The following is a 72,089-nucleotide window of genomic DNA, read 5'->3' on the forward strand; positions in this document are numbered from 1 at the left end:
GAACATGGATATGATGAATAGGCAGTTAGCTCAACTGGCCAGTTCGGTGGGTGATTTGAAGGGAAATGCAGGGAAACTCCCATCTACAGTCCAAATGCCCGAAAAGGCAAATGTGAGTAAGGTTACGTTGAGGTCGGGAACCACTTATGACGCGCCTCAACCGAAACAACCTGGTGGAGGATCTAATGGAATGAAGATAGGAGGTGATACCATTTCAGTGGATGAATTAGAGAGAACTATGCCTCGGATGAAGGATCCATTCTTCTTGGATGATACACCAAGTTTACGAGGTGAACCCGACACCCTACTGACCAGGAAGAAACCCCCTCAAGAGGTAGAACCCAGAATGGAGGCCCAGACCCAGGAACTACCCAAGAAAAACTCCAAGAAGGTTGCTGAAGAACCAGTAGAGGAGAAAAAAGGGGAGAAACCGTTCCCATTCCGATTTGTTACAAAGAGGAAGAAAGAGAACCCGGTTGACTACTTGTCGATTTTTGGGAAGTTGGATGTCACCATACCATTCCTCCAAGCCGTGAAGCTACCCCCTCTCGGGAAATTCATTAAGGACTTCATAGCCGGGAGAGCCCAGGAGGATGGCAAGATTATGGTGGAAGGAATAGCGTCAGCAATAGTGCAAGAGAAGTTACCACCCAAGAGAGCCGATCCAGGTATGTTCACTTTGCCTATAACTATAGGAGATGTGAAGGTCAAACATGCAATGTGTGATTTGGGGGCGTCCATAAATGTTATGCCATTGTCTATCTATAACCGATTGAAGGGAGTTAGATTGTCTAATACTAGGGTGTTGATCCAACTGGCTGATAGGTCGTGCATAAGTCCTGAGGGAGTTTTAGAAAACGTGTTAGTAAGAGTGCATGATTTTACCTATCCTGCTGATTTTTATGTGATCAAAATGAGTGAGCATGAAGCTAGGGAATCTAGTGGAGTGTTGTTAGGAAGGCCATTTTTGAGAACGGCTAAGACAATAGTAGACATGGCCGAGGGGACAATTTGCATTGATTTCCATGGAGAGAAATTTACTTTTGATATCAATGAAGCCATGAAGAAACCGATTTATTCTGAAAATTTGTGTTATGTTGACGTGATTGACCCCCTTGTCCAAGACTTTCTTGAGACCGAACTATTGCAGGAGAAACTCCAAGCATTAGATGCTTATGAGCAGGCTGACGTTGAAGCCGCTGCATGGTGTGAAATGATCAGTAGCCAAGGGTTGACTGATGAAGAAATAGAAGTAGCAATCAAGGGATTCTGTCAGAAATCGGAGTTCACTGGAGCCGCAGGGGTTCAGCTACCAGCCAGTATAGAAGAACCATCGAAGGGAGGTTCAGAAAAAAAAGGAGAGATTGAGAAAAACCCTCTACCCGAAGACACACTTCCACCTCAAGTTGAGCTGAAGAAGTTGCCACCAAATTTGAAGTATGCCTTCCTTGGAGAGGAGAACTCTTATCCAGTGATCATCAGTAGCAGCCTCACGAAAGAACAAGAGGCTAGGCTACTGACCGTGCTGAGCAAGAACAAGAAGGCAATTGGATGGAGTCTTACAGATTTAGTGGGGATTAGCCCCGACGTCTGCATGCACCACATTAGGTTGGAGGAAGGAGTGAAGGCACATCGAGATGCTCAAAGGAAGGTAAACCCTAACATGCGAGAAGAGATATTGAAGGAGATCTTGAAGTTGTTGTCGCTAGGGATTATCTATTCAGTACCGGATAGTGAGTGTGTCAGCCCGATCCACATGGTCCCAAAGAAGTCGGGCATCCAAGTAGTTCAGAATGAGAGGAATGAACTGATCCCAACGAGGCTAGTCACGGGTTGGCGAATGTGCATCGATTACCGTAAGCTGAACAATGCGACCAGGAAGGACCATTTTCCCCTGCCGTTCATCGACCAAATGTTGGAGAGATTAGCTGGGAAGAAGTTTTTCTGCTTTCTAGATGGGTACAGCGGGTATTTCCAAATTTACGTAGATCCTGAGGACCAGGACAAGACCACTTTCACTTGCCCGTTTGGAACCTATGCATACCGTCGCATGCCCTTCGGCCTGTGGAACGCTCCAGGTACGTTTCAACGATGTATGATGAGCATATTTTCTGATTTGATTGAGGATTGCATAGAGATATTCATGGACGATTTTACGGTTTACGGAGACTCGTTCGACTCTTGCCTTCACCATTTAGATATAGTTTTGGAGAGATGTCAAGCAAAGAGTTTGGTTTTGAACTTCGAAAAGTGCCATTTTATGGTCGCCGAAGGGATAGTTTTAGGACACGTGGTCTCAGAGAGAGGTATCCAAGTGGATCGAGCCAAGGTAGATGTTATATCCAAATTACCATTCCCTACTGATCAGAAGGGGATAAGGGGTTTTCTGGGGCACGCCGGATTTTATCGAAGATTTATCAAGGATTTCTCCAAGATCGCCCAGCCCCTTACTAGATTACTTCAGAATGACGTGGAATTCATCTTTGATGAGCAATGCAAGGCTGCTTTCAACCTTCTCAAGGAAAAGTTGATATCCGCACCTATCATAAGGGCTCCTGACTGGAACCATCCGTTCGAAGTAATGTGCGACGCCAGCGATTTTGCGGTAGGAGCCGTGCTGGGTCAGAAGATCGACGGGAAGAGGTACGTAATTTTTTATGCGTCCAGGACTTTAAATCAAGCCCAGCGGAATTATGATACCACTGAAAAGGAGATGCTGGCAGTGGTGTATTCTTTCGAGAAGTTTAAGCCGTATTTGTTGGGATCTAAGGTCATAGTGTATACTGACCATGCGGCGATTAAGTATCTGATTGCCAAGAAGGAATCCAAACCACGCTTGATCCGATGGGTACTCTTACTACAAGAATTTGACTGGGAGGTAGAAGATAAGCGAGGAGTCGAGAACAAAGTGGCGGACCATTTGAGCAGAATAGTGCAAGATGGAAACGGTGACGAAGTGCATGATAAATTTCCAGAGGAACATTTGTGTGAGGTGATTTTTGTGCCCAGAAAAATTGATTGGGAAGAAGTGTTCAAGCTTACTGGTCAGAATGATACAGCAAAAGGAAAAGAGAAGGTAGGGCAAGAGCCTTGGTACGCGGACCTGGCCAACTACATGGTAACTGGAGAGCTTCCAGAAGTGCCAAGTGTTACCAAAGCCCAGAGAATGAAGATCAAGAGTGAAGCGAAATACTACTTTTGGGACGACCCCTATTTGTGGAGGATAGGGTCCGATCAAGTGATATTGAGGTGCATTCCTGACTGGGATCAGCGGGATGTTTTGACCCACTGCCATTCGTTAGCATGCGGAGGACATTTCGGGTCCAAGAAGACGGCTAGGAAGATTTTGGATAGCGGCTTTTATTGGCCAACCCTCAACAAAGATGCATACGAGTTTTGCAGAAGTTGTGAGCGTTGCCAACTGACCGGTGGAATATCTGCCCGGGATGAAATGCCACAGGTACCCGTAATAGTTTGCGAGTTATTCGACATATGGGGAATGGATTTCATGGGGCCTTTCCCTTCATCCTATGGGAATCAGTATATCCTAGTTGCTGTAGACTACGTCTCCAAATGGGAGGAAGCCAAGGCCACAGGCACGTGTGAAGCCAAGGAAGTGGCCAAATTCTTAAAGAGTCATATCTTCAGCCGATTCGGTGTGCCCAGGGCGATCATATCCGATCAAGGTACACACTTCTGTAATCGCACAATTGAAGCTTTAATGAAGAAATACGATGTGCACCATAGACTATCCAGCCCTTACCATCCGCAAGCAAATGGTCAAGCAGAAATCTCTAACCGCGAAATAAAGAAAATTTTGGAGAAGACGGTGAACACTTCTAGGAAGGATTGGAGTGTAAGGTTAGAGGATGCTCTCTGGGCATATCGAACAGCCTACAAGACTCCCATAGGCATGTCCCCTTACCGGATTGTCTTTGGAAAGATGTGCCATTTACCAGTTGGAATCGAGCATCGAGCATACTGGGCAGTACAGAAAGTGAATATGGATGCTACAGCCTGTGAAGAGGAAAGGAAGCTGCAACTGCAGGAGCTTGAGGAACTTAGATTGGAGTCATTCGATTCCGCCATGTGGTACAAAGAACGAACTAAATTATGGCATGATCGAAATCTGAGGACTAAGGAGCTCCATGTTGGCCAGAAAGTACTACTCTTCCAGTCAAGATTGAAGCTTATGCCAGGGAAACTCAAGTCCAAATGGACAGGACCTTACATCATAACTGCACTCCGGTCCAACGGGGCAGTAGAAATTTCAGGGAGTTTTTCTAACTCTGAACCTTTCATAGTAAATGGGCATAGGTTGAAAATATTCAGGGATAATAGCGAGGTGGGTGTAGTGGATGAAATTCCACTACAGCCACTTACATCGGTTTCATACTGATCAGTAAGATAGGAATTTGGAATTCCGCGCGGCCAGTTTCCCTTTGAATAGTATGCATATAATGGCCAAGTTGAATTCCAAATTACCTAAGAAAGTTGTAAATATTGTAAATACGTAATTAATATTTGCACGCTAGATAATTCCTAAAAATCCAAAAAAATATTTTCGGGCCTTAATTTTAATTTGAAGTGCGCATTGACCAAAGGATTGCTTATCTGGTGCTATTTCAAAATATTATTTAAGTGCCCATTTAAATTAGTCTTTTTTTTTAGGCAAGTAGAGGAGGAATTATGGAAAGGACAAAAATTTGAATTAAAGCTTGTGCAGCTTTTGCAGGGTGACAGCAAGAGAAATGGGGCGTGAGCAGAGGGAAAAGACGCGCGGACCAATCAGAGGCCAGCAACCTCAACCGCCCTTCCCGTCTGAAACGTCGCGACCGGCTACCCCTGATAACCGGTTACAACCACCTGCAACTGCTCTCTCTCACCCGAATTAAACTTACCGTCCCAACACTTTTCCCTCACAAACCCTCATTTTCAATTCGCTTTCAAGAAATCCTTGTCCATCTCTCTCGCGGAAACATCATTCTCAACCATCAACCCTAACTTTTCACCACTAAATCGCAGATTTCCACTCATGGGGAAGAAAGCTTTCGCCCGGAAAATCAAACCGCGCCGCCAAGAAACCCAGGAGGCGCAACCACAGCAAAATCCACCGCCACCAGCACCGACCGCTCAGCCACCACCTATGATTTCTATGGATGCCATGATGGCATTTCTTCGTCAACAGGACCCTACTCGGGACTGGACGACGGCATTGACTGGTTTTGATCGAATGGAGGGCGTAGGAACCACACCCAGTGAACTCCCGCCTGTGCCGGACAGTCATGCAGCAGATTCAGTGCCGAATTCGGCAGAGCTCGACGCTATCACCGCACATTACGACTCCGACTCTGAGGAGCGTACGAAAAAGTCGAGTCGAGGCAAGACAACTCCGGAGGGGAGCGAAGGACCAGAGAAAACGCCCGAAGCGGAGCCGGTAGTTCAAGAAGTGAGAAGGCCGGAAATAGATTTGAATGAATCGGCCAGAAAACAAGGCCTAATGACAGACGAAGAATTTGACTCGATTCTGAACAGGGTCAACCAGAGAGAAGAGGACACTGCACCAATGGCTGAGGGTCTAGACCTCGCATTGGGGGCAGTAGGAAACAGGGAGAAAGCCACATCAAGAAACATACCGGAAGGCCGACCTTTCCAGTTGGTAGGAGGGGAAGGAGAAGCACCGAGTAAAGAAAAAGAGCCAGTAGATCCCCGAGTAGAAGTAGGGGATGGTAGAATGCAGGTAGGAGAGGAGGAAACAGCTGCAGAAACCAATGAACCAGAACCGGTGGCACCTCCGGTAGTGAAGCCCAAGCCCATAAAGCGGGAACTGGTGGTGAGAGCAGACCCCAAGGCAGACTCGCCCAAACCGCGGAGAATTTTGCAGAGATGCTTGGGAAAGTGGGCAGCTAGTAGGGATCAGCCGAACACAGAGGCAGATCCCGTGGAAATCTTGAGTGAAGCTGAGGAGGAAGCCAGGTACCAGATAGAAAGAAAAAGGAAAGGAAAAGCCGTTGTGAAGAGCAAGCCGAGTACCAAAAAACCGCGTACCGTGAACACAGGCATCGTGATCACTGAGGCTGACCAGAGGACCCCATCAAACCGGCAAACACCGAGTGACAGTTAATATGAGATCAGTGAAGAATCTGAATCCGATAGCGATACGACCATGGAAGATGAGGAGTACAAGGAGAAGCAACTCCCTAACGATCATCGGGAACTATTGCATCCACCTGCAGTACCACTCCGATATAAGCGTTGGACGGTGGAGCTCACAGATGACGTGGTGGAGGGGATGCAATTTTTTGACTCCAAGGAGCTCCAATCCATCTATCGCACCAAGAACGCAAAAGGCAAGAAGGTTAACTGTGGAAAGGTAATTCATCTCCCCTCGTTAGATGAATTGAAGGTTCGGGAATCGTTTCTCGCCCTTTTCCATGAATTGGGTTTTGAATGGCTGTTAAGGAATGAGAATTTGAATGTTCCGGTCGATTTGGCCAAAGAATTTTTTGCGACCTTTCAATTCAAGGTCACAACGGATTTGGATGTAGAGTGCATCAGTTTCAGAGTATTTGGAGGAGAGATTAGGATGAATTTGATTGAATGGACTGTTCGGCTAGGGATATGCAGTTTGGAGGAGGCCATAGGGCCCGAGTGGAGAGATAGGGAGCGGGGGATTTCCCGCAGGCATGTGGACTTTGAGCCCCAGGTAGCTTGGGAAGAGCTTACTCACCCCGGGGCAGGACAGTTTCAGTCCACTATCTATCGATCTATCCATCTCAACGATCCTAATCTACGCCTGGTTCAACTCTTTTTGGGTTACAACCTTTTAGGACAGTTGAATTCGGTAGTCCGGACATCGATGACGGAATTGTATCTTATGTGGTGTGCCAAGAGAGGCAAGAAGTTGCACTTAGGGTTCTGGACTGCATACACATGTCACCTCATCGCTACCCACCCAGCACGGAATATTTCCCTCTGCCATATATTGGGAATCTTTTTGAGAAACAACGTCACCGTTTCAGAGGACAAAGACTTAACCCCCTTGACGATGGTGGACGCCCCAGGATTGTTTGATACCCCCCTATTCGTCCGGACGAATGCGGTATACATGAGGCAAGGCGTGCCACACTTCTACGCGATGGGAGAGGAAGCTACACCCACTGCTCGGTTGGCAGCAGCTCATGAAGCACCGGCACACGACCAGAGACAAGAGGGGATGGAAAAAGCTGTGGAGAAGATAGCGGAGGGAAGCAGACAGATAAGGGCAGAAATGATCGGATTGGCATCGGACCAGGAACAGCGTCAAGCCAGAATGGAGAAGGAAATGGATGCAATTAGAGAGGAGAATAAGCAATTGAAAGCAGAGATGGTCAAGCTAGCGGCAGTGATGGAAAGGATGTTGGAGAGATCTGCAGAGCAGAAGACATTGGCTCAAAAGCAAGACGCTATGGAGACGTTAGTGACTACTTTGGGAGAGGAAAACCATCGATTGATCACGGAGATGGGCCGGATGGCATCCGTGATAGATGTGTTGTTGGAAGAAGTGACCAGCCGGAAGAAAGAACAAGCTACAGGAACAAGCGGCCATGGAGGCCAGGACGATGAGACCCACCCACCAGAGACAATGATAGACGAGCCCGAGGAAGAGAACGCCGAGGTGCCGGCAGTAGCCGAGGAACCGTCGAAGGAGAGTGAGGATCACACTGGAACGGAAGAGGAACCCCTGGAAAAGCAGCCTACACCACCTGCCCCACGGAGGAGCAGGAGACTTCGCTAAGACCACCCCCATCTGACCAGTTAGTTTTTCTTTTTATTTTCTCATTTTTTTAGCTTTTCGTTTTTAATTGTGTTTTGTGTGTCTAGGTAGTATAATTTCTGTTTGTGCGCAAACCCCGTTCATAACACTTAGCCTATTCTATAGTCTAAGTGTGAGAAGTTAAGGGTTTGTCTTTTGACGCATGTGTTGTGTTTTCTGTTTTTCGTATGCATGATTGACGCACACTTAGTCCGTTGCACGGCCTAAGTGTGAGGAGTTTTGTATATATATGTGTTTTGTTGGTTGCTGTTTAGGTTTTCAAAATCTCACACTTAGCCTATTCCATAGTCTAAGTGTGAGAAGTTTTAGTTTTAATTTGTTGTTTTTGTCTGTTTGTCTATGTGTTCATCATACTGGCCATTACCTTTTCCACTTCACAGCCCTATCTGAGGGCAGACACTTGTGAAGTGGGAGGGGGGACGCAATGACCAGTATGATGAGTATGTGTATATGTGTAGTTTTTGTGTTCGTGCTTGTGTTAGTGTCCTGTTAGGTTTAGTTTTTTTTATTTTGCGTGTTGATTGGGCTTAAAACTCAACCGTCTTGAGCTGACGGTGAAGGGAACTGAGGGAGATAAGACGTGCTGGAAAACCGAAACCACCCTCCCTAGTACCTCCTAGTCAGGATAGATGATGTGAGTATGAGAGAAAAGCTCATACTTAGAGCCAAGCGCGAAAGCCCTCTTAAAATGTGAGTTATAAGCTTTAAGTGGAACCACTTTCCACATATATGGAAAAGAAAGAGAGGCTGCCACAAATTGCCTAGGAGGAAGTGACCACGGGTAGCAAAGACTGAAGGCAGTAGGAAACCCCCATCTAAAAAAAAAAAACCACCCTTAGAACCTTTTTTCCTAACTCTTTTACCCAGATAAATACCCATAGCCACTGGGACTGTGTGTGTGCAAAGCGTGAGGCGAATGAAGCCTACTGGCCAGAAAGATGTACAAGAAAGCAGACTCCAGCTGGGCAAGAAGGTTCGGAAGAAAATCGACCAGGGAGTTATCCCGGGTCCACAAAAAGAAAAAAAAAGGGAGAAGAAGAAGGAATAAGGGTGGCGAAGCCACACAAAAAAAAAAAAAAAAAAAAAAGAGAGAGAAGATTATGGAGAAAAATGGTAAGAAACTTGACCACAAAAAAAAGAGAAGGAATAAGGTTGGCAAAGCCACAAGATGATACTGAACAGTTGGAGACCCAAGCCGGAAGCGCCAGCTAAAAAGCAACTGATCAAAAGCCTACAGCACACAGTTCTCCCGCATTAATAAAATAGAAATTTTGAAAACTTAGAGCCTTAGGAACATCTACCCCAAAACGCTGCAACCCAATAGCCCCATTACAAGCCTTTAAGTCCTTCAGTAGCTGCACGTGAGATCTAAGTCCGAAGCAAGCGTGGTTGAGCATATTGAGAGAATGCGGTCCTAACATTCCTGGTGAGGTATGAGAGACCGAGTGAATCTAGTGTTTGGCCGAGAGTTTGGGCGATCTTGACAAACGGATGTACTGACCAGGAAGGAATGGGGGGTGGCAAGAGTTCAAGGCTGTCTAAGGCCGGATTGCACCAGATCCCGAGGTAAGGGATGGTTGAAAATATAGCCCAAATCTTTGTGTTTTTGTTTTATTTGTGTTTGTGTGTTTGTGTGTCTTTTTCTGTGTTTGCCCAAGTGTTTTTCTTTGCGTCGAGTCTAGTTTAGGTAGAGTCGGTCAGGGGAGTAACCAGGCTAGAATTCGACTTATTCGTTTTTGTTTGTTCTTCACGCTTGAGGACAAGCATGTGGTAAGTGTGAGCAGTTTGATAAGTCGTATTCTAGGCCTAGGTTACTGGTCAGTATGATGTGCGTAATTGAATTATATCTGCAAAAACTAGTTGCTTAAGCGTGCAGGGTAAGCATTCTAGCCAGTAGGCAGAGTTTCAGACACTTCAAGTGAAAAGGGCGTCAGGACGATTACGTATTGACCAGTATACATGCAAATATGGCTCGAGATGGAGAAGGAGGATAGCTGGGACTGCTCAATCACAATTAAGGGCAAAGAAGTCATCTCACCGCAAGGTCTTACCCTAAAAATCAAGGGTAAGCCTCCCTATAAAAGGAAGCCACTTGGAGAAGAATCGTATCATCATCATCACTCTTAGGTAGAATTCTCTCGGAGTTCAGTCCTTCAGCCCAGTCCAGAATCTCGTTTCTCACCAACTGCCATGGTCACTTGAAGATTTAGATGTTCCCGGAATTCCAGATCGTCCGTTCCAGCCAGCAGAACCGTAGTTAGAGATATCATCGCCCGGAGTGGCAAAACACTTTTATTCGCTTTCGTAGTTTAATTTACTTGCTTTCTTCACGTTGGATCTTTGTTGCTTTCGGATATTTTCTGCTTTTGAAGTATTAGTGGAAGATCTGAACGTGTTTATGCTATGAAGTTGATTTCCGTTTCGGTTATTGTGTTGATTTATTTTCCTTCCTATTTCGCCTAGTTAGCTTAGATCTAAGGTTCCTTGGTGTTTTAAGTGCTGAAACTTTCCTTTCTTTGTTTCCATCAAAATTCCTTTAGTTAAGTGTGAAACTATTGATCGTGAGTGAATCGCTGCATGTGAAGTCTTGTTTGAGTTCGTTTTCGTTTTCCTGCTGAACAGTACGCGGAGTTGCATTTTCTGTGTTTTGATTTCAGATTTGGTGTTCTTATTTGTGGATTTGTGTTCGCGATTTGATAAACTGTGTTTCCATGTTGAATCTGGAATTATTTTCTGATTTTGGTTTGTGTTGTTGAAGAAGATGATGTCCAAGTCTAATGTTGGGGACCACTTTGCTTTTTAGATGCTTTTTGCTTTTTGTCCTTTACTTTTTAGTTATAACCTGTAGATCTGTCAGCCTAGTCACCATGACTACCACTACCCTCTGAATATTCTGTCTAGCCCAAAATAGAATCCCGTACTTTCCAAATATTTTCTGTTACAAAAATGTCTCCCCATTTCCACGTACACAGCTGCACCCCTACACTCCTTTCCCCATTCTAGTCAGTAGGAAATTACCTTTAAGTTCTTGCCTAGGTAGAGACTCAACCCAAGCGTGGTAGCTAACCAAACCATCCAGAATATCACCACAATAGTTTTAACGCACCATCTCTGTGGGATTCGACCCTTACCACCACTATACTGATCAGTAGAAGTGGGTTGAGGATTTTTTGAAACCAGGGTCTAGGCTTAGTTAGGATCGCTATCCTGACCAGTAGGATATATCCTTGCTTGAATGACACCTAAGCACCCTGAGGAGAAATACCATCGTTTCATTCACCTTGCCATCTCTATTGGTGATGTGAGAATCGAGCACGCTATGTGTGATTTGGGTGCGTCGATAAATGTGTTACCACTTTCCATATACAAGAAATTAGTGGGGGTAGGCATGGTAGACACGAGGGTTGTGATTCAACTGGCGGACAGGTCATGCATCTGTCCTGAAGGGGTGCTTGAGAATGTGATAGTCAAGGTACATGACTTCTTGTACCCTGCTGATATCCATGTGATTAAGATGAGTGATAATGAGTCTGCAGAGTCGGGCGGAGTACTTTTAGGGAGACCCTTCCTATGTACCGCTAAGACTATCATTGATGTTTTTGATGGAACAATTTTCCTTGATTATAATGGGGAGAAATACACATTCAGCATTGATGAGGCAATGAAGAAACCTCTTGACGTTGAAAATTTGCATGCTATAGATGTTATTAACCCTTTGGTCCAAGAATACCTTGAGACGGAATTAATGCAAGAACAGATTGAGAACTCCAGGATGAGTCATGCCATTGATAGAGAAGTAGCCAGTTGGTGTCAAACAATGAACACAAGCGAGTTATCAGATGAGGAGCTAGCTGAAGCAATTCTAAAATTCTGTGCAAATCCGGAGCTAGCTAGGTCAAGGAATACACCTTATGTGGCGAGTGTGGAAGGTTCTGCTGGGTCGAGGAAGGGAATGACAACGGAAGTAACAGAGAAAAATCCCTTGCCCCAGGAAAAAGATGTTCCCAAGAAAGAGTTGAAAACACTTCCACCAGGCCTAAAGTATGCGTATCTAGAGGAGAACGAAACTTTCCCTGTGATTATCAACAGCAGCTTGACCGAGGGACAAGAAGAGGGACTGCTGAAGGTAATCCGAAGAAACAAGAAGGCTATTGGGTGGACACTCTCTGACCTGGTAGGAATTAGTCCAGATTTGTGCATGCATCACATCCTCTTGGAGGAAGGAGCAAAAGCCTGCAGAGATCCTCAACGCAAATTGAATCCTAACATGAGGGAGGAAGTGCTGAAAGAAGTATTGAAACTACTCTCCCTAGGAATCATTTATTCCATACCAGACAGTGAATGGGTGAGTCCAGTCCATATGGTACCCAAGAAGTCAGGAATACAGGTGGTCAAGAACGACAAGAATGAATTGGTGCCCACCAGACTAGTTACTGGGTGGAGGATGTGCATCGATTATAGGAAGTTAAATGAAGCGACCAAGAAAGACCATTTCCCTCTACCTTTCATTGACCAGATGCTGGAGAGGCTAGCAGGCAAGCAATACTTCTGTTTCCTAGACGGGTATAGTGGGTATTTTCAAATCTATGTGGATCCCGAGGACCAGGAGAAGACAACTTTCACGTGTCCTTTCGGCACGTACGCTTATAGGAGAATGCCGTTTGGCCTGTGCAATGCGCCAGGCACTTTTCAGCGGTGTATGATGAGTATCTTCTTGGATCTTTTGGAGGACTGCATCGAGATTTTTATGGACGACTTCACTGTGTACGGGAATTCATTTGATTCATGTTTGGCTAGTTTGGATATAGTATTGAGAAGGTGCCAGGAAAAACGTTTGGTTTTGAACTTCGAGAAATGCCACTTTATGGTCCCTGAGGGAATTGTCCTAGGGCACGTAGTCTCGGAAAGAGGTATACAGGTAGACCAGGCAAAGACTGAGGTGATCTCAAAACTGCCTTACCCGACGAATCAGAAGGAGGTGAGAGGATTCCTAGGGCATGCAGGATTCTATAGGTGGTTCATAAAAGATTTTGCAAAAATTGCTCAGCCACTCACCCACTTGTTGCATAACGATGTTGATTTTGTCTTTGATGAGGAATGCAAAAAGGCTTTTCAGTTGTTAAAAGACAGGCTAGTATCTGCGCCTATTATTAGAGCGCCCGACTGGAATCTACCCTTTGAGATTATGTGTGACGCAAGCGATTATGCCGTGGGAGCGGTGCTAGGTCAAAGAGTTTATGGGAAAAGCTATGTGATCTTTTATGCTTCAAAAACGCTGAATCAAGCTCAGAGAAATTATGACACTACTGAAAAAGAAATGCTGGCGGTAGTATACTCATTTGAGAAATTTTGCCCGTACTTGCTTGGGTCGAGGGTGATAGTCTTCACCGACCACGCGGCTATAAAGTACCTGTTGGCAAAGAAAGAATCCAAGCCGAGATTAATCCGATGGGTGTTGCTTTTGCAGGAATTCGATTGGGAAGTCAGAGACAAAAAGGGAACAGAAAATAAAGTAGCCGATTATCTGAGCAGGATATTTCAAGGGGAGACCGAGTAAGCAATACCGGATGCATTCCCAGAGGAACATTTGTACTACGTAAAAAAAATTCCTCGACCTATCAGCTGGGAAGAGATTATGGTGTTAACAGGTCCAGGGGATGCCGAAAAAGGGAAATGTCATCAAAACGCTGAGCCATGGTTCGCAGACCTGGCAAATTACTTAGTCACTGGAGAGGTGCCCAGTTCGCAAGCAATTTCCCGGGCCCAGAAGATGAAATTGAAAAGCGAGGCCAAGAACTATTTCTGGGATGACCCGTATTTGTGGCGAATGGGAGCCGACCAAGTAATCCGGAGGTGTATTCCGGAGTGGGAACAGAGGGATGTGCTGAATCATTGCCATGCCCTAGCTTGTGGAGGTCACTTTGGACCTAGGAAGACCGCAAGGAAGGTGTTAGATAGTGGTTTTTACTGGCCTACATTGCATAAGGATGCGTTCGAGTTTTGTCAGGATTGTGAGAGGTGTCAACAGACTGGGGGAATCTCCAGAAGAGATGAAATGCCGCAAGTCCCGGTGATCGTTTGTGAAATTTTCGATGTTTGGGGAATGGACTTCATGGGTCCATTTCCATCTTCATACGGGAATACATACATACTAGTGGCAGTGGATTATGTTTCGAAATGGATAGAAGCCAAGGAGACCACATCTTGCGAAGCTAAGGAGGTATCGAAGTTTCTTAGAGCTAATATCTTCAATCGGTACGGAGTGCCCAGAGCTATAATATCTGACAATGGGACGCATTTCCGCAACCGGACTATTGAAGCTTTGATGAGAAAGTATGGCGTCCACCACAGACTTTCTACACCTTATCATCCTCAATCTAACGGCCAGGCGGAAATATCCAACAGAGAGATAAAGGCGATACTGGAAAAGACGATTAATCCGTCTAGAAAAGACTGGAGTAAGAGGCTTGGAGACGCATTATGGGCTTACCGGACGACATACAAGACGCCTACTGGGATGTCACCATATAGGCTTGTGTTCGGCAAAATGTGTCACTTGCCCGTGGGAGTAGAACACCGAGCATATTGGGCGGTCAAGGAGATAAACATGAGACCCGAATCTTGCGAGGAAGAGAGGAAATTGCAGCTGCAGGAGTTGGAGGAGCTAAGGCTGGAGTCATATGAATCGGCAATGTGGTACAAAGAGAAAACAAGACTTTGGCATGACAAGAACCTCCGAGTCAAGGAATTGCTAGTTGGGCATAAAGTTCTCCTATTCCAATCCCGGCTCAAGTTGATGCCTGGTAAGCTGAAGTCCAAATGGGTCGAACCATACACTGTTGTGAGTCTTCGTGCAAATGGAGCAGTAGAGATCCAGGGAAGTGCTCCAAACTCTACTCCATTTCTTGTCAATGGCCATAGGGTGAAGGTATTTAGGGATAATTCGGAGATGTGTGTAGTGGACGAAATGCCACTACGCGCACTCCCTGATATCGCCTAATCGGTCTGGGAAGTGAGTGTTCTTAGAGAATTTCTTAGGTCCAGCATCCAAGAAGTTTCAACATGTCCTGACCTAGGGAATCTTGAGAACACTTGAACATAAAATGTAAATATTTAATCGCTTTCTTTAAAATCAAGAAAAACCCAAACAAATCAGAAAAAAATAATCTTCCAAAAATATTTTCGAAATACTAGACTCCTTAAGGAATGTTTTTGATACTGTCATACCCTAGACCCGGGGAGTCTGGCGTTTCATTTTTACTTTTTATTTTTTTTCTCTAAGTGTGATTTTGCAGAAGGAAGTTACTTGGGCAGGGAATTGAGAAGTAAAATTTTGGAGGGAGTTGGCACCGGTTCGGATTTCAAAAGACACCTTTATGGGAGGCGTACAGTCGCTGGCGTCATGCCTGCAACCCGCCTGCAAAAACAGTCCTCGCCCATACTTATCGGATAATAACCGTGTTCTTTTATTTTTACTTACTTACTCTCTCTCTCTACATCCCAAATTCTCTCTAGGTTTTCTTTTCTAACCCTAATCAAAGAAGTTTCCGTCCAAGTCTTTGTCAAAAAAATTTCTGCAGAATTCTCCATGGATAACAAGCAAAGTACCGGGAACACCTCAGGATCCGCCAATTCAAGTGCGGCGGCGTTTATGGCAGACATGCTAAAAAAATTTGGGGGACCAGAAAAGGCGTGGAGGCGTTTGCCATGTTCGCGGCTGTAATGGGGAAATCCGTACCAACCGCCTCAACATCCTCCGCACCACCACCAGAGACCGTTCAAGAAACCACCGCTGAGCCGGAGGCCGTCGCAGAACCCACTGCCGTCTTTTCAGAACCAACCGCTGCAGAAACTCGCAAAGACGAAGCAGATCTGGCCGCGGGGTTGGAGTTGTTGGCCGTAAGTGCACCCAGGTTAGGATCTGCCACTGAGGGGGAAACCCCTGTTTTAGAGGATAGAGTGGTTGGTGTTTCTGAGGGGGAAACCCCTGTTGCTGATAGCCGTGTTGAGGGGGAAACCCCTGTTTTGGAGGAGTTTGTTGAGGGGGAAACCCCTGTTGATGGAGTTGAAATTCCAGAGGGCAACGCAGCCCTAGATGCTGAAAGAGATGTGGAGGGGGAAACCCCAGAAGTGGTTAGGGGCGACGTAGCCCTAATTACTGAGGAAGATGTCAGAGAGGGGGAAACCCCTGAGAAGTCTGCGGGTACAGAAACCCACGTTGGAGAAGGTTTGGAGGGGATAGAGACCCCTGTTTATTTTTCAGGGGCAACCCCATTGTTGAACAAGGAAGGAGAAGCCCTCGGTGCTGAGAATGTCCAAGAACCCATCGATGTCGGGTTGGATTTGATAGTGGATCTGACTGATGTCCCCGAAGGGACCGATTCACCGGTTAACGCAAGGGAAGCGCGGAGACAGGCTCGTCGGAGCCTGCTTGATGAGATAGATGAAACCGTCCAGCAGACGGAGGAAGAAATGCTGGGTCCAGAAGCCACAGCAAATGAGCAGGCAGAATCTCCCAGACCGAGCAGAGGGGAGAGTGATGCAGAGGAACGCCGCCACGCGGCCGAGAAGAAAAGGAAGGGGAAACAAATGGCTCCTTCCAAGACCAAGAAGGCGAAAAGGAAATCCACTGAATCCCCACTTCCTCGACCTGCCAAGGTACCATACGCTGCAGAGCCCGAGGATTCTGCTGGGTCTAGTGACTCTGAAGAAGAACAAGAAGAGGAGCTCAACTTTGAGCCAACTGAGATCTGGATTACAAGAGAGCTCCTGGACGAGATGAGAAAGTTTGACGACCCGAAACGCGCAACCATCCACAAGGAGAAGAGTGCCCAGGGCAAGTACGCTAAGTCTGGAAAAATGTACAGATCATCGGAGCTCAAGCAGATCGCTTGCAATGATGAATTCCGAACTTATATCGACGCAATCGGCTTTGATTGGTTGCTCAAGCACAGCACCGCCAAAGTTCCAATCGACCTGGCAAGGGAATTCTTCTCCACCTTCCGATTTAAGTCCACCACCGATCTGAATGCTGACTCCATCAAATTCCGGCTCTTCAATGAAGAGCATGTGATGAGTATCCGTGAATGGACTCTACGGATGGGACTGCTTACGCCCACAGAGGATGATGAGGGTTTGTGGAGCGAGAGAATGATTGGTCCGCCGAAGCTGACGCCGGGATTCAAGACGCAGAACGCATGGGAGTTTGTGGCTCACCCTAGGGTAGGTCAGTTCAAAACCAGCTAGTCGAAGGCCCACCATATTGAGAACAGGGTCCTGCGATTCGCCCAGACCTTCATTAGCTACAACCTGATGGGCACAGCCAACAACGCTCTGACGACCCCCGACTTGTACTTTACTTGGTGCATGGCCAAGGGAGTACGTGTTCACTTGGGCTATTGGTTAGCCCAAGCCTGCCATCAAGTGACAGCCAACCCTTCCCGACATCTTTACACATGCCACCTTCTAGGGGCTTACCTGCAACGCAATGTTATTATGAAAATCCACAAGTCCTGCAGAGAAGTGAAGATGTGTCTATCCCCGGAGGTGTTCAACGTGGACTACTTTTTCAATAAGGGGCTGCTCATTACACAGGGAAGGGACGTGTGCTTTTATGAAGTTGGTCAATCGGAGGCGCAGACGAAGCAGGAGCCTGAGATGGTGGAGGCGAAGGATACTGCTGACATGGAAGCCGGAGTCAAGATAGAAGTAGAAGAAGTAAGGAAAGAGGTTGGATGGATGAGGTCAGAGATGAAAATGGTTTTGGAGGGGATTGTGGCCCTACGGGGTAAAGGAAGGGACAGTGCTGAGGATGCAGAAGTCAGAAAGTTAGTTGAGGAAGTGAGAAACGAAGTAGAGAATGTGAGGAAGGAGATAATCGGTGTACGAAAAGAAGTGACGGAGATACGGAGGGAAATGGGGAGAAGTAGAGAGGAGACCGTAGCCCTGAAGGGGCGTATCACCGACCTAGTGGCAGAATCGTCAAGGCGTTCCGACAAGATGGCGGAGGCCGTCGCACTGATGATGAAGATGACGAAGTGGCTTCAAGCGAAGTTCCCCGAGACACCGAAGGGACTTCCTGAACCTAGCGGCGGTTCCAAGACGTCGGGTCAAGGGAGTCTAGCTGTGCAGAAGCCGCCACAAGCCCAAAGGCCTCAGACCACCCCGTCTTCCTCCAGGCCCGTGCTTTTGAAGAAAACCGTACCCCGACCCACATAAGATCAGAAGGAGACGCCGGAGTCACCGGCAAGAAAGAAAGTTAAAGTGACCCAACAGACAGTGCCACCCAAGTCTGGCTCCCGCGGGGGCCAGAACCCGAATTGAATTTCCCCCAGAACCAAGTAACTTTTACTTTTCTGTCTTTTACTTTTCGTTTTTCTTTCGCTCGTGTTTTTATGTGCCAGCATGCATCGTTCTGTATATATGTGTTATACCTTCCTACACTTAGCCCAATTTTTGGTCTAAGTGTGAGAAGGGGTTGTTTTGTTTTGGTTTTGTATGTTGCGCTTTCTCCCACTTAGCCCGATGTTCGGTCTAAGTGTGAGAAGTTTGTTTTGTTTTTGTGCTTTGTTTGCGTTTGTGTCTGTTGTCTGCTGTTCTTACTTCCTTTTCCCCCCTTCACAAGCTTGAGTGAAGTGGGAGGGGGGGAGTAAGTATGGTGTTTGTGTTCTTTCTGTTTTAAGAGTCTTTAGGATGTGTGTTTTGCATGAGCTAGTGAGATAATAAGGCAGGTTTCCCTTAGTGAGAGCGATTGAAGAGAGAATGCATGTCAACTTTGACACCTTCTTCTTTAATAAACCAAAGGCGGTCTAAATGAAGTTGGGACGATGGAAAAAGCTTTAGATAACCCAGCTGTGCAGCCCTACTATAATAGCGAGTTATAAGCCTAAACACTTTTTTGTGCTAACATGTAAATTGGGCTGCCACTTGATGCTTAGGGAGTAGAGTATGAAGGTGAAAAAAATGGGTTTCGGAGGTATAAGCTGGACGAAGTCCAGGGGAGGAGTAAAAATATATATATATATATATATATATATATATTTGGAGGTATAAGCTGGACGAAGTCCAGGGGAAAAGGGGATATAATACAGAAAAAAATAAATAAATAAATAAATAAATAAACATAATATTAGTATCCTCAAGGGCAGGAAGCAATTTCAACCTGACCCAGGGAAATCAATGGGAAAAAAAGAGAAGTAAGAAGGGTAAAACTCTCATAACCCAACGCATCAGTGGCATAACATTAACTGGGGAGCGTTTTGATCCTAACAAACCTGGTGAGGAATGAGTGATCGAGCGAACCTAATAGCTGGGGTGTCAATAGGCTATCTTGACGAACTGACGGACCGTTTAGGTAGAAGAGGGAAGGGGGAAGATTTGAAGACTGTAGACGATCGGATTGAACTTAAGCTTGTGGGGACGGTTGCCTAAAAGTCGAACCTGGTTCATGCTTGTTTGTGTTTTGATTCTTTGTGTTGTTTTCTTTTATAAGTCTGTTTTTTTTTATTTTGCCAGTTGTCTAGGTCTAGGAGTCTGTTTTTGTTTTTGTTTGTAGAGTCGTTCTTGGGGACCGTGCATTGAAATTCGCCTTATTTCTTTCTCTTGTCTTTCATACTTGAAGACAAGCATGGTTTAAGTGTGAGCAGTTTGATAAGGCTAATTTCATGCATCGGTCTAGGGGTTTTATTTCGTGAAATTACTGGGTCTAACGCATGTTTTAAGCCAGGTGTGTGAAGGTTTTCGCTAGATCCAGGAAAAGAAGAGGACGCTTGCATAGTCCTAGGAAACTGGCGAAAGAGCGGACATTATGAAAGAAATTGCTTGACGGAGGAAGCCTCGGAGTTGAAGGGTAGAATAGGGATTTCTACGAACACTCTAGAAGGCTATGTACCCATCTATAAAAGGAAGAAGCATGCAAGCTGGAGGGACCCTCTCGGTGGAGGCCTCACGAACAGCCTGTTGCTCAGTTCACTTTTCACATACTTGGTTCTAATTTGCGGAGGATCTCGGGTTCGCGCTGGGGTTCACATTTAGCTTTCCGATAGTGTTTGTGGGTTGTAACACCGTCCTTCTTTGGGACGAAGAAACAATTTATTTCTGTTTTTTTTCTTTTCTGCTGAATTCGCCGAGCTTCGCTGTTCGAAGCTCGGTCCTCTTTTGTTTCTGGATATTTCTCTACTTTTATGCAAGTTTCATTTTCGCTTACGTCGATCATGATGATTTCTGTCTATTGATTGTGTTTACTTGAATTCTGGAGTTGGATTGTTGGAGTTGGTTGTTTTCGTGGTTATTTTCTGGATTATTGCAGGTTAATGGTGAGATCTGGAAGAATGGAGTTTGTTTGTGGATGAATCGGGGTTTTGTTTTGCTGATGTTGTGGAGTTGTTTGTGATTGTTGGAATTTGGAGTTGATCGGAGCAGATCTGTGAGAATCGGAGTTATGGAGTTGATTTTGTTGGTTGTTGAGTTCGGATGGCTTGGATCCGGAGTGGATTAAGCGTCTGAAATGATTCTGAGCAGGAGTGTTTTAATTTTATGCCTAGCTTACGTGTTTTCATTTCATTTCGCCTAGTTTATGTAGATCTAATGTATTTCCGATTCATAGCAAGTTTCCGGCGTCCAAATCTTTATATTCTGTTTGAATCTAGGAGTGTGCTCTGTTTTCTTCATCTGCGAGTTTAGTTTAGTTGCGAAGGAGCATGGGTTGGTTATCTGCAGCTTTTTACCGTACTTGCTATTTCTGGAAATATGGTCCCCACTGTTATTTGCTTACTGTTTAGCTAGATTAGGTAGTCGTTTACTTAGTCTAGGGAGTAATTGTGTCTTTCGGTATTGATGTCTGATTCCAGTAAGTTTTCTGTGTCCTAGGTCTAGCGTTTACATTTCTTGCCTAGATCTAGTGGTAGTTTAAATCTCAACCCCTTTGTGTGGCAGCAGCCGTTTGTTTCCATAGTCTCTTAGCACTACTTTGTGAATCCATCTCTGTGGGATCGACCCCACTTCCCTATACTAATTCATAGTATTCGGGTTGAGGGATTTATTTTTGAAGGGGAGTCGAGTGTGTCCAACGACAAAAACACTGTAGTTCTCTAGAGTTCCTGGACCCAGTGATCCAGTGGATTTAAGGAGCGTTGTGTCTGGACAGAGCTTTGCATTAATTCTCAAATGTGCACACTCGCTTACTCCTGAGTCTAGTCATTCGACATTAGAGTGAGACAGACGCCACTTCAGTAATGTAGTAAGAGTAGGGCGCACTATGGTCAATAAGTGAAATTCTGTAAAAAATCAAAGCAAATCACAACCCTTGGATCCTTAGATTAGATGGTTCTAATAAGTTATATTATTAGACTAAGATGTTACATTATTAGTCAAGTTACATTATTAGACAAAGATGCTACATCATTTTACTAAAATAGTACATCATTTGCTAAGTTATGTTATTAGACTAATAATCTACATTATTAGATGACACGTGACATTAATCAAGCCGTTAGATCACAAAATTCAATGAATAACAAGTGTTTTGATTTTTGAACACTATTCAACTTATTAATTTGAATACATCCTAGTGAGAATTCCAGTGAAAGTATTAATAATAGGAACGCCCTTTCCACAGCCCTCTCAAAAAAAATTTCCTACCACATGAATCACCCTTCACACGGCCCTACAATAGTTCAGCCCTCCCAACAAGTCTCCCTTTTTCATTTACTTTAATAATTATTGATGTTTTCATCAGAAATTAGAATAACAAAAAATGAAATGAATTAGAGAAATAAAGTGAAATTTCATTTCTAGTACTCCGGCCCCCACCGCGGCTCCTCGGCGTAGTAATCAGTAAACATCCGATTGTGTGCAACGACGTGGTCCCAGTTGATTGTATGTTGATGCTGGATCGGTCAAGGGATCACCAACTGCATCACTTCCTAAATGCGTCGTTCCAATTCGCGGTCTAACTCCCCAGACGTATGCTCCCACATGGCGTCGTCAATGAGCTTATCCATTAGATCCTCATCACCACCAAAAGTCATATTTTTGCGAGAAAGTGTGAAACATTCCGTGTGGAATAGTGAAATGTGAGAAAATTTCATGGAAAAAATGAAATGGTAGTAGGGTATAGAAGAAATTAAAAAAATAAATTATGGCTCCATGGTCGCTCGGTGCCCCTCCCTACCCCCACGACTCGACAGACCCAATAGGGTCGTCCCGTACAGCGGTCGCACGACCCCTATTGCTAATGCTTGCATTAAATTCATAATATCAAATTATTGTTTTGGAATTCAAATATATTAAGAAACGTCTACTCATAATTACTTAAAAAAATATCACGTGATTTTATTATTTAGAGTAAACTATAAAAAATGATCCCCGAACTATGAGTTTATCTCGCCAATAGTCTCTGAACTTTAAAAATATCACCAGTAACCTCTGAACTAAGGGTTTATTTCAAAATCAATCCTTTTATATTGTTTTCTTCCGAAAATGCCCTTTTTGGAGACTGGACAATTTGGTCTTTTCAAATTTTTAATTTTTTCAATCTGATATTATTTGAATGATGTACTAAATCTAATATTATTTCAAAATTTATTTTCTTCTTCTATTTACCATCCTTCACTTTGTTTCTTTATTTCAATATTAGATTTATTTTATAAAATTAAATTTAAAATTTAGATTTTTAAATATCAATAAATTATTAATTTATGTATTCTTTCTCAACTCACAACTATATATAGAAATAAAACTATGCAGCCAGCTCACACAAAACTATTTTAGAGTAATAGAATACATAAATTAATAATTTTAATTAGAAATAATTTATTGGTATTTAAAAATCTAAATTTTAAATTTAATTTTATAAAATTAAATATAATATTGAAATAAAGAAACAAAGTGAAAAATGTCAAAGGGAAGAAGAAAATAAATTTTGAAATAATATTAGATCTAGTACATCATTGAAATAATATCCGATTGAAAAAGTTAAAAATGTGAAAAGACCAAATTGTCCTGCCCCCAAAAAGGGCATTCTCGGGAGAAAACAGTGTAAAATGATCGATTTTGAAATAAATCCTTAGTTCAGGGACTATTGTTGATATTTTTAAAGTTCAGGGACTATTGGCGAGATAAACTCATAGTTCAAGGACCATTTTTGTAGTTCACTCTATTATTTAATGAGTTAAAATGAGATTCATATAATATCTTTTAAAACTTGTGTTTAATAGTTGAATATGTATTTATAACAGTATAACTAGTGGTGCTTAAACGGTTCTCCGATTAACCCGAATCAGAACCAAAACCGGTTGGTTAATTGAGGAATCGGGAACCGAAAAATCGGTTCAAGCCGGATCCTAATCGGGAACCGAATTATATTAACTTTTTTTATAATTTAATATACTAATAATACTCTTCCGTCCCACAAGAATATGCATTCTTTCCTTTTTAGTCCGTCTCTGAAGAATATGCACTTTCTAATTTCAGGAAGTCTTTTCCCTCCAATGAGATGGGACTCATTCTCCACTAACAATACTTTACTAATTTTTTCTATCTACCTCTCTCTTACTTTACTAATTTTACATTAAAACCCGTGCTGAACCCAAAGTGCATATATTTTGGGGACGGGGGGAGTATAACTTAATTAAATTAATATTGAATTGAAGTAAAATAATTTGAAACATTGAGTGATTTTTAGATTCAAACGGTGTTAAATTTGCGAGCTATGTTTTCTGAATTATATAAAATGTTTAAACCTTGATACTTACTTTAATCTATAATTATTTCTCCAATCCATTTTTTATGAACTAACTACTATGAATAGGGCATCATAAGTTTTTTTTTTAATTTCTAAAAGAACTTATACAAATACAATATCATTTCGTATGATAAAAATTTAACTTTATAACAAATTGATGTAACTAATCATTAAATATATGATTTTAACCTGTTTGTGAATAATTTATTAACTGTTCTGTTATAAACCAAAAAATAACAACAAGATCAACTAGTATTGGAAATTTCATTGAATATTTGTTTAGCCAAAAAACGGGAAAATGGAATTCAATTTTAAAACTCAGCATTAAAAAAAGTGAACTATAAAAATGGTTTATTTCGAAATTGGGCCTTTTGGCTCTTTTTGATCCCTAAATGACCTTTTGAGCATTTGGGCAATTTCTTCTTTTCACATTTTAATTGTTTCAGTATATTATTATTTCAATGATGTACTAAATCTGATATTATTTCAAAATTATCTTCTTCTTCTCTTTATCATCCTTAACATATTTTTAATTTCAATATTAGATTTAATTTTATAAAATTAAATTTAATATTTATATTTAAATATCAATAAATTAATTTAATTAAAACTGGAATTGACTAGTTCTTAACCGAGTTCTAGAATTTATGAAAAATTAAACCAGTTAACATGATTTAAACCAGAACTGGTTGAATAAGCAGGACAAAGTATAACGGTTGGAGCAGTAAGTACTGAATTATGAAAGTAGTTTCATCACTCCGCAATCCGATTCAAAACATTGGGAGCGGAGTGATTGACGGAAAGCGTGAATGAAAGGCGCATGCACAAGCTCTGCAAATCCATTTCACACTTTGTTCTATAGATTCACCATATTGTTTATTCATCGATTTCCCGTTTCCGTAAATACTTTCTCTCTTCTCTCTCTCTCTCTTTTTTCAAAAATCAACTCCTCTATAAGGGAGCAAATTACAAATAAACTCCTATATTATAGATAGGAGGAAACTACAACTGATGTCAAGAGGGCTCGAACTCGGCACCTCATGCAATAATGTCTAAGCTCCTTACCGCTAGGACAAAGGCTCTGGACAGTCCTAAACTCCTAAATTAAGCTAAAAGTGGGAATGGGTGTGTGCGTATGGGCTGGAGTATTTAAAAATTCTTTCTTACTTCTTCTTCCTCTTGGCCACTTAATTTAATTGGTTTAGATTTGTTTTTAATATAATTTGTTGGGGCGTGAGCGGCCGGAATTAATCAAAATCTTGGGATTAAATCCTATATCGTGGAGGAGAATTATGAGGAGTCAAAGGAGTCAACGAAGGAGTTATAAGCATAAGCGGCCGGCCGGCGTCACACGCGACGCCTTAGGCGGCAGCCGAATAATTGAAAACCGAGAAAACGAGATAAACAACTTTAATTAGGGTGCATGCATTTTATTTAATTATTTGGAAAGTGTGTTGATTTATGTGTTATACAAATTCCAAAGGTGAGACCTCGCAAGGGAGTCGTGATCGCAAGGGAAAGGAAGTAATTTCGGATTAAGCACTTGAGGTGGAATTTCTTTTAAATAAGGACGATGTCCTAAATGTTTTATCGATGGGAATGAAATTGTGTTTATCATGCCTTGTTTGATTTTTGTTTGATACTGAAACCATTGGATTATTATCGTTGGTTTGATACTGAAACCATTGGATTCTTGTTTTGGATTATTTTGAACCATGCCATTTTGACCTAAATTATGATAGTCATTCTCTATTGGATTTCTCTCTCTCTCTCCATTCTGCTTGTTGGAACTATTGAATCAAAGAACTCCGAATAACTTCATCATACCAAAAACCATACCAACACAGAGAAAAGGGGAAACTTTATTGACTGAGAAAATTGGATCATACAAATCATTTTTACATCACTTATTCTCTTCTATTTATACTCACAGCAACACACCACACTCGCGAATAACTTCCAATAACCAGCTCATCACCTCCAACGGCTATGTTTGGATTAGTTTGATCAGCTCCTAACATTTCAACAGCCCTCCTCAAGATGGACTATACAAAGTATGAAAGTTCATCTTGGCCAATATATTCTCAAAAGTAGTAACACCCAAAGGCTTAGTAAAGATGTCAGCCAACTATAGATTATTTTTTATGTGCATTGGCTTTATGATCCCTTGCAGAAACTTTTCCCGAACTGTATCACGTTCAATCTCAATGTGCTTTGTCCGTTCATAGAAAACTGGATTTGAACTGATATATACTGCTGCTTGATTATCACAAAAAAGTGGGACTGCTCTTTTCATCTTGATTCCAAAGTCAGTCATCAAAGCAATAGACCAAACCACCTCAGTAGATGATCTCGAGAAGTTCTGCTTCTTAGCTTTCCAAGAGATCAAAGATGAGCCAAGAAACAAGCAATAGCCTGTCATAGATTTTCTTGTATCAGGGCAAGTTGTCCAATCTGCATCAGAAAATATGCTAATAGTAGGGGTAGTTTCACTTGAATAAAATAGTCCATGACCAGGTGTTCCTTTAAGGTATCTCAGTATCTTTTCACTGGCTTCCCAATGTTCTTCACATGGACCTGATAAGCTTGTGCACAACAAAGGTTATGTCTGGCCTTGTGATGCACATGTATAACAATCTTCCTATCTGCCTTCTATACTTCGATGGATCTTCCGTAGGCATGCTAGCTTGTTGCTTCAGCTGTTTTAGTGGATCCATGGGCACAGAAGAAGGTTTACAACCAAGTAAACCTGAATCCCTAACCAAATCCATTGCATGCTTTCTCTGAGATATCAGAATACCTTTCTTACTTCTTGCTATCTCCAGACAGAAAATATTTGGGAGCTCCTAAGTCCTTGAATTTAAAGAACTTAGCTAAAAACTGCTTGAAATCCTCAATCATTTCTGGTTTGTTCGTAGCAACAAGAATATCATCTAAATAGACAACAACCCCAAAAAAATGATGAGCCCTTACTCTGGAAGAAAAAAGAATGGTCAGAGGCTGATTGTTGAAGCCCAAATTTTGATAAAACTTCAGAAAGTTTAAAGTACCACTTCCTAGATGCTTGTTTAAGACCATATAGTGATTTATTTAGCTTGCAAACAAGCTTTGTCTCATGTGGAATGCCCTCTCAACAAGCAGCCCAGGTGGTAGATTCATGTAAATTTCCTCTTCAAGATCCCCATAGAGAAATGCATTGTTTGCATCAAAGTGAGCCAAAGACCAACCGTGAATGGCAGCAAGAGCAAGAATAAACTTCACTGTTGTCAGCTTAGCCACTGGGGAAAAAGTATCAAGAAAATCAACCCCCTCATGTTGAGTGTATCCCTTTGCTACCAAACGAGCTTTAAGTCTCTCAACAGAAGCATCAGCTCGAAATTTTACCTTATAAACCCCCTTGCAATCAATAGGGATTTTACCAGGTGGCAGAGGAAGTATTTTCCATGTTTTTAATTTGGCCAAAGCAGCAAATTCTTCCTGCATAGCAAGCTGCCAATCAACATGTTTAGGGGCCTGAGAGTATGGCTTAGGCTCAAAGACAGCAGTCATGATCACAATATATTTCAGATAGTTTGGAGCAAGGTGGGATAATGAGAAGTATGCTGAGATAGGGTAAGGAGTGGTGGAGGAAACTGAGTTGCAAATATAGTCAGTGAGATGGGTAGGAGTTTTAGTGATTCTCCCAGCTCGAGTATGTTGGTTATTTTCTGGAGGATCTGTAGTGGGAATGGATGTAGGATTATTTTCAGTGATAAGAGTTATTTTCAGTGATGGTAATAGATGAGGGGAGAAGAGTATTATTTTCAGAGATAGGAGGTGAAAGAGAGTTATAATCAGTGATGTGTTGGGGTGGAGTGGGAAAGATAGATGGCTGCCGGTGAGCAAAAGGAAAAATATTTTCATGAAACACCACATTTCTGGTAATGAGTTCCTGATTGGAGTCAATATCAAGGACTCTATATCCCTTGTACCCAGATGGGTAGCCCAGAAACACATACTTAGTAGCCCGAGGAGAAAATTTGTCTCTATTCTGGCTAAGTGTGGAAGCATAGCAAAGGTACCCAAAAACTCTCAAATGAGAATAAGAAGGAGACTTTTTGAAGAGTACTTGAAAAGGGGATAAATTGTCTGGTAATATGGAGGAAGGAGTTCTGTTTATGAGATAAGATGCAGCTAGAATGCAGTCCCCCCAAAAAGTAACAGGTAAATGTGACTGAAACAACAAACTTCTTGCCACATTTATAAGATGTTGATGCTTCCTTTCCACCCTCACATTCTGCTGTGGTGTTTCAACACAGGAATGCTATACCAATGTACCAAAAGCAGAGAACAAATCATGAAGATTGAACTCTGGTCCATTATCACACCTCAAGACCTTGATCTTTTTGGAGTATCGAGTACAGATGGTATTAAAAAACTGAGTGAGGATAGTTCTTGTATAAGATTTATGCTTCATCAAGAAGGTCTAAACAAACCTAGAGTTATCATCCACAATAGTGAGGAAGTAATTGTATCCTTAAGTGGTACATGGAGTGAAAGGACCCCATATGTCACAATGGATCAGATCAAAAATTTCAGCAGCCATTGAATCTTAATGAGAGAAAGATAAATGTTTTTGTTTGGCTAACAGACAAATATCACAAAGAGAATGAGATTTATTTGAGAAAGACAAAACATCAGACATGGATTTTAGAGTATGAAAAGACAAATGGCCAAGTCTCATGTGCCAGAGATCAATGGCAACAGCAGTGTTTATTCAAGGAGAATCTAAGGAACCTGGATTGCAGTCAGAAGAGAGACTGAGTGTGTAAAGGTTACCAAGTCTGTTACCCCTCCCAATCACAGTCCCAGAGAAGCTGCCTGAATTTGAATGGAATCATGTGTAAAAGTTACAGTACAAGACATAGAGGAAGTGAGGGAGCTAAGAGAAATAAGATTGAAAGAGAAACTAGGAACACATAGCACAAAATGTAAGATGATATTTGAGGTCAATTGAATGCTTCCTATATGCGTGACAAGAGAACTAACACCATTGGGTAAGTTAACAGATGCATTATTTATAGGAGAGAACGATGTGAAATGATTCAAATCACATCATACATGATGTGTAGCCCCTGTGTCAAGAAGCCAGAGTGGAGTAGGGGAAGATATAGTAGCAATGAAAGGAGGGAAGAAAGTTGTACCAGTAAAAGGAGTCTGAGTAGGAGAGAGAGGACTCGTTTGTGCGGCTGAAAAATTTTGTGCGGCTGAGACTGGAGGAGATGGTGTTGATGAAGATGGTGAGAGAGCAAGTTGAGATTGCAGCAAGGATATTAGTTGCTGACATTGATCAGATGAGGGCATACTCAGGTTTGGACCTGCATCAACAGAGGGAGAATCATCCAAAAAATTGATTAGTTTATGTTAACCTTGCTGATGTGAAGCAAGCTAAGAAGGAGGAGAAGACTCAAGCCAGCTGGAAAGATGTGCTTCTGGGACCACCTCCGATGAAGTTGGATAAGAGAAAAGAGATGCAGCACGTGGCATGTGGTCCTGCTATTCTTGCAACGTGTTGAATTGCTATTGATTGATAATTTTAGTTTGTGAGAGTACTTTGCTTTCAGATTCCTTTTGATAGGTTATATATAGCCATAGAGTTAGTTATCTGTAGCTGATTGTGAATTTGATCAGTAATAAAAAATATCCACTTTCAGCTATCATCTTCTTTTCCTTTACTTCATGGATTCCGCTCATAACTTACTATGGTATCAGAGCCTAGGTTGATCATAGGTTCTGACTTTTGTTTTTCTTCTTTTTCATTTCTACAATAGAGTTGTATTCAATGGCTGAAAGCGATGGCTCCAATGTTGAGAAAATCTCTCGCTCCCCATCATCAATACCAGTTCTGTCTCAAATGCATCTGATAGCTGGTGAGAGAGCAAGTTAAGATTTTGTGCGGCTAAAAAATTTTGTGCGACTGAGATTGAGACTGGAGGAGATGGTGTTGATGAAGATGGTGATAGAGCTAGTTGAGATTGCAGCAAGGAGATTAGTTGTTGACATTGATCAGATGAGGGCAAACTCAGGTTTGGACCTACATCAACAGAGGGAGAATCATCCACAAAATTGATTAGTTTATGTCAAACTTGCTGATGTGAAGCAATCTAAGAAGGAGGAGAAGACTCAAGCCAGCTGGAAAGATGTACTTTTGGGACCACCTCCGATGAAGTTGGATAAGAGAAAAGAGATGCAGCACATGGCATGTGGTCCTGCTATTCTTGCATCGTGTTGAATTGCTATTGATTGATAATTGTAGTTTGTTGGAGTACTCTGCTTTTTGATTCCTTTTGATAGGTTATATATATAGCCATAGAGTTATCTGTAGCTGATTGTGAATTTGATCAGTAATAAAAAAATATCCACTTTCAGCTGTCATCTTCTTTTCCTTTAATTCATGGCTTCCGCTCATAACTTATTATGGTATCAGAGCTTAGGTTGATCCTAGGTTCTGACTTTTGTTTTTCTTCTTTTTCATTTCTACAATAGAGTTGTATTCAATGGCTAAAGGCGATGGCTCCAATGTTGAGGAAATCTGTCGCTCCTCATCATCAATAATACGCATACGGAGAGCAATTGTTTGATCTGGAAACAACAGATCATGTCCACAATTCGAGCTTTTGATCTAGAACCCTTTCTCTTCGAGGAACATGATGTGCCACCTCGATTGATAGCTATTGAAGGAACTTCCCAGCTGAAGATGAATCCAGAGTATTTCCCATGGAAAAGGCAAGATCAGTTACTAGCCTTATGGCTGCAATCTTCACTCACAGAGAGTATTTTAGGGCTTGTGGTTGGCCTCACTACCAACAAGCAGATCTGGAAGGCAGGCCTTGGAAACTAGCTTTGCAAGTCAATCCAAAGCCAAAATGATGGTGTACAAAATGCAGCTGCAATCGGTGAAGAAGGATACTCTGTCCATGATAGAGTATCTAGGAAAAAAAATATTGTGACCTTCTTGCTGCTGTTGGTTGCAAAGTTTCAGAAGATGATCAGATTCTCTATGCTCTCAACGGACTTGGTGGATAGTATGATCCTGCGATCGTTGCTATTACAGCTAGAGTTGATGGTTGGACTATGCAAGAGGTAACTTCTTTAGAGAAAATCGGGTTTCTAGGCCAATTGGCCTTTAAAGTTACGCAAATGTACCCACTCTGTTATCTATTCCAGTTATAGGAAACACGCCAACCTCATTGGCGTTTTGTTTTAGTGAAAACGCCAACTAAGATGGCGTTTTATAATGTCTCGTATTTTGCCCGTATTGTCTCCCATTACAGTTACGTTAAAACACGCCAATTGTGTTGGCGTTTACTACCTAAAAACGCCAATTGCGAAGGCGTGTTTATGAAATAAAAAACACCGACGGAAATTGCGTATTTTCTAAAAGACGCCTTCGAAGTTGGCGTCTTTAAGTACAGAAACGCCAACTACATTGGCGGGTTTACATAAAAAACGCCAACCCCAATGGCGGGTTTTTACAGACTGTTATAGCAGCCCCTCATCTTCCAAATCGCGAAAAACACACACCACACACCATTCGCGATTTTCCATAGTAGCAGCGCCTCTCGTCGGGAATTCCTCCTACTCTCCGTGATTTCGCCCTCCATTTATCAATCGGTGCTAGTTTTCCCCAAAATCTTCCAATTTATTTGGTTAGTATACTTATCTTTTACATTATTAGAGTAATTGTTGGATACTTAGCTAGGGTTTGTAATGGGTTGCAATTTGAGTTGAAATATTGTGCATATGGATTATTTGTATGACGTTAGTATTGATTATTATGTTGGGTTGTTTGGATTTAAGTGAATTTGTGTATAAATTTGATTATAAACCAAAATCGTAGGGTTTTAAAACTTGAAAATTGGGCAAATTGATTTGGTTTATGTGGGTGTTGGTTAGTGTCTTTGTTTGTAGTTTGAATTGTTAATATTGTGTATATTGTTAGGTTGAAATTGAAATTGAAATTGTTAGGTTGGTCAAACTAAAATTGGGTAAGTTGAATTTGTGGAGAATTGATGTATATTGTGCATTTGAACGGTTACTTTTGTGTAGGTGAATTGTGTTATGATGTTGAAGTTGTGTATTGTGAATTATTTGATATAGGTGTTCCATTTTGTGATATTGTATAAAATTGTTTGTAATTATTGAATTTGTTTAGGTTTGTTTATTGTTTAATTTGGAATATGAATGTGTGTAGGTAATTTATGGCATCTTCTTCAACTTCTCGTCGTCGGCTCTTATGTGGTCCTGAGGACCCCTCCGTATTATATCTGCAGAGACAACACGTCTCTAATAACATATGGGCAGGAGTGCCATCAGAAGACGTACGGTGTAGAAGATACGAAGGAATCATATGGGATGTTCCCATAAATCCTCGTGTTTTGGCGGTTATAGATGAGATGGGGTTCGGCGGGATGTTGAGGTGTGGTCAACCGAAAGACATTGACCACCATCTTATCACCGCTTTGATCGAACGTTGGAGGCCTGAGACTCATACGTTTCATTTTCCAGTCGGTGAAGCGACTGTGAGCTTAGAAGACGTGGAGGTCTTATGGGGCCTCAAAACTGACGGTGAGCCTCTGACGGGTTACATCCCCACTAAGGGTGTCGGATATTGGAAGAATGTTTGTTTGGATTTTCTTGGCTTTATTCCAGATGCAGTTGATCTAAAAGAAATGAACTGGAAGCAGACAAGCTTATCAAACCAACTGCGGATTGAGCTGAGTGATGACCACGAGCAATACATGTACAATCAACGTGCTCGTGTGTATTGTCTGCTATTACTGGGTGGTCTACTGATCCCGAACGCCACCGGTAATAAAATTCCCTTCTTCTACCTTCAGTTTTTCATGGATATAGAACAATGTGGTAGCTATAGCTGGGGAGGTGCGACTCTTGCCTGCTTGTACCACAATCTATGTGAAGCTGCACTTGGTAAGAGGACCGATGTCGGGGGAGCTCTTACATTGTTACAGCTGTGGGCTTGGGAGAGAATCCCAATTATTAGACCGCAGATACTGAACCCCACGCCCGTAGACTACTTACCATGTGCAGTCGCGTAAGTTGTCCACTAATTACTTTTTTAAGCATAATTGTTATTGATTTTTGTGTTGTTCGCTCATAATTTAATTTTTGTAGCAATACCAATTTTCCAAACAAGTCTTTTTACCATGATGCCTTTATGATTCTGCAAAAGATTCTTTCTAACATGTACCAAGCAAAATCGGTGATGCCCCACATTGGGTTCTTCTTTCCATATGGGAGAATTCATTGCATCTATGATTCCCACATGCCTATCTGATATTACACATATTTCATGCTTTGCCACGTGAAGTCTAATACGTTCCATAAACCAATTCCAACTTTGTATGGTTTCCTCATCAACAATGGCATATGCAATAGGCAAACATTTCTTATTAGCATCAAATCCAACGGCAATAAGAATTTTACCTCGAAATCGTCCACGTAGATGAGTTCCATCAACGGTTAAAACTGGTTTGCATAGTTGAAAAGCCTCCACAGCTGGACCAAAAGCCCAAAATACGTACTTGAAAACCTTGTTCATACCGTTGCTTGATCTGTCATCATGCAACCATTCGACAATTGTGCCAGGATTTTGTCTTTGCAACTCATTCAAATAAGCTGGTAAAACTTTGAAATTCCACTCCCACGAACCATACACAAGCTCAATAGCTGTCCTCCGAGCATACCATGCTTTCTTGTAACTAACTTTCACATGAAATCTATTTTCAATATCCGCCACAATTGCTTTTACCTTGTAGCAAGGATCGTTTTCTATTTGATGGCGAACACTCAACGCTATCATACCCGACGTAAGATTAGCGTGCCCATTATAATTACGATCCCCCATGCAAGTATGAGCAGTGCTAAACACTCTAATTTGCCAGTGTTCATCATGCTTCCTCAGTGTTGCTCGGCACTCCCACAAACATTTAGGTAAGGACTTATCTTTCGGATTTCCTTGTGGCCACTTACAAACTGCATGCCATCTCTTTCCTTTACTTTCAACGACTGTATATTGGCGGATTTTTTTCAAATGCCAATGAGTGACAGCTGACTTCAATTCCAATTTGGTTTTAAATTTAGTATGCAACCCGACATTGCTCGGATCTTTTTCACTCCAATAATGCACATTGAGATCATCAGACTCAAAGTTTTTTGGATCAAAACTATCATACGGACCTGGTAAGGTGCGAAAATAGTTCATACCAGGCTGTGGGAACTGTGGAACTACTCTTTCTCGTACTGCTCTTCCTCCAGTTGATGTTTCTCCAACCACTGTTTCTCCAACCGGAATGGATGTGCTTGGAGCAACAAATTGGTCCTCATCCGACGAAGCACCATCTGAACCTGTACTATCCGGGTCGACATCTTCAGAATCATAAGGTGATTGTGGATCAAGAAAGTCGGCTTTATCAGGACCAATTATGGTCTCAATCACATCACAGTTGTCACTGTCCCCTAAATGCACGCCTCCAACATCAAAATCTTGTGTTGTATCGAAGCATGGTTCTTGGCCTCTCGTAGACGTACCAACATCAAAATCTTGTGTTGCAGCGAAATATGGTTCTCGGCCTCTCGTAGACGTACCAACATCATTACTCATGAGAAGATGACTATGTTGTTGAGTAATTGACGAATACTCAACATACAATTCAATTTGACCTCCTGTAGTCATACTCTCACTAAACATTATTGGCATGTATACTTCTTCTAGTAAAATACCTATATACGTGATTGAAGATCCATGCCATATATGACGTTTCCATACTATTTGAAGTTTGTTTTCAAATATGTTTATCCCCATCCTTTCACAAATTGTTTCCACAAGCTTATCGTAGGAAATACTTTCATCCAACATAATCAATCCTTTTGCAAAAGGAGGATCATATGAAATAACTGTTCCGGGAATTATCTTTCCACCCCAATATAAATAGACACACCACGTCATACTATCTGCATTAATGTCAAACACAAATATTGGTCAAAAATATTTCTTTACAGTACACTACAATATATACTATCATAACAACCTATCAAATATGGGTAAAAAATTAGATATACTACAACATATAATACCATAACAATTGGTCAAAATATTTCTATTAATTACAATACAATTTATAATACTATAACAAACCAGCAAATAATTATATAAATTACACTACAATATATACTATCATAATAATCCAACACAAATATTAGTACACTAATGTTTGGAAGAATAATGAGTACAAAATTCGATATACTAACCGATTACGAGGACTAATATTTGGAAGAATGAGCCACAATAGAAATCTACACCCTTCAATCCGACCAAGGCAAGATTTTTCGCGTTTTTCAGTTTTGGGAGGTTTTTTCGCCGTTTTGGAGAGGGAATGTGACGAGGGTTTTGCGATTTTGGGGCAGATCTGGGAGATAAGGTTCAACAGAAAAACGCCTACGCAATTGGCGTTTTTTTCTAAACACGCCAACGAAATTGGCGTTTTTTAGTTAAACACGCCATCGAAATTGGCGTTTTATAACATAAAAACGCCATCATCATAGGCGTGTTCAATTAAACACGGTAACAAAGTTGGCGTGTTTAAATTTAAGTATATTGGTTGAAAATACACCCAAAATACGGTCAACATATAACACGCCAACACAGTTGGCGTTTTTGCGTAATGACGCGCCAATGTCACTGGCGTTTTTATTTATAAACACGCCAATGAGGTTGGCGTGTTTCCTATAACTGGAATAGATAACAGAGTGGGTACATTTGCGTAACTTTAAAGGCCAATTGGCCTAGAAACCCGATTTTCTCAACTTCTTTACTTCTTAGCTTTGAATCTAGGCTCGAGGTTTATAAGCCCGCCAAGTTGAACATGGAGCGATCTGCCCTCTTTGCACTTGGCTCAAACAACTTGTTATAATAGAGAAGGGGGAACACAGCAGAATCATCGAGGAAACCAAAATTTCCCAATAGAAATGATGGCAGAGGTAGAGGAAATGGTTACAGGGGTGGCAGATCTGGTGGTAGAGGAAGATATGGAAATAGGCTTGTTTGCCAACTCTGTTTTGGTATCATTTTGAACAAACATTCATGCCTCCACAAAATTCCAACAACAGGACTTTCCATCAGCAGGGATCCTATCAGCAGCAAGAATCTTATCAGCCAACACCCTCTGCCAATGTTGCTCAGACCAGGGGATCTTCTAGTTATGGGATTCCATCTTAATATGCTCCTTATGCCTCCTCATCTTTCAAACATGAATAATGTCTCAGAATATTATGGAGGTACATCTCTTCATCTTGGTGATGATTTTGGCATTGATATTGCACACATTGGTGATGCTACTATTTTTTCTACTTTAAACTCTCATTCTTTAAGACCCCTTCTCCTTAACAATCTTTTACATGTTCCTAAAGTCTTCAAAAATCTTCTAAGTGTGTCTCATTTTGCTAAAGACAATCATGTCTTTTTTTAAATTTCATCCTGCCTTTTGTCTTGTGAGAGATCAAGATTCCAAGGAGATCATACTCAGGGGCATACTTGACAATGGGCTCTACAAATTTCTCTTCAACAAGGTTCCCACATCCCCATCTTTTCCTACTTCAATCAAGGCCAAGCCAGTTTCTGCCAATGCTTGTTCATCTGCTGCTTTACTTTCTTCTTGTACTCAATCTGATAGTTTAGAACTTTGGCACCAAAGGCTTGGACATTGTGCCTTGGCTATTGTCAAAAGAATTCTATTAGATTGTAAAAATCAATGAAATCAGATTTTGTTTGTCACTCTTGTAGTGTCTCTAAAAGCCATCGACTGCCATACTCCCATTCTCAATCTCAATACAATTCTCCTCTTGAGTTGATACATTCAGACCTATGGGGGCAAGCTCCTGTTACTTCCAGAAATGGATTTAAGTACTATGTAAATTTTATTGATCATTATAGCCGCTTCACCTGGATATACATGCTCAAAACAAAAGATGAAGTCCTCTATGTTTTTAAACACTTCAAATGCCTTGCTGAAACACAATTTAACTCCAAGCTGAAAGCACTTCAAAGTGATGGGGGGGTGAATATAGAGGTCTGACTAGTTTTTTTGCAATCTGAGGGTGTCTATCATAGAGTCTCATGTCCATATACACCTCAACAAAATTGTCTAGCATAGACATATTGTTGAAACACACTCTTCTTTCACAATCTGGTTTGCCTGCTGCCTTTTGGGATGATTCCTTTGTTGCTGCTGCATATCTTATAAACAGAATTCCTTCCCAAACTCTTTCCTTTGCCTCTCCATATGAAATCTTATACAAAATTAAGCCCAACTACCTTGCACTTAAACCTTTTGGCTGCCTCTGCTACCTTCACATCAGACATCTCACTAAATCAAAATTGGATTTCAGATTCGATTCTGCTACATTTCTGGGATATAGCCCTTCTCACAAAGGTTACAAAGCCATGTTAACCTCTGGAAAAATCATCGTTACTAGGGATATTGTTTTCCATGAAACTAAATTCCCTCATAAACCCACTTCTCAATCACCATCTTCTACATCCTTTGATTCACATCACACTAGTTCTTCAATTACTCCATTTTTCTCTCCTCCTCCAGCCACTATCATAATCTCTTCACCACCTTCTCCCTCTCTTATTACCCCATCATCTCCACTTCATCACCATACCCCTTTATCTACACTTCATCATCGTACCCCTTCACCTCCAAACTTACCTGTTGATCATGCTCCGATTTCTGCAGAGTCTCCTCCAGATACATCAGATTCTTCTCTCTCTCCTGCTCATGACTCCCCTGCTGTTATTTCGAATCGCCATCCCATGGTCACTAGAGCCAAACATGGAATAAAACTTGGACTCTCACTTATCTTCCTCCTGGCAAGAATTTGATTGGTTCAACTTGGGTTTTTTGTTTAAATAAACATGCTGATGGATCTATTACTAGGCATAAAGCAAGATTAGTTGCTCAAGGATTTTCTCAAGAAGCAGGCCTTAATTTTCTTGAGACATTCAGCCTTGTGGTTAAGCATAATACCATCCGTTTAATGCTTAGCATTGCTGTAACTTCAGGTTGGTCCATTAAGCATGTTGATGTTAACAATGCCTTCCTTAATGGCGATCTAGAGGAAGAGATATATATGAGGCAGCCTCCTGGCTTTGAGCAAGGTGCACCCGACATGGTTTGTAAGCTAAACAAAGCTTTATATGGGCTTTAGCATTGCTTAGCATTGCTGTAACTTCACGTTCCTGGCATCTCACTATCCAGTCAACACTCTTTGATCTTGGTTTCACTCAATCCAAGGCTGATCATTCTCTATTCATCCGAAAATCCAAGATTGAAACTATCTATCCACTTATCCATGTAGATGATATGTTGATCACGGGCAACTCATCCTCTGGAATTGCTAAGGTAATTGCTCATCTTAATGATAAGTTTTCCTTGAAGGATTTAGGGAAAGTGAAACACTTTCTTGGTATTGAGGTCTCCAAAACTTCTGGTGGACTTCACCTTTCTCAAGCTGCACATATTGTTGAGCTGCTGAACAAAGTAAAAATGTCAGAAGCTAAGCCTTGTCCTACACCTATGGTCTCTGATCTCAAACTTAGCAAGGTAGAAGAGGAACCAACCATTGATGGAAAGCTTTATAGAAGTGTTGTTGGTGCATTGCAATATACAACAATCACATGGCCTAACTAAGCTTTTCAGCCAACAAAGTAAGTCAATACATGGCTTGCCCTCTAGATACTCATTGGAGAGCTGTTAAGAGAATTCTTAGGTACCTCAGTGGCACTGCTGACTATGGTTTACATGTTAAGGCTTCAAATTTCAAAATCACTGGTTTTTCTTAGTCAGATTGGGCATCGGACACTGATGATAGGAGATCAACCACTGGTTATTGTATGTATTTTGGTGATAATTTGATCACTTGGTGTGCCAAAAAGCAAAAGGTCGTGTCGAGGTCTAGCACTGAGGCAGAATATAGAAGCTTAGCCCACGCCGTGTCTGAGATCACATGGATTACATCTTTGCTGGAAGAGCTTGAAATCCTGTAGTTTGGGTGGATAATTTGAGCACTATTGCCTTAGCCTCCAATCCTGTACTTCACTCCAGAGCTAAGCATATTGAACTGGATATCCACTTTGTTCGAGACAAGGTAGCTGCAAAAGAAATAGATCTCAGACATGTTCCTTCACTTGATCAGGTTGCTGGCATACTAACCAAGACACTTAGTCTCCAATTCTTCACGAGGCTCAGAAACAAGTTAGGAGTTTGTTCTCTCGCCTCCCTCGAATTGAGGGGAAGTGTTAACCTTGCTAATGTGAAGCAAGTTAAGAAGGAGAAGAAGACTCAAGCCAGCTGAAAAGATGTGCTTCTGGGACCACCTCCGATGAAGTTGGATAAGAGAAAAGAGATGCAGCACGTGGCATGTGGTCCTGCTATTCTTGCATCGTGTTGAATTGCTATTGATCGATAATTATAGTTTGTTGGAGTACTCTACTTTTAGATTCCTTTTGATAGGTTATATATATATAGCCATAGAGTTATCTATAGCTGATTGTGAATTTGATCAGTAATTAAAAATATCCACTTTCAGCTATCATCTTCTTTTCCTTTACTTCATGGCTTCTGCTCATAACTTATTATTTTAGGATTGGAAAAATTCTTAGAACCAGGTTTTCCTCTTCCTCGACCAAAACTTTGAGGAAACCCATGCAAGGAGAAACATCTATCCACAGTATGATTAGTTCTCCCACAATGACAACACAGAAGTTTTCCTCGGCCAAAATTTGAGGAGGCAGCATTTGCAGAATACGGTTGTTCACTGGAAGGAAGGGGAATAATAGAATTGAGACTTCCATCAATATTTCGTTGTCTTTCCTCTTGAACAACCAGAGAAAACACCTTCGAAAGTGGAGGTAGAGGAGTCATAGAGAGGATATGCGATCTGATTTGAGAAAAAGATGAGTTCAAACCAATGAGGAATTGCATTGTGCATTCCTCATCCTGATGTGTATGCCCACGGTGAACACTTCCACATCTGCAAGTGTTACATGTGCACTACAAAACTGGCTGAGAATGTTTGTATTCATCCCAAACAATCCTGAGATTTGTGAAATAGGCATTCACATCAGAATTTCCCTGAGAAAGAGTTGTGATCTGTTGGCGTAGTTGATAGGATCTAGCAGAATTACTTTGAGAGAAGCGATTCTTTAGATCTGACCATATATCGTGTGCATCATCCAAATACATGATGCTGGAACAGATCTGAGCAGAAATAGAGTTTCTAAGCCATGAAACCACCATGCTATTACATCTAAGCCAAGCTGGAAACAGGAGATCATCATCAGCCGGCCGCAACAGAACACCGTTGACGAAATGCAACTTGTTTTTGGCAATCAAAGCCGTGGTAACAGATCTACTCCAATTGATGTAATTAGATCCGATTAAAAGCTGAGAGACAGCTGCAGACTTGGATTATCACTAGGATGGAGATAGTAGGGGCTCGAACTATCCTCGGCTTGAACAAGCTGGTCGCCACCATGATTACGACCTTGAGGATTCATTTTCAAAGAATAAGAGAAAGAGAGAGTAGCGGAAATCAATGAGTTTTCACTGATACCTTGTTGAAACTATTGAATCAAAGAACTCCAAATAACTTCTTCATACCAGAAACCATACCAACACAGAGAAAAGGGGAAACTTTTATTGACTGAGAAAATTGGATCATACAAATCATTTTTACATCACTTATTCTCTTCTATTTATACTCAAAACAACACACCACACTCGTGAATAACTTCCAATAACCAGCTCATCACCTCCAACGGCTATATTTGGATTAGTATGATCAGCTCCTAACATTTCAACACTGCTCTTTGTTGATTTTGGTAAGGTTATTTTGCCTGATAAAGATAATTTCTGTGCGGTTGTTTGGGGTTTCTTTTAGCATTTCTTCAATTTCGCAGAATCGTTTGCGTTGATCTTTTTTTTTCCATCACCTATTTTTAGATCTCAAGCATTTCATTATGTTTATTTTTTTTAATTGAAGGTGAGTGAATTTTTTATTTGATTGTTTTCAGTTGATAGAAGACAAAGTGAAAATGGATTCATTTATTCTCTTAAAGCTTTATTTTCCATTAGCGGTTTTGTTTTTGTTGGGCGATGAGTTATGAAATTCCTTGAGAGTTTCTGTGTGTTGAGTGACCTGATAATGTCCGATTGAATGTTTTACTAATATATTTGAATAAAAAGAGGTTTAAAGTAGATGTTCCGATTTTTCTCCTAGCAAGTGAGTTTTTTTTTTTTTTTTTTCCAAGTGAGTTCAACATCTAGGATTTACGATTTTTATTTTGGGGGGTTGCAATTTGTTTGTTTCTTTGGATTTCAATTTGGAATCCTTTAACTTAGAAGGTACTATTTGTTTGAGAATTTTGAAGGATTGAGAGTCTTGGAATGGATAGCATTTGGTTTGGAAGGATTAATATCATAGTAAGAGGCTGAAATTTTTAAGGGAGAAACGATGTTGGACAAGATATTTAGCTGAGAAAAAGCCGAATTGGAGATTGATTTCGTTTTAAATGTGAATCATGCTTGGAAATGAGATATACTATTTATCAGTCAGAACCAGCTTGGAGTTTAAAGTTGTGTTTTAAGTTCCTTGGATCCTCATTTTGCTTGAATACAGAGGACTGTCTCAAGTTCTGGCGGTCTGGCGAAAATGCGATTTTCTTTTTATTTCTTGATTCAAGTTATATGGAAGAGATGACTGAACCGGATGGATCAGTTAGCAAATGTCATTGCCACTTGATCAAGTTTATCTCGCTTTCCCACGCCACCAATGTAATTTATAAACTCCCAATTTTGCACTACTTTAACAGTAAAGCGGCAAGTTCAGGTCCACAGAAAAGTAACTAACTACTTGCTCAAGGGAACTTTAACTACTGGGTCAAGTAAATCTCAGACTGTAATGAAAATTAACTACTCAGAACAGTAAATACGATGATGAAAACGAAAGCAACTTTGATTAAAACTAAAATTCAGAACGTTACAGCGTGAAATTTAAACTAAGCTAACACTTCGGAACTACGAAAGCAAGTAAACCGAGGAGATCCTTGGTGGGAAACTTAAGAATACGCCGATAGATATCAAGTATTCTGCAGCGCTCCTTCGATCGCCCTTTCTAACTAAGCATTACTTTATCTAAGCTATCTAGGGAACTGAACTAGAGAGCTAAACTAAACTAAACTAAAGACGGAAAGTAAAGGATCCCCCCCAAATGTCGTGACACATCCTCTATTTATAGGCTCGGCACGACCTCCAACTGGATAACGATCCTGGCAGAGAATATTCGCTCATGCTGAGAGTGGGCGACTCATTGATTGCTAAGTGCTTTCCTTCTAGAATGACGACGCTTTTCAGTAACAGATTCATGACTCAGCTCCGTCCTTGCGTCTCATATATCAGCACGTGTCCCCTTCTAGAACGTTGTCCTTGATAACAGAATGATGCGCACCATCCATCTCATTACCTCACATGTCCTTCTGGAAGCCAGTGGTCCCCTCCTTGACTGCTCGATTACCCCCCTTGATCAACTCCCCCGATTCTGGCCTTTTTTCGCCTATTGTACTTGCTTGATCAGTTTGGCCTTGTTGCCTTGGTCAAGCGACATTCCTGCACATTTAACACTTGCTTTGCACGATAAAACCGATCAAGTAGCACACATTTTACCCCTAAACCAGTGCATCAAATGGGCCTTATCAAACTGCTCACACTTAAAGCATACTTGTCCCCAAGTATAAAGAAAAAGAAAAGAAAAGGATAAGACAAATTTTCAGGCATGGTTTACTCATTTCAAGAAAGTAAAAGAAGACGAAAAAGAAACAAGACTCGAAATAAAAACACATATTCACATAGATGCATTAGATAGAATAAATTTTCAATAATCATACCCGAGGTCGAGGTCAATCCATTTACCAGCAGCTTATGTTTCTTCCTTTTCGCTTTTACTTGATCAAGGTGTTATTTCGTCAAGATTGCTCAATTTTGAAACCACTGTTGGATTCACTCAGTCACTCATTTCTCACCAGAGATGTTAGGACTGTTCATTCGGTATTACCATAAATTTAATACCTCGAAACGGATTGCACAAGATAGTTCCTTAAGGTCTTTGTTTCTGGTGTAATGGGGCTTAAGGGTAGTGGTGTATCAGGGTAGGGTCCTAGGGGTTCGAATTTTAAAAAATAAACTATAAAAAAGAAAAACACATGAGTCAAGCGACCAAAGATTTGAACTTTATATTTTGCCACTGGATATCTTACTTGGTCAGTGGCGACTTCTAGCCTTTAATTTTGGCTTTATTCTCTAACTTTTGACTACAGGGTCAGGCTACAATTTTCTTTTCCCTGCCCTCTTTTTCTCAAACTTTTCTCGACTCTTTTTTCCGATATTTTTTTTTCCGACTTGATTTCTCTGACTTGATCAACCTGATTGACTAACTTGCTCAACCCGGCTACCCTTATATTTTGACTTTCTATCGGTATCCTAACTCATCTCTCTGACCCCTTTTTCTCACGTGTTTATATATATAAAAAAGTATATGGAAGTTGGATTGGGTTTCAAAAGAACGGGAGGTTGACCGTGAAGGGGTTGGCAGCGGAAGCGTGCATGAGATCCGATCACATAAATTTGATCTATTTAGCAGATTATTCAGACAAATTCTTTTCGCTTAATTATCACATGTATCATGCTCATAACTTGAATTAAAATATGCTTTAGCATATAAAATCCCTAAAACATGCTCACTACAGAATTAGCCAATTTACCTCGTTGATTCAATCAAGAATCGATGATGGCTTGCTCTGTCTCCACGTAAAGATCTTCAGTACTCGACCTCTGATCTTCTGACTGGTGTCCCGGACTGTATACTGATATTTGTGTGGGCAAATCTCACCAGAATACTAGGACTCGAATAATGAAGACAGAACTCAGCACACGGAGGGAGCAATTTTCGAATTCTCTCTCTTTCTCTGAGGGGGACGAAAATTCTGAGCAATAATAATTATATTTTCTGTCTCCTTTATTCTCCTATTTATAAAGTCACATATTGGGCCCAGTCAGGGATCTAGGGAAGAATTTGGACATGGCCTCACCCAATTAGCTTTTTACTAATTAAATTGAACCCACAATTTAATGTAAGCTTATATTGGAATATTACAAGTAGCCACTATAGAAGTAATATTGCACTTCCTTTCCAAATCCGAAATTACAAGTATTCCGAGTTTCCTTTTATTTGTTTAATTTATTTCTCGCGCTTAAGATAGAAACATCCATTAATTAATTAATGTCTGCTATGGACTTAATTAATTAACATATTTTATTCTCCAAGAGAGGACTTAGCAAGAAACTCTTATTTATTATTCATAGAGTAATTAAACTCCAACTAGCTAGGTTCCGGATAATAAAACCTCGTTTCGAGCTCCTCACGTGAATGTTATCAAACGAGACTCTCCTCACGCACGATTCAACATAATAGCAATCCTAGCACCGCTAGACAATGATCACCACTACCCAATATACCTGGATCGTTCGGTTACGAAAAATCCGCACCTTTGGTAAGTCAAAGTAGTAGGTACTCAATATCGTATGCTTAATGCTAATGTACATTGATTAAGAAATTAATTATCAAGACCTCGTCTTTCAGTAGTTAGCATAAAGACTCGTCTTGCTGTTAGATCCATTCAGTGCCATACCACACCAACGTCATCATATTCCAATAAAGCTTAGAAATAATCGGACTGACATTGCAACCTTTCACGATAGGTAGTCTAGGTCTATCTGGGTTGTGAAATTCTTATTTTTCTTTGTTCAGAACTGACCGCGTACCTTAAATTGAGCGCAACCCACAACCGTCTACTAGAACAAAGACTTAGACTTATGTTATGTTCTCTTATACATTTAAATATGCAACAAACATCAATTAAATGTAAAACATAACAATATTATGACAAAAATAATCTGTTGCATTCATTGGAAAATAATTATTAAAGTTTTACAGTATTCAATCACTCGAAAAGTGATTTCTAGTATACAAACCCTAACAATCTCCCACTTATACTCAAAACAGCTTTCGAGTATACAAAATAGTGTGCACACGTCAAATTTCTCTCACTTATACTGAAAGCGAGTTGAGGTCTTGCATGAGTCGAACTCTCATCCCTTTAACGTGGCCCTCGAACGGTTTTACCGCCAATGCCTTTGTAAAAGGATCTACCAGGTTGTTCTCTGACGCAATCTTGACCACTTGTATGTCTCCTCTCTGCACTATATCCCTTATGATATGATACTTCCGCTCTATGTGTTTGCTCGCTTTATGAGCTCTTGGTTCCTTCGAATTTGCCACAGCACCAGAATTGTCACAATAAACCTGATGCTCTTGGGCAGATTCGCAACCACACCTAAATCCATAAGGAAGTTCTTGAACCATACTGCCTCTTTTGCAGCCTCCGAAGCGGCCACATACTCGGCTTCCATGGTCGAGTCCGCGATGCATTTCTGCTTCACACTCTTCCAAATTACGGCTCCACCTCCTAAGGTGAACACATATCCTGAAGTAGATTTTCTCGAGTCCTGATCAGCTTGAAAGTCTGAGTCAGAATATCCCAAAGGACAGAGCTCGACTGCATTGTAAACTAGAGCATAGTCCTTAGTCCGTTTAAGGTACTTGAGTATGTTCTTTACGGCAGTCTAATGTCCTTGGCCCGTATTCGACTGATATCTTGCCACCATGCCAACAGCAAAGCAAATATCAGGCCTTGTACAAAGCATAACATACATGAGACTTCCAACTGCCGAAGCATATGGAATCCTTCACATTGCTTGTATCTCAGACGGCGTTTTGGGCACATCTCTTGAGATAGATGGATGCCATGTCTAAAAGGTAAGAAACCTTTCTTGGCGTCCTGCATGTTAAAGTGGCTAAGTACTGTTTCGATGTAAGGTTCTTGAGATAAGCACAACATCTTCTTTTCTCGATTCCTAAGAACCTTGATCCCGAGGATGTGTTCCGCGTCTCCCATATCCTTCATCTCAAACTGGTTTGACAACCATGTTCGTACTGATGACAACATCTTTTTATTGTTTCCAATTAGAAGAATGTCATCTACATATAAAACTAAGAACACTACATTCTCCTTTTCAACCTTCTTGTACACACAACTTTCACTTGGGCATTTTTCGAATCCAAACTTGCAAACAGTTTGATCGAAACACTGGTTCCATGATCTAGATGCTTGCTTAAGGCCATAAATGGCCTTCTTAAGCTTCCAAACCATGTGTTCCTTGCCCTTTATGGCATAACCTTTGGGTTGTTCCATGTAGATGGTCTCCTCAAGACCGCCATTTAGAAACGCAGTCTTAACGTCCATGTCACGCCCGCATTTTCTAAGGATAGAAAACACGGTTGATCGCGACTAGGGGAGGATTAAAGAAGCGGGAAAGAAAGGGGAAAACAACACAACTAGACCAAAGCTAGAAACAAATGAGAATGACTCGAATAAAATCAGAGTATCTCAACATCAACAACTCAAGAATGAATACTATCTCAACGATACAAGAACTCAAAAGAAAAACAACTACTTAGCGGAAGCATTTGAGAGAATGAATATGCCACGTATGAAGACATGACACATTCTACACACTTAAATTTCATCAACGGTCTTGCTCAACACCCACCGCACCCGTCACGCTCAACCTGCAATTTTAAAAAAAAAACAGGGCTGAGTACTTGATGCACTCAGTGGACTCATGCCGAAAAAATTTTATAAAAAGTATTTATCATGCCACCATTGAGTGACCTTGGGGTTTTAACTTTAGAAATTTGCCAAGACACTAAAATCATTTCCATCGTAAAATTCGTGACTGCAGTCATTTTCCCATAGATGTCTATCATATCTGATCCATTGATGACAAGAAATGTGGCCACATTCCAAGTCATTAGACCGGCCGACCCAAAAGACGGCTCACGATCTCCATAGGTGTACACTAGCCTGAATAGGGACTCACTCCCTAGACAGACCCGAATTCGATTATCCATTGATGGCAAAAGCCACATCAGATAGGTTCCATAGAATAAAACAAAACACGGCATGATAAATATTCATATCATTTTCACATAAAAATATACTTAAGGCATAACCCTTATTTAAAAAGAAAGCCCACAGTAAAACTTTAGTTCGAAAGCCCACAGTAATACTTTAGTTCGAAAGCCCACATAATACTTTAGTTCGAAAGCCCACCTCGTTCGTTTAAAGCTTTAACTTGTGTTTCATTCCATCCTCGAAAAGCGTGCTTGAAGTCACCCATAGATTTAAAGTACTCCGGCCCAATCTTCCATTACTCTAACTCCTTATCAAAAAAGTAGGCCCAAATATTTTAAGTAATGCATTAGGCCCAAAGAATTAAATCAATAAGGCCCAATATTCCATTTTATTAATATGGCCCAAAAAATTAGATAAAACAAGGACTAAAGCTTTTTCACTTTTTCTCAACTTACGTGGACTGTGAACTCAATTTGAAGTCCCCTTCTTCTTCTCGATCTCTCCCTCCGTCTCTCATCTCTCTCAAAATTCTTCTCTCCGGCAAAACTCGGCACCGCCGCTGCCACCATTCTTCGCCGACGCGAGCTGCTGCATCAAGCACCGCCGTTCGGATCTGAATTGCGGCGAGTCTCCGTCAATGCCTTCCTCGCGCTGCTGCTGTCCCTCCTTCGTGCCATTGCTGCTGTCTGCTGCTCGTGTAGTGGCATCCGTCGTTGTTCCTCCGTCGCTCCGGAGTGGAGGAACACTGCCGTTGTGGTCCAGATCGGTCATCATCGCTGTCAGAGTGGAGGAGCTCTGCCGTCGCGGTCCAGATCGGTTGTCGTCGGCTGCTGCCCGTCGGTCAGCCTTTTCGCCGCCGACGTCGCTCGATTCTCCCACCGCCGCTGCTGTTCGGTTCGTGGGTTGCGCAGTCCGCTCGCCGCTCTGCTCTCAGTCCGCCGCAAAAATAGAGAATCTGAATTGAACCCCATCAACCTCCTCTTTCTCGGCTTGGTCACGGTGACTCAGCACCGGGCCTGCTCGTCAATCGCCACTCACCGCCGCCTCTGTATCTGCTGTCCGCTGCTACGCCGTCGTGAAACTCCAGCACCGCCGTCACCGTCGCTCAGCTCGGCTTTCGTCATCGTCTTCGCCCTACTACCTCAGCGGCAATCGGCGCCGCCCACTTCTCTCCTTTCTAACTCTCTAGGTTTCTTCTCTCTCTTTTTTTTACTGGGTGACGTGTGGGGTGAATATATATACATGGTTGAAATTGTTTTTTTGATTGCTTCCTATTTCTAAGGAAACAGATTTGAACAAAAGATTTGGGAAGAAGCATATCGGGTATGGTCTTATGTTGGGCTTTTCCAAAATTGGGCTCAAAAGGAAGAAATAAAAATGTATTTTGGACTCATAACAATTGGGTTCTAAAAGTGAAATACTTCTTTCGACAAATAAATAAAGGCAAAAAATTTTCAGATGCGTAACGATGTCCTTTCGAGAATAAACAAAAAAGTCGGGTGTTACAATCTACTCATCTTAACAAAAATTTCGTCCCGAAATTTGCTTACGTCCTTCGAATATAGAATTTCTCCATCATCTTGTCTTCCAAGCAGCTTCCTCATGTCGTTTAATTAACATTGTAGTTGCTAGTTGTATTTTAATAATATTCTTGGCATGCTGTAAGCGCGTTTCTCGTAAATCATTTTAATCCTCGTGCTTCTTTGTCTGCTATAAAGGTCGTCTCCATCGTGTCGCCACTTTTAGCAAAATTATGCGAGATAATGTTATATTAATTTGCATCGCGAGTATGATCTCTTGTCATTGTATAGCTACATCACTTAGCATCAGCTCTTCTTGTCTCGCACCTTTTCGTGTTTGAAGCTTCATTTCGTCTTCTCTATCCTCATCTTCTTGAAATCTTCCTCGTATTCTTTTTGTTCTTGTCGTTCAGGGAAAACGTAGGAAATAGTAAAATAGTTCACATATCAAACTTGCTCCAATGTTTCGCGCCATTCCAAGAATAAAAAAAAGTTTCATGGTTCACCGGCCTCCATTCGCACTCTCGATCTCCTTGCCTCGTATTTTTGACAAATCAGGGATTCGTCCCACACTTTCAGATTCTCGTTCGTTTTTGTCACTCGGGAAAGTGATAGATTATTTCAACTTAAAACTACGGTTCGCGCATACACAATCTAGTCTACAACATAAGCACTCTATGTTCGCAACATACTTCATCATCTCACATCTCAACATCTACCACAGTTAACGTCATTTATACCACAAGATAAACACACAACATTTTCACATCTCATAGCTAAACACTTTCGCACTTCACATTTGCATTCATAAAATTTTGACACAAAAGCTTTCTTCAAACTCTTTCACACTTTCCTAAAATTTCCAAATCTCACTTTTAAAGTAAAAGTTTTGATTCAAAACTAAAATATACTTTCGCATCAACTTCCATCCATCGTATAAAACACTCCATAGAATAACGCATCATACTTTGCACCTCATAACATAAATATCATCATACTTCCATAGCTCAATTTTCCAAACGAAAAAGTTAAAACTATTTTTCTCGAAACTCAAAAATTTTCGAATAATTCATAAACACAGTATTTCCATTGATCAATTTTTTTCATAAAAGATAAGTCACCCCATTGCATATCATACATCTTTCTATCACCATAGATTTTCATCTTCTCGCAAAACACACACACACACACATATATATTCCATAGCTCCTCTATCCAATTGTAAAACTTACTTTGTTTTCATAACCATAGCTCTTCTCATCTCATTTCCAGAAAACTTTTGTATAAAAATTTTCATAAAATAAATTACCTCTTTCTTGATTGAGCGTGGCGAAGCGGGATGTTGTGCCTTCAATGCATAATTATTATTATCATTATTATTATTATCACAATTATTTTAGTCTAGCGAAACAAGTCTAGACTAAGACTGAAAAAGACTCTCGGGTCCAGAGCGGAAAGAAAAATTGCTCTGATACAACTTTGTCACGCCCGCATTTTCTAAGGATAGAAAACGCGGTTGATCGCGACTAGGGGAGGATTAAAGAAGCGGGGAAGAAAGGGGAAAACAACACAACTCGACCAAAGCTCGAAACAAATGGGAATGGCTCGAATAAAATCAGAGTATCTCAACAATCAACAACTCAAGAATGAATACTATCTCAACGATACAAGAACTCAAAAGAAAAACAACTACTTAGCGGAACCATTTGAGAGAATGAATATGCCACGTATGAAGACATGACACATTCTACACACTTAAATTTCATCAACGGTCTTGCTCAACACCCACCGCACCCGTCACGCTCAAACTGCAATTTTAAAAAAAAAGCAGGGCTAAGTACTTGATGCACTCAGTGGACTCATGCCGAAAACATTTTATAAAAAGTATTTATCATGCCACCATTGAGTGACCTTGGGGTTTTAACTTTAGAAATTTCCCAAGACACTAAAATCATTTCTATCGTAAAATTCATGACTGCAGTCATTTTCCCATAGATGTCTACCATATCTGATCCATTGATGACAAGAAATGTGGCCACATTCCAAGTCATTAGACCGGCCGACCCAAAAGACGGCTCACGATCTCCATAGGTGTACACTAGCCTGAATAGGGACTCACTCCCTAGACAGACCCGAATTCGATTATCCATTGATGGCAAAAGCCACATCAGATAGGTTCCATAGAATAAAACAAAACACGGCATGACAAATATTCATATCATTTTCACATAAAAATATACTTAAGGCATAACCCTTATTTAAAAAGAAAGCCCACAGTAAAACTTTAGTTCGAAAGCCCACAGTAATACTTTAGTTCGAAAGCCCACCTTGTTCGTTTAAAGCTTTAACTTGTGTTTCATTCCGTCCTCGAAAAGCGTGCTTGAAGTCACCCATAGATTTAAAGTACTCCGGCCCAATCTTCCATTACTCTAACTCCTTATCACAAAAGTAGGCCCAAATATTTTAAGTAATGCATTAGGCCCAAAGAATTAAATCAATAAGGCCCAATATTCCATTTTATTAATATGGCCCAAAAAATTAGATAAAACAAGCACTAAAGCTTTTTCACTTTTTCTCGGCTTGGTCACGGTGACTCAGCACCGGGCCTGCTCGTCAATCGCCACTCACCGCCGCCTCTGTATCTGCTGTCCGCTGCTACGCCTTCGTGAAACTCCAGCACCGCCGTCACCGTCGCTCAGCTCGGCTTTCATCATCGTCTTCGCCCTACTACCTCAGCGGCAATCGGCGCCACCCACTTCTCTCCTTTCTAACTCTCTAGGTTTCTTCTCTCTCTTTTTTTTACTGGGTGACGTGTGGGGTGAATATATATACATGGTTGAAATTGTTTTTTTGATTGCTTCCTATTTCTAAGGAAACAGATTTGAACAAAAGATTTGGGAAGAAGCATATCGGGTATGGTCTTACGTTGGGCTTTTCCAAAATTGGGCTCAAAAAGGAAGAAATAAAAATGTATTTTGGACTCATAACAATTGGGTTCTAAAAGTGAAATACTTCTTTCGACAAATAAATAAAGGTGAAAAATTTTCAAATGCGTAACGATGTCCTTTCGAGAATAAACAAAAAAGTCGGGTGTTACAGTCTATCTGCCATACATCCCAATCCATATAAGCTTCTATAGACAATAGTATCCGGATCGATTTGAGCATGGCCACTGGGGAGAAAGTCTCATCGTAATAGACACCTTCCTTTTGGGTATACCCCTTAGCCACTAGTCTTGCCTTGAAGACTTTAACTCGTCCATCGGGTCCACGTTTACGTTTATATATCCACTTACTCCCAATGGCAGTACAACCTTCGGGTAGGACGGACAAATCGTAGACGTCTTTGTCTATCATAGATTGTAGTTCTGAATCCATTGCGTTCACCCATTCGCAATGATCAGCATCTGCCTGCGCTTCCGCAAAGTTCCAGGGATCTAATACATTGCTGTCTGAGGAGTGATCCATAGATTCCCCCAAACCAATGTATCTTTCGGGCTCATGTAAGACCCTCCCACTACGGCGTGGCACTACAATTCTTGGAATAGAAGTTGAAGTTTCTGGAATTGTTTGTACACTTGGTACTCGTTCTTGGTTAATGGAATTTGTGACGGAAGTTAGCTCATCAAGAGCCACTGCACTGTTGGGTTTATGATTCATTACATAGTCTTACTCTAAGAATGTGGCGTGCGTGCTCACAATAACTTTCTTATCTCGGAGACTAAAGAATTCATAAGCTTTCGTTCATCTGGAGTACCCTATAAACAAACATACCTCTGTCCTTGATCCTAGCTTAGTTGGATCCTTTTCCAATACATGAGCCGGGCAACCCCAAATATTGAGATGTGCTAGATTGGGCTTGCACCCAGTACACAACTCATAAGGAGTAGTAGGTACGGATTTTGACGGTAAATTGTCTAAAATATGGCTTGCAGAAAGCAAGGCATGTCCCCAAAACGAAGTAGTTATCCGTGCATAACTCATCATCGATCGGACCATGTTCAATAAGGTCCTGTTCCTTCGTTCAGCCACGCCGTTCTGCTGGGGCATGCCCGGCGCAGTCAGTTGGGATTCAATTCCCGACTCCGACAAGTAGTCCAAAAACTCAGCACTGAGGTACTCGCCTCCATGATCAGATCGTAGGCTTTTGATACTCTTACCATGATACTTCTCCACAAGAGTCTTAAAGTCCTTGAACTTATCAAAAGACTCTGACTTGTGGCGCATCAAATAGACGTATCTAATTTTCGAGAAGTCATCAATAAATGTGATGAAGTATCGAAAACCACATCTTGCCTCAGTAGACATTGGACCACAGACATCGGAATGAACGTGCTCAAGTACTTCCTTGGCTCTATTGCCCTTAGCCTGAAAAGGCCTCTTGGTCATCTTGCCTTCTAAGCATGACTCACACTTATGAAAAGGTTCCTCCTCTAGATCTTTAATAAGATCTTGTTGGACAAGAGATTGGATCCTCCTTTCATTGGCATGACCAAGTCTAAGGTGCCATAAGTACGTTTCGTTCATTGAACTTGAAGGTTCCTTTCGTTTCTTTGAAATTTTCGATGTTGTATTGAGTTCTGATTTGCGATTATTAAACTGTGTAGATGTGATTGTGTACAGATTGTTTCCATGATACCACGACAGATATAAGAACCATCTCTCTTAACAACGCAATTGTCATTAAAAGAAATCGAATATCCATAAAAAACTAATTTAGAAACTGAAATTAAATTTCTTCTAAAAGAATGTATCAACAAAACATTCTTCAAAATCAAAAATCTATCACTACTAAAATGCAAATAAATGTCTCCCACTGCTACGGCCGCCACTTTTGTAGCGTCGCCCAGCTGGACCTCGATCTCACGATCACGTAGCCGTCTTGTCACCTGCATTAAGTCAGGATCAAAATAAAATGATCATTGGCTCCAGTGTCAATAACCCAAGTGCAAGTAGACTTCGAAGCCATACATGACTTGACTACTAAAGCTTGGTGCATACCTGTAGCCTTGCCGTTTCCAATGCCCCTTCTCTCCGCATTTGAAACACTTCCCCGTGGGCTTCTTTTTTGCCCTCTTCTTCTTCTTTCCCTTAGCTATCTTGGTCGGTCCTGAGTTCGGTGCCTGCCTTTTTCCTGCGCTAGGCTTGAAGCCAGAGAAACGAGGCGCCGAAGTCATCATGGACGCTAAGGCCTGGACCATAAGGTCCTCTGCCGACTGAAGTTCAGTCAACAGCTCTGCCAAGGTGTAGTTCCTTTTGTTCATCTCAAAGTTGAGCTTGAACTGCTGGAAGCTAGGGGGAAGACTTTGAAGGATAATAGTCACCTGGGACTCGGGATCGATCGTCCCTCCCAAGACCTCAATTTGGTTGAGGTGGCCCTTCATCTCAAGGACATGGTCCCTCACAGACGAGCCTTCCTTCATAGTCTTCGACGTGATACTCCGAAAGGCTTGAGACTTAGCCGTTCGATTCTGAGTACCAAAAAGATTCTTGAGATTCTGCATGATCTCGGCGGCAGTTTCCATGGCTGAATGCTCATGCTTGAGTACTGATGACATAGATGCCAACATATAGCACTTAGCCATCTCATTCGCCTTATGTCACCGTTTGTGTGCATCTCTGACTCTTGCCGCAGCGTTAGCTGGTGGCACTGGAGGTCTCGGGGTTGTGAGTACAAAGATGTACTCATCTGCTGTGAGAACGATGTCCAAATATTGTTTCCATTCTATGTAATTTTGGCCCTCGAGTTTGTTTTCTTTAAGTATTGCAGAAAGAGGATTGAACGACATATTGACGATTTGATTTGCACTGCAATTCATAAACTTATGTAAGAAGTTTGATTAGATTAACCATAAAACTTTTCAAAATCTGGGGCAGACACGTGTGAAGTGGGAGGGGGATTGCACTGGCCAGTATGACATGTGTATATGTGAAGTCTGTGTTTGTGCTTGTGTTAGTGTCTTGTTAGGTCTAGTTTTTTTTCTTTTGTGTGTTGATTGGGCTTAAAACTCAACTGTCCTGAGCTGACGGTGAGGGGAATTGAGGGAGATACGACATGCTGGAAAACAGAAACTACCCCCCTTAGTACCTCCTAGCCCGGATAGATGACGCAAGTATGAGGGAAAAGCCCATCCTTAGAGCCAAACACGAAAGCCCTCTAAAAATGTGAGTTATAAGCTTTAAGTGGAACCACTTTCCACATACTTTGAAAAGAAAAGAGCGGCTGCCACAAATTGTCTAGGGCGAAGTGACCACAGGTAGCAAACACTGAAGGCAGTAGGAAACCCCCCCCCCAAAAAAAAACCACCTTTAGAACCCATTTTCTTATCTCTTTGTACCCAGATATACACCCCTAGCCACTGGGATTGTGTGTGCAAGGCATGAGACGATTGGAGCTTACTTGCCAGAATGTGTACAAGAAAGCAGAATCCAGTTGGGCAAGAAAGTTTGGAAGAAAATCGACCAGGGAGTTATCCCAGGTCCAAAAAAAGAAGAAGAAGGTATAAGGGTGGCGAAGCCACAAAGAAAAAAAGGGGGAAAGAAAGAAAAAAAAAAGAAGGATAAAAGAAAATGGTCAGAAAAACTTGGCCACAAAAAGAAAGAGAAGGAATAAGGGTGGCGAAGCCACAAGAAGCTACTGACCAGTTGGAGATCATAGCCAGAAGCGCCAGCCAAGAGAAGTAACAACCAAGAGCCCAAATGCACACAGTTCCCCCACCTCAATAAAGCAGAAATTTTGAACCTAGAGCCTTAGGAACATCCACCCCAAAACATTACAAACCAATAGCCCCGTTACAAACCTTTAAGCCCTTCAGTAGCTACACGTGAGATCTAAGTCCGAAGCAATCGTGGTTGAGCATATTGAGAGAAATGCCTTCCTAACATTCCTGGTAAGGTATGAGTGACTGAGTGAACCTAGTGTTTGGCTGAGAGGTGTGGGCGATCCTAACAAGCGGATATACTGACTGGGAGAGAAAAGGGGGGCGGCGGAAGTTCAAGGCTGTCTAAGGCCGGATTGCACCTGATCCCGAGGGGAGGGATGGTTGAAAATATAGCCCGATCCCGAGCAGTTTGATAAGTCGTATTCTAGGCCATGGTTACTGGTCAGTATGATGTGCATAATTGATTATATCTGCAAAACGGTTGCTCAAAGTGTGCAGGTTGAGTGTTCTAGCCAGTAGGAAAAGATTCAGATACTTCAGGTGAAAAGGGCGTCAGAACGATTACGTACTGACCAGTATACATGCAAAAATAGCTCGAGATGGAGAAGAAGGATAGCTGGGACTGATCAACCACAATTAAGGGCAAAGAAGTCATCTCGCCACGAGGTTTTACCCTAAAATCAAGGGTAAGCCTCCCCTTAAAGGAAGCCACTTGGAGAGAGAAAGGGGGATACTCATTTATCATCATCACAACCATGATCACCTGAGTTCCAGAAGCTTCCGGAGTTCCAGACGTTGTTCATCCAGTCAGCAAGATCGTAGTTAGAAAGTTCCATCGCCCGGCGTGGCAAAACACTTTTTATTTCGCTTTCGTAGTTTAAATTGCTTGTTTTCTCTGCTTAGAAGTACTTTGATTGAAGATCCGAACATGTTTTATGCTATGAAGTTGTTTTCTGTTCAGTTCACTTCGCTGATTTCTTTTCTTTCTGCCCAGTTAGTTTAGATCTAGTGTTTCTGGTTGAGTTGAGTATCAAATCGTGTGTTTCCATTTCCGTAGTTTATTGCTCCAAGTTAGTATAGCCTGTTTATTGTTTAATTGCGTAGAGTTTTGTTTCATTCAAGGTGTGGTTATGTGTTTCATATATTCGTTTATGTTGACCAGCAGACGGAGTTTCAGTTTCGGTGTTCGATCTTAGATTTGGAATTTTTAATGGTAGATCTGGAATCGTGAGTTGGTAATCTGTGTTTAAATGGTGTTGAATCCGGTTTATTTGTTATCTGATTTTAGTTTATGGTTGTTGAAGAAGATGAAGTCCATATCAAATGTTGGGGACCACTTGTTTCTTAAAAAATGCTTTTTGCTTTTCGTCCTTCACTTTTAATTATACCCTGCAGACCTGTCAGCCTAGTCACCACAACTACCACTACCTTCTGATATTCTGTTTAGCCCAAAATAGAAACCCAGTACTTTTCGAATATTTTCTGTTTTACCATGTCCACGTACACAGCTGCATATCAGAATCCTCTCATACCTCCTAGCCAGTAGGATACCACCTTTAATTTCTTGCCTAGGTAGAGACTCAACCCAAAGCGTGGTAGCTAACCAAACCTTTCCAGAATATCACCGCAATCACTCCAACCGTCACCATCTCTGTGGGATTCGACCCCTACCTTCACTATACTACCCAGTAGAAGAGGGTTGAGGAATTATTGATACCAGGTTTTAGGCTTAGCCGGGGATTGTTTCATCCTGATCAGTAGGATACACCCTTGTTTGAACGACACCTACGCAAACCTGCTCTTTCATGTATTCATACATATCTATCCTTATTAGGATCTTAGATATATATAAATATTAGGAAACTATTAAATTATTCTCATCCATATCATCTAGGAATCAAAATAATATTACTTATTTCCATAGATATAGAAAATAATAAAAATATTCCTTGAATCTAGATAAATATTAGGAAACTATTAAATTATTCTCATTCATATCATCTAGGATCAAAATAATATTATTTATTTCCATAGATATAGAAAATAATAAAAATATTCCTTAAATCTAGATAAATCTTCCAAAAAGACTTTATTTCCATTAAATAATAATATTTTATTGACATCTTTTAATAAAATAATTAAATAATCATTAAAATAATCCTTCATCGTTATCTCATCGTTATCTCATCGTACGAGGTTCGTCGGACCACGACGCACGTAGCGTCTCGGCCACCGGCGTGCAGGTGGCGCACCTGCATCTCGGCCTGTCGAGCAATCGGGTGCCGCCTCTGTCTCGGCCAGCAGCGAGCACCCGTCTCGGTATTGTCGACCGTCAGGTGCAGACGCGTCTCGGCCCAGCGTTCCATCGGGCGGCTCGAGCTCTCGGCCAGCAGAGGGCACGGTGGCGCGCCTGCTCTCGGCCAGCTCCGACCGCCTGTCTCGGCATCTTCGATGCGCCGGGTGGCACGCGCTCCCGGCCAGCGGCTCGCGCGACAGCGCAACTGCTCTCGGCCAGCGCTGCCATCTGTCTCGACCCTTCTGCCTAGGGTTCTCGGCCTGGTGGCTCAGCACCTCGGCATGTTCTCGGTCGAACTACCGTGCCACGCCTTCCGCCGTATCGGCCAGCGGCGTGCACGAGCCCATACTCGTCTGCACGTCGCCCCGTGATCACGGTTCCCTGGCTCCCACTGTCTCGACTACCCTACCTCGATCGCGTGTGGTGCGATCTGTCTCGGCGCGAGCACCGACGGATTGCACGTCTCGTACGATCGAGCAATTCTAGTTCTTTGATTCGATAGTTCTTGAGTTCATCATGCATAATAAATTAAACAAAACACCAAGAACATGCTTCGCAATCAAATAATACATGCATACATGAATTTTGCGAAATTTAAATCCAAATAATCAGAGCCAAAGACTAGCTCTGATACCAATTGAAGGGGTTGGCAGCGGAAGCGTGCATGAGATCCGATCACATAAATTTGATCTATTTAGCAGATTATTCAGAAAAATTCTATTCGGGTAATTATCACATGCTCATAACTTGAATTAAAACATGCTTTAGCATATAAAATCCCTAAAACATACATACTACGGAGTTAGCCAAATTACCTCGTTGATTCGATCAAGAATCAATGATGGCTTGCTCCGTCTCCACGTGAAGATCTTCAGTACTCGACCTCTGATCTTCTGACTGATGTCTCGGACTGTATACTGATATTTGTGTGGGAAAATCTCACCAGAATACTAGGACTCGAATAATGAAGACATAACTCAGCTCACGGAGGGAGCAATTTTCGAATTCTCTCTCTTTCTCTGAGGGGGACGAAAATTCTGAGCAATAATAATTATATTTTCTGTCACCTTTATTCTCCTATTTATAAAGTCACATATTGGGCCCAGTCAGGGATCTAAGGAAGAATTTGGACATGGCCTCACCCAATTAGTTTTTTACTAATTAAATTGAACCCACAATTTAATATAAGCTTATATTGGAATATTACAAGCAACCACTACCGAAGTAATATTGCACTGCCTTTCCAAATCCGAAATTACAAGTATTTCGGGTTTCCTTTTATTTGTTTAATTTATTTCCCGCGCTTAAGATAAAAACATCCATTAATTAAATAATGTTTGTTATGGACTTAATTAATTAACATATTTTATTCTCCAAGAGTGGACTTAGCTAGAAACTCTTATTTATTATTCATAGAGTAATTAAACTCCAACTAGCTAGGTTCCGAATAATAAAACCTCGTTTCGAGCTCCTCTTGTGGATGTTATCAACCGAGACTCTCCTCGCGCACGATTCAACATAATAGCAATCCTAGCACCGCTAGACAATGATAAACACTACCCAATATACCTGGATCGTTGGGTGACGAAAAACCCGCACCTTTGGTAAGTCAAAGTAGTAGGTACTCAATATCGTATGGTCAATGCTAATGTACATTGATTAAGAAATTAATTATCAAGACCTCGTCTTTCAATAGATAGCATAAAGACACGTCTTGCTATTAGACCCATTCAGTGCTATACCACACCAACGTCATCATATTTCAATAAGGTTTAGAAATAATCGGACTGACATTGCAACCTTTCATTATAGGTAGTCTAGGTCTATCTGGGTTGTGAAATTCTTATTTTTCTTTGTTCAGAACTGACCGCGTACCTTAAATTGAGCGCAGCCCACAACCGGTCTACTAGAACAAAGACTTAGACTTATGTTATGTTCGCTTATACATTTAAATATGCAATAAACATCCATTAAATGTAAAACATAACAACATTATGACAAAAATAATCTGTTGCATTCATTGGAAAATAATTATTAGAGTTTTACAGTATTCAATCACTCGAAAGGTGATTTATAGTATACAAACCCTAACAGACCGGGGGATGCTGAGGGTGGCCGGGAGGATGATGGGCGCCGAGGCGGAGAGGAGCTTGAAGAGGGAGGTGGTGGTGGCTAGCAGGGCTTTGATTGTGGGTGGTTTCCAGCAACTTGGCCAGCAGGACCAGTTGAGAATTTGAATTCTCCACCAGCTGCATCAATGTCTACTCCACTCGGAGCTTCCATGCGTCATCAGCACTTGCAGCCTCCACTTGCTCCATCCTCGGAGTGGGCGCCCGATGTGTATCCTCCTTTTCTCCTTCGGCAAGGGTTGTTGAGGTCTCATCCGGCTTAGTTCTCCTTCTGGGTTGGCTTCTCTGTTGCTCCCGCCGACCGGCTGTATAAAATTGAAAACCTCCTCCTTGCGTCTTCTCCAGTACCTGAGTTTTAACAAAGAAATCAAGGTCAAACATTTCAGGACTGGGGCTAAGGATGGGACGTTCGGCACACTCCATAATCCAGTTTTAGAAGACGAAGCATGCTCTTTAAACCATGAAATCCCAAGTTTAGCTTTGAGTGTGGCATAAGCGGTCGCATTGTCCATCTCGGAGGGTATACTCTGAAGGATTTTATCAAGGCGCCGTAGGGTCTCTTCGTCCACTGCGGGCAGTGGAGCGGCGGCGCTGGTTTGTGGTGGAAGTTGAGAGGATGGGCTACGGTTTTCAACTTAGGCCTGGAACGAGGTTTCCCGGTCGCCATTCTCGGCACCGGCATCTGAGGATGAGGATAAGTTGGAATTTGCTCAATCAACATTTTTACTGATACTGGTGATGGAGATGAAGATTTTTTTTTGGGCAAGGGTTTGGAACTTGGAGCAGTATGGGAGAATAAATGGAATGCACTGTGGTCGCTTTGGGTGAAAGTGAAATACGGTCCTGAAATATGCCTATTATACTGATATTACGACTGTTGGGATCTCTGACGTTGAGATCCCTGTGTTGTTCAAATTTCTGTGACACTTCACGTACAGGTGCGCCCTTTTCAGAGTGCCAGCTGGCTTAGCTTCTCCGATACGCTTCCTCCTTCTCTCCAGGACGTCCTTTCATTACGACAGTTGGCGCTGTCTGACACCTCTCCAGTGACTGCGCACGTCCTTTCATCACCTGCCCTGATCAACGAAAGTACTGTACCACCAATTAAATTCGAATTGCACTGATCAAGTGGACAATTAATTCCAGATGAAAACTCAAATAGTTCCACTTGATCAGTTTCCTTTCTTTTTTTCCGACTTTTAATTACCTAAGAATAAAAAACTAACACATGAAAAACTATTTACACTAACTACAAAGGACTTGACCGAGTTCCCCTGGGATGTCACTTTATCTGTTTAATAGATTAAGAATTTGTTGCTTGATCAAGCAGACTACCCATGAGTACCCGATCACTCCTTTTACCTGCTCACTGGATAAGATTAGGCAGGGTCAGTGGAATTTCTTCCACTGTGTCTGCTTTGGTCTTGTCTCTGTAGGGCTCAACCCGTTGACTTGTTACCACGAATGAGAACGAATTGGGGGGGTCTCCTGGGAGTATGTTTGTCTCCTGTGTGTGCATTGTCATGATGGTACGAGGGTCCGCCCATTTTGAATTCCGCCTCCTGGGTATCAGTTTGAGTTGACATTGGAAGAGTATCTCTTTGGGCCACACTTTGAGCTCTCCTTGCTCTAAGCGGGGTCGAGTCTGCGTTATTGATCAAGGTGGAATGTCACTCCTTCTAACATGGCGGCATGCATGCACAGATCTGGGTTAATCTCTCTCACGTCTGCTGTTTTCCACTTGACCACCTCCTGACCCAGCCTCAGTTATTCCATCAATTTTCCTCCCTGTCCTTGCAGATTTGGTTTGACTGGTTCTTGGTACGTCTGGTTGGACAGGCTCATGAGGGTAACTGACGATGCAGGTAAAGACAATAGTTGTCTTGTAGGCGCGGGACTTTCCTTCAACATTCTTCTCAATGGAGCGGCTTGGTCATGTGGTTTTTCGACCCTTGTTGGCTGAGTGATCTCTTTTAACTCAGCTGGTCGTGGCGGCTTACAGAAATCCATAATTGCCCTTTCAATGGCTTTATCATCCATTTCCCCAGTCATCATTGCGTCGAACCATTCAGCTGCTTCCTTCTTAAGCTATTCATCTTCAATGGAATCAGTGGACGGTCTTTTGAAGAGTTCCTTTCCTAGATACCTGCTCCCAAGGTCTGATAGTATCTACCGATTGTATGCTCTCACTGTCCCGTGGCTTTCTCACAGCTTTATCAATGTCGAATGTAAGTTGTTCTCCATTAAAATCCAGATTCATCATCCCATGGCGAACGTCTATGACTGTACTGGCTGTAGATAGGAATGGCCTTCCCAAAAGGACTCTAATAGACTCCTCCGCTCCTGACTCTGTCATCTTTATGACGAAGAAGTCGGCGGGGTACCTGAATTTGTTTACCTTGATGATTTCATCTTCCAAAACTCCCTCTAGGTGAATGTAAGACCCGTCTGCTAGCTGTATCACCATACCGGTTTAGACAAGCTTAGCTTCTCCCAACTTTTCGTATATAAAATAGGGCATGATATTGATGGAAGCCCCAAGGTCGCACATTGCGTGCTCCATTCGAACATCTCTGATGGAAATTAGGAGTGTGAACACCCCTGGGTCAGTCTTCTTTGGTGGAAGATCACTTGGTTGGATCACCACGGCTACATTTTTTGATTCGACCATCCTTCCTTTCTCAGTGACTTGATCAAGGGCACTAGACTCTCCCTCTTTTGTGACTTGATCAAAGGCGCTGGACTCAGAGCCTTCTTCATGATTAAGTCCGTCTGTGGGTGTTGGAGAACTCGCAGATGGGCTTTGATAAACTCTTCCTGATTTTAGAGATACTGCATTGACATTATCTCGCCCAGTAGGTGACTGTACTGTAGCCGGAATTTTTCCTTCATTCCCCCTCAGCTCGCCCAGTGACATGGCGACCTGAGATAACTGCTTTGTAAGCATATCTATCGGTTCTCTCTGGGCTTCTTGTATTTCTCGCATTGCATCATGGGCCTGATATGGGATCATCATATCTCCTGGACCTTCATTTTGTTGCTTGCTATATCTCTGATTAAAACGACCTCCTCCATTGCCTTGTTGATGGTAGCTGGAAGGTTCATACTGCTCTGGCTGGTTCTAAGGGAAATGATTTTGTTGGCTCCCTTGGAAGTACTGTGGGTTCCCTTGGGGTTGTTGGTTTCCTCTCGGGTGCGGCGGGACATAATTTACCACTTGAGTATTTGGTTGTCTTCCCTTATTGCTTGACTAAGGCCTTGGCGTTGGTACCCCCAGTTTCCTTCCTGTTGTGGACTTGACCAGTTAGGTTGTCCTCCACTTAACCAGTTGCCCTGCTGCCCAGTTGCCCCCAGTTTCCTTCCTGTATTCATCGAGGAATATCATTCAGTACTCGGCCCATGTTATGATGGACCCTTCTGGCAGTCTCGACAGCCATACTCCAGCTTCACCCTTCAAAACGAAAGGGATAGCTTTCAGCCTATAATCTTCAGACGTAGATCCAGCCGGTACGGGCTGGATATCACAGTATCGGCAAAATTCATCCAGGAAGGCGTACGGGCATTCTTTTGAAAGGCCGTAAAAATGGGACAAAACGGTAAGTACTCTTGACTTGATCGCGATGGTCCGCATCCCAGGAGTAACGACAATGGCATGTGTGGGGTCCTTCTCGTCATGAGCGTGCAGAGAGCCAATTCCTGAGTCGTTGTCGATGAGGGCCATCTCTTCTTTTGCTTGTTCAAGTGGTGGTGGTCTAGGTTGCGCGTTCTGCTTTCCTTCTTCTTCGCTGGTCAGTTGATCAGCGGCTACTGCTGCTGCTAGTGCGGCTCTATAACGAGTGGTAACTACGCCGGCTTCCTGGACTCTCCAATGAGCGTTAGTGCCTCTGTATATAAGAGGGTGATTTCAGTGGTTGCCGCGGTGGTACCTTCTCATCAACAGAAGAAAAAACAAATGAGAAAAGAAAGAAACAAAATTATATACACCTATGCGCTACACACAAACATAAAATAACACCATGCTTCCTCGGCAACGGCGCCATTTTGGCGGTCTGGCGAAAATGCGGTTTTTCTTTTTGTTTCTTGATTCAAGTTATATGGAAGAGATAACTGAACCGGATGGATCAGTTAGCAAATGTCGTTGCCACTTAATCAAGTTGATCTCGCTTTCGCACGCCACCAATGTAATTTATAAACTCCCGATTTTGTACTACTTTAACAGTAAAACGGCAAGTTCGGGGTCGATCCCACAGAGAAACTAGTGTATCAAGTGTGTGAGTAGTGAACAGGGGATTGGCTGCTGCCACGCTTTACTTTTGGGAGTTTTTAACTACTGATTTTAACTTAGGCAGAAAAGTAACTAACTACTTGCTCAAGGGAACTTTAACTACTGGGTTAAGTAAATCTCAGACTGGAATGAAAATTAACTACTCAGAACAGTAAACACGATGATGAAAACGAAAGCAACTTTGATTAAAACTAAAACTCAGAACGGTACAGCATGAAATTTAAACTAAGCTAACACTTCAGAACTATGAAAGGAAGTAAACCTAGGAGATCCTCGGCGGGAATCTTAAGAATATGCCGACAGATATCAAGTATTTTGCAGCGCTCCTTCAATCGCTCTTTCTAACTAAGCATTACTTTATCTAAGCTATCTAGGTGTCACGACCGCACTTCCTAAGGATAGGAAGCACGGGAAATCGTGACTAGTGGGGGAATTAAGAAGCGGGGAAGAAGGGGAAAAACAATCAAGACAATGCAACTTAACAATCAAAGATGAAATTCCATTTATTTAACCAAAGTTTCAATCCCGATATTGCATAATGGAGAATAACAGAGTTCAACAATTTAACGGGAATAACAGAAATTCTTAAAACATTGAGTAGCGGAAGCAATGTGAGAGTTTAGCTACTACTATGTATGAAGACATAATAATAACCGGAACAGTTCTTGGATCATCACTCAACATACTCCTCCTCCCGACCTCGCTCAACCTGCACATAGGGAAAACATATGCAGGGACTGAGTACTTGATGCACCCAGTGAACTCATGCCCGAAATACATTCATCATTAAGATATGTCAAGCCATCATCGAGTGAATCCCGAGTTTTACTTTAAAGGCCGAGAAACACTAAAGTTCATTTCTTTAAAAAGTGTCCGCGCGGACTAACATCATCCTCCATCATATACTATATCTGAACCATCATGTGAAACGAGACTGTGGCCACAATCTCGATCACTGGACCGGCCGACCTAGGGGACGGCTCACGATCCCTATCAGTGTACTAGTCCGAGTAGGGACTCACTCCCAAGTCAGACCCGAATTCGTTAACTATCAAAGTCTAGTAGGATATTATCCCAGTAGACAATCAGATGGGCAATTCAAAACATAAAAACGGCATGACATACTATTTTAAACCACCCTTATTTCACCATAAACATATCATTTCAGAATAAAAGAATTTAAGTAATAAAGCCCACCTCAAACCCTTCGGATTTCCGTAAAAACTTCTTCGTTCCGACTGTTAACGCGCGTGCGAACCACCTTTTCGGAAAACACATTACATTCATATCAAAATGCGGAAACGACGAAAATTAGAATGCATGCACTCTAATTAAATTCCTTAAATCTTCTTTCTCAATTTCCGTGCATTGTTGGTTATTCGGCGGCCGCCCAAGGCGTCGCGTGCGACACCGGTCGGCCGCTTATGCTCGTTCTTTTCTTCGTTGGCCCCTCAAATTTTCCATAACGTCGTAATTAATTTCTAAAAATTATTTACGGGTATACTTTAATTATAGCAATTATTTCTCCTCGAAATTATTCCATCCTTAGGATAAAATTATTCATTCTTCAAAATTATTCCGGGAATTAAATAAATAATCCCCCACAATTTCGTTAAACCCATTCATTGCGATTAAGTTATCGGCCCACACCTTAATCACCTTTCCTCTTTATCTTCAATTAAATTTTAAAAGCCTCAAAGAAAGGCCCAACTTAAAATTAACTCCTCCCCTTAAAAATTGGCCCACACAAAAAGTAAAGGCCCAAAACATTTTTTTAAACAAAGCCCCATTCTTTTATCTTTTTCTCTATCTTCCCCCTCTATCTTCTTTCTAATTCTTTCTCTCTGACCAAATCGAGAACTCCCATTTTTTTTTCGCCGCCCCTGCCGTGAAAACGAGACGCCGCCGCTGAGTTCGCCAGCTTCCTTCCCGTCGCCGGCCGCTGCTCACCACCCCCTCAACAGTCACAAATCCGCTGAGGGACACAACGCGTCGACGGTGCCGCCGCTCGCTGCTCGCGGCCGCCGCTGCTGCTCGCCGTCCCTCGCCGCTGCTGCTGCCACGGGGGAGAGGAGCTACTGCCGTCGCTGTCGCTCGCCGCTGTCCGCCACTGGGGTCATCGAGGCGCGGCTGTCCGCCGCTGCCTGTCGCCGGCGGTGGCTTCCCCTTCTCCGGAATCACTCCGAACCACTCCGCTTCAACCCGCAACATACGTTCTTATTATAAAGTTAAGTTCTTTCGTATTTTCGATTACATTCGGCGATCGTTCGATTTGTTTTAAAAGTTGAGTTGGTTGAGTTGGTTATGGAAGAATTATGGAATGATGGCAATATATATATATATATATATATATATATATATATATATATATATATATATATATATATACAACAATTCATGCTTTAGGAATTGAGAATTATACCTTCAACTTGGTTGGTTTTGGTGGTGAAAGAACAAGAATGGTGAAAAAGAATCCTCCTCCTCTTCCCTTCGGTTTCTCTCTCGGCTCTCTCTCGGTTCTCTCTCACTCTCTCTTCTTTTTTTCTTCTTTTGTGTAGAGTAATGTGTTGAAGAGATGGAAGGCTAATGTAAAGGTTTGGGGTGACTCTTGGATGGAAGCATTGATGGTGGTAGATTGAAGGTTTGCAAGGTGGAGGGTCTCCATGAAGGGGAGAAGCCGTCGACCATATTTTGAGGAAGAAGAAGAAGAATAAACCTTGGGCTTGTTCCCATTTACTTAGAATTGTATTGGGCTTCAATTAAATATATTTTGGTTTGGGCTCAATTTAAATTGGAAGCCCAAGTTAGAATAATACTTTTACTTGGTGGATTAAAAGAGTGATTAGAATCCAAATTATTTTGTAGTTAATTGGACTCTAATTTATTTTGAAAAAGTCCAAAATAAATTCATACTTTATATTTTTCGCATTTTCCTTCGTTAATTAAAATTCACGGGTCCTTATTTAATTTTGTTATCTCGTTCTTCACAACCAAAATTAAAGTATGTTTAACGGCATCATTTATATTTGGTGTTGTCCCAAATATAATATCCCTTCGACCATTCCTCGATTTACGTGCATCGTTATCGATAGATAGAAAATATATTCCTTTCCACGTACTTCATTCGTCTTGCTAAAAATAGCAATTTCGTCGTCATTCTTTACACGAGACCTCCAACATGTCTCCCAACGTTCACAAATTAAACAATTAAGCACGTTCCTTTTCACATTTAACACATAAACCACATTTTTTTTCCAAAACTCCTTCATCGATAAGCATCATATTACGAAATAATTTTATCAATTATTTCGTTACATAAAATTAATTTCATACTTAAGGTACGGGTGTTACACTAGGGAACTGTACTAGAGAGCTAAACTAAACTAAACTAAACTAAAGACGGAAAGTAAAAGATCCCCCCCAAATGTGGTGACACATCCTCTATTTATAGGCTCGGCACGACCTCCAGCTGGATAACGTTCCTGGCAGGGAATATTCGCTCATGCTGAGAGTAAGCGACTCATTGATTGTTACGTGCTTTCCTTCAAGAATGATGACTCTTTTCAGTAATAGATTCATGACTCAGCTCCGTCCTTGCGTCTCATATATCAGCACGTGTCCCCTTCTAGAACGTTGTCCTTGATAACAGAATGATGCGCACCATCCAGCTAATTGCCTCACATGTCCTTCTGGAAGCCAGTGGTCCCCTCCTTGATTGCTTGATTACCCCCTGGAGGGTCTACTACGATCTGGTAGTAGCGTGGTTTCACACGGAGTAAGCAAGTGTGCACAGAGAAAACTAATGCAAGTGCTTGGTCAAGACTCCACGCTCCTTAAATCCACTGGATCACCAGGTCCAGGAACTCAAGAGAACACATAGTGTTTTTGTCGTTGGACACACTCGACTCCCCTTCAAAAATAAATCCCTCAACCCGAATACTATAAATTAGCATAGGGAAGCGGGGTCGATCCCATGAAGATGGATTCGTGAAGTAGTGCTTAGAGACTCTGGAAACAAGCGGCTGCTGCCACGCAAAAGGGTTGAGAATTTTAACTACCTCTAGATCTAGGCACGAAATGTAAATGCTAGACCTAAGACACAGAAAATGTAATAAAATCAGACTTCAACACTGAGAGACACATTTTACTTCCTAGATTAAGTAAACGACTAACTAACTAAGACTAGACAAGGAAAATAAAACAGTGGGGACCATGGCTCCAAATATAGCAAGTACGGCTAAAGCTGCAAATAACAAACTTATGCTCCAGCTAACAACGACATGCAATTTCCTAACCTATTCAAGCACGCAAATGGAGAAAACAGAGCATATATCTAGATTCGAACAGAATATAGAAATTGGGATGCCAGAAACTTGCTATGAACCGGAAATACATAAGATCTACGTAAACTAAGCGAAATGAAATGAAGACACGTAAACTAGGCATAAGATTAAATAAATCTTGTTCAGATTCACGTCGGGTGCTTAATCCACTCCGGATCCAAGCGATCCGAACCCAACAACAGACACAATCGAGTCCATAACTCCGGTTTTCACAGATCTGCTCCGATCAACTCCGAATTCAAACAATCACAGACAACTTCACAACTCCAGCGAACTCAACCCTCCGATTCATCCACAAACAGACTCCGATCACCCAGATCCAACCACAAACCTGCATAAATTCATAAAACAACTGCGAAACGTACCCAGTTCGAACAATCCAACTCCAAAATTCCGGAAATCAACATGACAGAAGTAACAGAAAATCAAACTTGCATTAAAATAAGAGAATATTCGGCAAAAGCAAACAGAGGTCCGAGCTTCGAACAGCGAAGCTCGGCAAAATCAGCAAAGTATGAAAGCGGAAATTAAATTGTTTCTTCGCCCCCACTGAAGGACGGTGTTACAACCCAATCGAAAATATATGAAAGCTCAAGTAAACCCCAGTGCATGACCCCCCTGAATCTCCCCACGAAAAAAAACTCAAGTGTGTGAAAAGTGAACTAAGCTACCGGCTGTTAGCGAGGTCTCCAACCGAGAAGATCCCTCCAGCGTGCATGCTTCTGCCTTTTATAGACGCGGACATAGACTTCTAGAGTCTTTGTAGAAATCTCTATTCTACCCTTCAACTCCGAGGCTTCCTCCGTCAAGCAATTTTCCGCATAATGTCCACTCATTCGCCTATTTCCTAGGTCCACGCAACTGTCTTCCTCCTTTCCTGGACCTGGCAAAAATCTTCACACACCTGGCTTAAAACGTGCGTTAGACCCAGAAATTTTACGAATTAAAACCCTAGACCTATGCATGAAATTAGCCTTATCAAACTGCTCAAACTTAAACCATGCTTGTCCTCAAGTATGAAAGACAAGAAAAAAAAGTAAGGCGAATTTCTATACACGGTTCCCAAGAACGACTCTACAAACAAGGTACTAACACAAAAACAGACTCCTAAACCTAGACAACTACAGACTCAGAAAAGAAAAGAACACACAAAGAACACAAAACACAACAAATAAACATGCACTAGTTTCAACTTTTAGGCGACTGTCCCCACAAGCTTAAGTTTTCTCTGATCGTCTACAGTCTTCAAATCATCCTTCTTCCTTCGTCGACCTAAACGGTCCGTCAGTTTGTCAAGAAACCTATGGATTTCCTAGCGGGTAGGTTCGCTCGACCACTCATTCCTTACCAGGGATGTTAGGATCAAAACGCTCCAAAGTTAAAGTTACACCACTGATGCGTTGGGTTATGAGAGTTTCTCCTTTCTATCATCTCCTTTTTCCCTATCCTTTTTTTTATTCCTAGGTCAGGTAATGTTTTTTACTTCCTGCCCTTAGGTAGTTAACCGTCTTTTTCTTTTCTTTTTCCCAATTTCCCCCTGGACTTCGTCCAGCTTATACCTCCGAATTTTATTTTATTTCTCCCCTGGACTTCGTCCAGCTTATACCACCAGTTCATGGACTTCGTCCAGCTTATACCTCTATAACCCATTTTTTCTCCTTTATACTCTACTCCCTAAGCATCAAGTGTTTGCCCATTTTTCACATGTTAGCTCAAAGCGTTTAGGCTTATGACTCACTTTTATAGTAGGGCTGCACAGCTAGGTTATCTAAGGCATTTTCCATCGTCCTTACTTCATTCAGACCGCTTTTAGTTTATTAAGGAAAAAGGCATCAAAGTTGACGAGCATCCTTTCTTCAATTGCTCTTACTAAGGGAATTTTTGCCTTATTGTATCCACTAGCTCATGCATCACGCAACACACAGAAATAAAATAAATAAAAAAACTGAAGACTCTAAGACTCTCATTCACAGAAAAAGAAAAACAAAACAACACAAATAATTGCACCTATTCCCTCCCCCTCCCACTTCACTCAAGCTTGTCCCCAAGCTATCCTAGTGAAGGGGGGAAATAGGGAAGTATAAACAACACAAAACAGATCACAAAACAAACAAACAACATTCTAAAAACAAAACAAACTTATCACACTTAGACCGTACACCGGGCTAAGTGGGAGAAAGTTCAACAACCAAAACCAAACATGCAAAAACAGCACAACCCCTTCTCACACTTAGACCAAAGATTGGGCTAAGTGTGGGAAGGTGCAACACATAGATACAGAACGAAGCATGCTGGCACAGATAATCATAAACAGAAAGTAATAAAAGATGAAAAGTAAAAGTTACTTGGGTTGGGGGGAATGAATTCGGGGTCTGGCCCCCTCGAGAGCCAGACATGGGCGGCACGGCCTGTTGGGTTACTTTAGCTTTCTTTCTTGCGGCGACTCCGGCTTCTCTGTCATCTCTTCTGTCTGTCTAGGTACGGTCTTCTTCAAGGTCACGGGTCTAGTGGAAGACGGGGTGGTTAGAGGCTTGGTGGCTTGTGGCGGCTTCTGGATAGATAGGTTTCCTGGACCTAGCGCCTTGGATCCGCCACTAGGTGCAGGAAGTGACTTTGGCACGTCCGGGAATTTCTCGCGCAACCACTTCATCATTGTCATCACTAAAGAGACGACCTCTCCCATCCTATCAGCGTGCCTCGACGACGCTGCCACCAGATCAGTGATGCGCCCCTTTAAGGCCACGACCTCCTCTCTGCTCATCCCAATCTCTCTTTTCATCTCGTCTACCTCCGTTCTCATTCCGGCGACCTCTTTCCGTACTCTCTCAATCTCAACATTGTACTTTACTTTACCCCGTAGGGCCACGATCTCTTCTCTCACCATTTTAATTTCGGATCTCATCCATCCAACCTCCGTTATCATTTCTTCCACTTCAATCCCGCTACCTGCTTCCACACTCGCTGCTTCCTGTTTCACCTGCACATCTGACTTGCCAACTTCGTAAAAGCAGACCTCCTTCCCCTGCGTGATTAACAGCCCCTTGTTGAAGAAGTAATCCATGTTGAAGACCTCCGGGGGTAGACACATCTTCACTTCCCGGCAAGACTTGTGGATCCTCATGATCACATTGCGCTGCAAATAAGCCCCCAGAAGATGGCATGTGTATAGGTGCCTGGAAGGGTTGGCAGTTACTTGGTGGTAAGCTTGGGCTAACCAGTAGCCCAAGTGGACACGCACTCCCGTGGCCATACACCAAGTAAAGTACAAGTCGGGGGTTGTCAAGGCGTTGTTGGCGGTGCCCAGCAGATTGTAGCTAATGAATGTCTGGGCAAACCTCAGGATCCTGTTCTCGATATGATGGGCTTTCGAAAAGCTGGTCTTGAACTGACCCACCCTTGGATGAGTCACAAACTCCCATGCACTCTGTGTCTTGAAACCCGGCGTGAACTTCGGCGGACCAACCATTCTCTCGTTCCATAAACCTTCGTCGTCCTCTGTTCCCGTCAGCAGACCCATCCGTAGAGTCCATTCACGGATGGTCATCACATGCTCTTCATTGAAGAGGCGGAAGTTGATGGACTCGGCATCCAAGTCAGTGGTGGACTTGAAACGGAAGGTCGCAAAAGAATTTCGGTGCCAAATCTATTGGAACTTCGGAGGTGCTGTGCTTAAGCAACCAGTCAAAACCGATTGCGTCGATATACGCTCGGAATTCATCGTTGCTCGAGATCTCCTTAAGCTCGGCCGAATCGTACATTTTCCCGGATTTAGCATACTTCCCCACGGCACTCTTTTCCTTATATATTGTTGTGCGTTTTGGGTCTGTGAACTTCCTCATCTTGTCCAGCAGCTCCTTGGTTATCCAGATTTCCGTCAGCTCGAAGTTGAGCTCTTCTTGTTGTTCCTTTTTAGAGTCGCTGGACCCATCAGGGCTTCCGGACTCAGCAGCGTACGGTACCTTAGCAGGCGGAGGGAGAGAGGGTTCAACGGACTTCCCTTTTGCTTTCTTGGTCGAGGAAGGAGCAATCTGTTTTCCTTTCCTCTTCCTCTCGACCGCGTGGCGGCGCTCCTCCTCGTCGCTCTCCCCATCGCTAGGTCTAGGAGAGATCACCTGCTCAGGGGCTGCGGTCTCTAGACCCAGCGA

At 42.0% G+C, this 72,089-nt stretch overlaps 1 protein-coding gene and 1 long non-coding RNA gene across 2 annotated transcripts; both read left to right on the forward strand.

The window, feature by feature from the left end:
* The first annotated feature begins 29,147 nt into the window (after window positions 1-29,147).
* On the forward strand, window positions 29,148-32,917 carry LOC121787654 (protein MAIN-LIKE 1-like). The gene is made up of 2 exons (XM_042186456.1): window positions 29,148-31,246; window positions 31,792-32,917. The coding sequence occupies exon 2, from the start codon at window positions 31,799-31,801 to the stop codon at window positions 32,654-32,656; it is 858 nt and encodes a 285-aa protein (XP_042042390.1). The 5' UTR covers window positions 29,148-31,246; window positions 31,792-31,798; the 3' UTR covers window positions 32,657-32,917.
* Window positions 32,918-35,427: 2,510 nt separating this feature from the next.
* On the forward strand, window positions 35,428-36,390 carry LOC121787655. Its single transcript, XR_006047516.1, has 2 exons — window positions 35,428-35,894; window positions 36,121-36,390. It is a non-coding gene; the product is annotated as an uncharacterized LOC121787655 (long non-coding RNA).
* The last annotated feature ends 35,699 nt before the right edge of the window (window positions 36,391-72,089 follow it).

The sequence above is a fragment of the Salvia splendens genome, chromosome 22 (genome assembly GCF_004379255.2).
Source record: "Salvia splendens isolate huo1 chromosome 22, SspV2, whole genome shotgun sequence".
Classification (NCBI taxonomy): Eukaryota; Viridiplantae; Streptophyta; class Magnoliopsida; order Lamiales; family Lamiaceae; genus Salvia; species Salvia splendens.

Excerpts from the sequence above, each read along its gene's own strand:
- LOC121787654 (XM_042186456.1), top strand. The coding sequence starts at position 31,799 with ATGGCATCTTCTTCAACTTCTCGTCGTCGGCTCTTATGTGGTCCTGAG.